Raw genomic sequence first — 72,089 nt, 5'->3', positions numbered from 1 at the left:
CGGTTGCCCGGGCGCCGGCACATGCCGACGGCTCCCCCCATGTGCCTGTGCTAAAATGTTGGCGTGGGTTACATCGTGTGTTTACCCTCGCTATATATGAGAGGCTTAGAATATAAGTGTTCTATTAGGACACAACTTCTACTGTATCTACATACAGTCCAAAACCAAGTCCAACTGTAACCTACCTTGTACAATAATATTCGACACAACTCTAACAAACTCCACCTTGGCGAATATTCTCCACCACCTTGGATTCATCCATGCGTCGAACCTCCATGTACATTGGACTTGAGATACGCCATTAGCACTGCTGCTACTATCAGACTCCACATGACTCCACCTGCAACTGTAGTCCCTTCTTGTCTTCTTCACAGTCAACACTCGAGCAAAATTAAGTTCCTTATTACTATACTTTGTGCTCCCAACTTTCGAAGAATCCGTTCAACACCATCACACACCGACCACTGTCTGCGTGAAAATGAACACCTCACATATTGGACGCCACAGATAAGAGTTACCTGAACTCAATGTTACCGCTCTTTCTTGACTGCTTGTCTGAAACTTGAAGGAATTTCACCGTCGCCCTGTGTCACCCTGAGTCAAATTCGCAATTGTCTCACCCTTCATCTGGATAGTCTCTGGCATGTCCCACAGCTATAGCACTCTGCCTCCTTCTGTATTTGTCATCCGCATTTTGCCATGTGCACTGAACACCACAGAATATACGGCCATGTACTCTCTCAGCTTTGGACAATTTCAGACTTTCCACCACTTTCTCAGATTCTCCATGGTCAACTCATGTCCATCAACCGGCACCGATAGACCTAGTCACCAACTTGAATCTAGTACTCGTCAACACCACTTTAGCACCCCCTGCATAATTTGCCTGACCACATGTCTGACCACCAGTGCCTTGGCCTGTCGCCGTGTCCCGTGCTTACCGCGCGCCTCACATCTATCACCGCATCGAGCCTCTGCTGTCCCGGTCGAGTCTCCAGGATTGCGAACCCACACCACTCATACCCCTACCGCAAAGAACCACCGATCATCACTGACTGATGCCGAGTATCACATCTCCATCAGACCACTGGCCCCAGTCCGATCCACATGTCTATCACTATCTCGCTGAAATAGGCTTCCACTCTGAATTCTTACGGCGTAGCCCCTCCATCAGCACAGAGTGAAGTCTTCCGCTAGACTCCAACTCCACCTACAACATGACTCCATGTAGTTGCGCCTTGCTACCCCACGCCCGGTCGACTTCCAGCTCTCATGTGTACACTGCCTTGAAGCAACCCTGCGCCATAGTCTTGTCAAAGCCGCACAAGCACTACTAAGGAAAAGTCTAGCAGTAGCACTCCCCCAGCACTACTGCTAAGGCGCTATAGCTAACGTATAGCATTAGCTTTTGTGTTCCAGCGCTACTGCTATACCTACTTAGTAGTAGCGCTGTCTCAAGAACGCGCTACTGGTAGTTACTAGCAGCGCCTCTCTGAGCCGCGCTACCACTATTATACAATATTCTATTTCTTTTTTATTTTATGTTGTATTCATACACTGTTATACAAGTTTTCATATAGTAGAAATTTAGAGATTTTGTTATTACATCATTGAGTCAAAGGACCGCGGATGCTAATCCAACTTGGTCACTTTGGATCCATCCACTTGAATCTAATTCGCGCGGGTTTTTCACCCAATGATATAATAACTCATCATCATCATAATATCACTAATAACTTATCATCATAATACATCATTGTCATGTAACAACTCCTCATCATCATCATTTTCATCCATGAGACATTATATAACAACTTGGTCACTAGATATAATAACAAATCGTCCTCATCATCATTATAGTACTCATAATCACTACTCCTCCTTCTCATCATCATCATCAGCTCTAACATATTGTAGCACATAATAACAACTTCTCATCATCGTCATAGTCATATATAATCAACACTAACTAATTGTTCTTAATACCTAGGACCTACTTCTCTCTCCTAGGTAAAATACCATAAAACAGATAAATCGGTCCATCTCCGTAATGGAGAATGGAGATAAACCTATCTCTAATCCTGGGACTCTAATGGGAAGACAAACTGCTGCATGCAGGGGCGGAGCCAGGATTTAGGCATGGGGGGGCGAGACAACAATGAAGGCGAAAAATATTTTGTCTCACAAACTACATAAGAGTTTTAATCCCGATATTACTTGCTGTCGGTGCAGGTCTAGCTATAGCTTATAGTATTGAACAACTCCATGTGCACGCCATGTAGATGAAGTTGGTAATCATATTATTCTGAAATACAGCATAAAGTACGTTGGTACGGAACATTATCATCATATGTATGTTTACAAACATGACCGATCATTGTCTAACTAAATAGCAGGATTTAGCTTGCATTCATATAGTCTTGCATGGAAAATCAATCGACAACGGACATACTTAAGCATCTAGAACCAATATGCGTTGTATTTGAAAAAAAGGTGACCAGGTTGCAAGAATGCATACCTAGCTAGAGTATGGAATTAAGGCCCAGCTCGTCCCATCTGCTTGTCATAATGGATGATCGTTGTTTCCGTAGACCACAGGCATGTGGTAACCATCGATGGTCAACGTTGCTCGACGAAGCATGGAAGGATTCACGCTTCCGAAAGATAGTGTGCGCCTATTCCCTAGCATGGCGATGATGGCCGACGTCAACGCTTGATTAAGCCCTAGCCTGTCGTGGGCGGCGGCGGCGGCGACAAGAGATCAGTTGGAGCGTGGTTAGGTCAAACGACACAGAATGGAAACGAACGGCTGTACGTGTAGATGCCTGTATTACATATGGTCTTCGATCGATCGCTTGAATCACGTGATTGGATTGATGCGTCTAATTCACTCACGGGAACCATTTGTTTTGGGCTTGGGCCAGCCAACAATGTTGGGACGCACAGAAAAAAGGCCTATACTTTGTTAATGGGTGAGGTACTAAGCAACAATTATACAGAAAATTAGTATTAGCCCCCGCTAAAAATTCATGGGGGTGGCCGATCCATAGGGGGGGTCTGGCCCCCGCTCGCCCCCCTACTGGCTCCGCCCCTGGCTGCATGGCACAGGCGCAACACGAAGGGGGGGGGGGGGGGGGGGCAACTCGATGAGCAATCCACGAAATCTGACGTGACAAAAGGGCAGCTAACACCAGGGATAGTTGGCCGGAGGCAGAACAAAACATACCAGTTGATCTTGACGTCATTGGTAGGCATCTGGCCGGAGCAGCACAACCGCCGCCGTTCGCTGAAGTGATGGAGATTGGGATGGAGGAGACGAACCGCTGTGTGGCTTTGTTTTATTCCACGTAGCCCCATCGTGCCATGTTGGGGGGGTGGGGTGGACAAGATTCTATTGGGCCGGCCCGTTTTCTTCTTTTTCTTTCTGTTAAAAAACTGCAGCAAGAACCTTATTTCGAATGTGAGGGCTTGAACTCGTGATCTCTCCGTTGAAACAGCAGCGCACTAACCAACAGACCACCTTACCGATTGTATCCTTTTACTTATTTTCGTTATTTTAGTTACGTAGGCCGTGAGAGCCCACCAAACCAGCTTTCACTGCTCGCTGATTTCTGGGCGTTTTTTAATTTTTTTTATGGTTCGTTTTTTCTTTTTCTTTTCTCATTTTTCTTTTTTTATTTCTTTTTCAAATTAGTGAAATTTTTAAAATTGAATGAACTTTTTTTAAAATTCGATGAAAAATTTAAAATTCCATGAACTTTTTAAGACGTGAACAATTATTGAGAACATGAACACAAATTTATATACGACTAGAGATTTTCAAATATACACTGAACATTTTTTTGGTGTACGATGAACAATTTTCAACTACACAGGGAACATTTTTGTGATATACATTGAAATAATTTAAAACATTTTATTCATTTTTTTGATATAATATGAACAAATTTTATACATCGAACATTTTTGTAATATAATCTGAACAATTTTTAACTACACATTGAACAATTTTGTGATATGCGCTGAAAAACCATTTAAATACCCATTGAACATTTTTTTATGTACACTGAACAATTTAAAATTGTGAACAAAATTTGAAAACTATGAACACGTTTTGTAATCATGAACAAAAAACGAAAAATACATTAAAAAAATTTAATAATTCGCAAATCTAATAAATAGCGCTGATGCATTGGTCTTAAATAGTTCGCGTTCCTTGTAGTCGCTGGTGCCCACAGGTTGTAGTGGTTAGCAAAACGGTTCTCGTGTTGTAGCCGTAAGGCGTGAGTTCGAGTGGCTGTTAGATTTGCCTTAAGCGCCGGTTAGGAGCTCCCCTGAATTCTGTCCTGGAAAGTGTGACGTGGGGCACAGACGATGTCAACGGGCCGCACAGAATACGTCTAGCCATCGCGGGATGTATTATCAAGCACTGGCCTGCCACCCGTTGTCGGGACGCACATCCCAAGGCCCAAACCGACGCCCAGGATACCGGCCTGTCTGTGGATTAGCCTCTATGAATCCGCACTCAGAGGTGGATTATAGGGTAGTGCTCTTCTTACAGGACTCACTTTCTTTTCCAAATTTTGGTCAAGAAAAAAATAGATATACACATGCATGGTGTGATTGTAAAAGAGAGAAATAAATGGATTGGATCAGAAAATAAAGCAATCAGTTAAATGTTGAAATATTTTGATTTTTTTTGGAAAGAAGGATGACCCCTGGCCTCTCCATCTGGGAGATGCATGTAGCCACTTTAATAATTATTCACAAAGACCTTACAAAATAATACATTAATATGTCTGAAGTCGTCATCTTGGCAGCATCTGTCGCTACTCCTATCCATTGATAAAGGATTGCAGAAACTGTGAGCCGAATACCAGACCTCTCACCTAAGCTTAGCATATAAAGTTGGAGGCCCCAACCAAGCCACATACCATATCTGGGGCACAAAACCGGTCCAACACATGGTCATCGTTCATTGCTGCCATCTTCCATCGATCCATCTTTAGAGCGGATTTGCCAGGCCTGACGCATCCACCTTGCCAGGCCTGCTATCAAAGCCACCTTGCCAGGCCTGCTATCGAAGCCACCACGGCGCCAGACAACACCTCCTCCCTACGCGCGTCCATCATCAGACATCCGTCGCCGAGGCCCTGCCACGTCGCACTGCCGAGACTCCACGTTGTCGATGCGTCACATGGAACGTCGCTCCACCATAGATGTCGTCCACTAGTCCCTCGAGCCTATCCATACCTCCAAGAATGAAGCATGCAAGAGGGATACGACACAAGAGCGTCGTCGTCTTCCGGTCAACCGACCTAGGGTTTCCCCCGAAGGTGGCGAATAGAGACCGTCGTTTATTCTGGTGACGAGTCATCAACCGGAGAAACCGAATCTCTGTATCAACTGCAAGATGGCCGGATTGGGGGCTGTTGCGATGGCGACAGTATTCCGGACCCCTCTGATCTGCCCAACCGGATTGGAATATTCATGGCTGGTACACAAGAAGCGCTTCATTCTTCGACCGCTGCGGCAATAATCCCCTGTGCGCCCGCCGGCTCAGGTTTTATCAGATCTGTTTGATGCGCTGGCTGCGCTCATGGTAGAAGCTAACACGGCGGACCAGGATGCTCACAATGCGGAGATTGCAATAGTGAGGGAACAGATCACCCAGGCCAAAGCAGACCTAGCAGCTGAAAATACCAGGATGGCTGTAGAGCGGGCCGCTTTGGATGCGCAAGCTTATAGGCTCATGTTGGATCAGAACGCGTCGCATGAAGTCATGAAGAGGAAATACAGATCCTGTTTGCCTTCAGTCTTCGAAGCCAGAGATCTCTTCAATACCCCAGGGGCAGGAACCAGTAATCCGCCAGTGGTAAACCGGGCGGAAGCACCTGGGACGGGCGCGCCGGTTCAGCCCCGTTTGATAGATCTACCTTGCCATAACATTGTTGTACCTCAGGCTGTTTCAACACCCTGGGTCACTACTCCAACCCGATGGACAATCTCGTTGCTGCTGCTGCACGACTGGAGGCCATTCCAATTGAAGGTGATTCGCCGCAGGCGGTAGAGACGCGCCGGGTCAAGGAGCTTCTCAGGACAGCTTTGGGCCAACAGGAAGTATATTCGTACAGCCGCGACCGGATCCACTCAACCCCTCGTCCAAGCCGGAGCTATAGAAGGCATATGGATGAACCGGCCGTGTCAAGCAATGAACGACGTGGAGCACCCCGCGGCAACAACCCGGCGGGTGGTGCTGATAACGCTCAGGAAGTGGTGGACCGGGCCCGAGCACGCAGGGAGGCCGAGTTAGCCGCACAGTATCAGGCTTGGCAGCTTACGCCGGTTCGTCCAACTACCTCGGTCGAGCCTGGAGTTACCTCTAGTTCTTTGGGGGTGCCTTGCCTTGTCCCCTCTTTACGCAATGTGCGCCTGCCAAGGATTTCAAGGGCCCGCGCAAGGTACCAAATTATACGGCGGATCAACCTCCAGAGACATGGGTGGAGAGCTATGAGATGGCCATGGAGATGCTTGACGTGGATGATGCGGCGTGTGCAAAGTATTTTACCATGATGCTTGAAGGAACGGCCCGTACTTGGTTAAAAAGCTTACCGGCCAATTCTATCAGCTCATGGGCCCAGTTACGAGCCCGGTTTATCAGTAATTTTAAAGACATGTGTAAGCAGCCTATGTCGATAGTGGATCTAGCTGCCTGTGTCCAGGAGGAAGGAGAATCAACGACTCATTGGGTGCGCCGGGTCTCGCAAGTTCTGCATTCATCAGACCGCATCAATGCTGACACCACGGTTATAACCCTGGAAGGCAATTGCCGGTTTGGGCCCCTAAAGCTAAAGTTAGGGCGGATGAAGCGCCACTGCACTGACATGGGGACTCTCATGGCCGCTTTGGTAAAGTATGCCGATTCTGATAGTACCAAGGATCCCGAGTCTGATGATGACAAGACAGGGAAGGAAAAGAAGAACGGCAACTCCAAAGGTCAGCAACATCACTCAACAGGTAATGGTGGCGGAGACAAGCGTAAAGCGGATGGCAACATGGACTTCGTGGCTAATACCAACGTGCAGGACAAGGGCCAGCGACGCAAGGGTAAACCGCCGAATCGCAGTGGAGCACCTAACCCTAACCCGGACCGCCTAAATTATTTATTGAACCAGCCCTGTCCGAAGCATGGGACGAAGGAGGTGCCAGCAAACCACCTTTGGAAGGATTGCTACATTATGCAGGAGTTCAAGAATTCTAATGCTTTTCGGTATGATCATGGCTCCGGCGGTGGCGCGGGATCCGGGCCGGGTTACGGTGGAGGAAATTCCGGCTCAGGATTTAATGGTAATCCGGGCGGACATAACAATCAAAATAATCAGAATAACCAGGGTGGTTACAACCAGCAACAGCAGCAGTCAGGTTACCAGAGCAACCCAAAGCAGTTAAATAGTGGGCAGTATCATGTATTCACCACTAGCTTGGACAAGCGAGACCGGAAGGTTCAGAAGTGGGCAGTCAACTCTGTTGAACCGGCCGTGCCCCGTTATCTGCGCTGGTCTGAACAGCCAATCATATGGAGCAGAGAGGATCATCCTCCCCGGGTTGACAATCCGAGTCAGTTGGCTCTGGTGGTGGCACCTCAGGTGGGAGGTTACAAGTTCACCAAGGTGCTCATGGATGGAGGGAGTAGCATTAATATCTTGTATTATGAAACCTTCCGTCGTATGGGGTTAACAGATAAAAATCTCAAACCGTCCAATACGGTGTTCCATGGTGTGGTGCCTGGCAAGTCAGCATATCTTGTTGGTAAGATAGCTCTGGAAGTGGCCTTTGGGGATGATTATGATTCCAGGTCAGAGACATTGACATTTGAGGTGGTAAAAATCCAAAGTCCATACCACGCCCTGTTTGGGCGACCGGCCTACGCCAAGTTCATGGCACGACCCTGTTATGTGTATTTGCAGCTCAAGATGCCGGGTCACAAGGGCACAATAACGGTTCACGGAAGCCGTAAAGTCGCCTTGGAGTGCGAAGAAGGAGATGCGGCCTACGCAGAGTCGGTTTGTGCCACCGCGGAGCTGAAATTTTATAAGGACAATGTTGATCCGGCAGATATGACTCCGTTGAAGAAGCCAACTACGGAGCATGATCCGGCCCTGAAATTCAAATCGGCAGCTGAGACTAAGCTTGTTGACTTCGTGCCTGGCGATTCGTCCAAGCAGTTCAGCGTCAGTGCCAACTTGGATCCGAAATAGGAAAGCGCGCTCATCGAGTTCATCCGTGAGAATCGGGACATTTTTGCATGGAAGCCTTCTGACATGCCAGGTGTACCGAGGCAACTCGCTAAGCACACTCTTAATGTGGATCCTAAGTACAAACTGGTGAAACAGTTCCTCCGCCGGTTTAACGAAGAAAGACGCAAGGCTATTGGAGAAGAGGTGGCCAGGCTCTTAGCAGCTGGCTTTATCATTGAAGTTTTCCACCCTGAGTGGCTTGCTAATCCGGTGCTAGTGCTTAAGAAAAATGGCACTTGGCATATGTGTGTGGATTACACTGACCTTAATAAAGCTTGTCCAGCGGATCCTTTTGCCCTCCCCCGTATTGATCAAATCATTGATGCTACAGCGGGTTGTGAGCGTTTGAGCTTTTTGGATGCATATTCTGGTTATCATCAGATCAAAATGGCGGTTAAGGACCAGGAGAAGACGGCGTTCATCACTCCCTTTGGAGCCTTCTGCTATGTGTCTATGCCTTTTGGGCTCAAGAGTGCCCAGGCAACCTATCAACGATGCGTACAAAATTGCCGTCACAAGCAGATTGGCCGTAATGTACATGCTTACGTGGATGATATTGTGGTTAAGTCAAGGAAGAAGGAGACTCTGGTTGACGATTTGAAGGAAACCTTTGATAACCTGAGGACGTACAAGATGATGCTCAATCCGGCCAAGTGTGTTTTTGGTGTACCGGCAGGTAAATTATTGGGCTTTGTGGTGTCCAACAGGGGAATTGAGGCTAATCCGGAGAAGATCACAGCCATCACCTCCCTGGCTAAACCGAAGTGTATCAATGACGTTCAGCGTTTGGCTGGCCGGATTGCCGCGTTGAGCCGGTTTATCAGCCGCCTTGGTGAGAAGGCGATTCCTTTGTATCAGATGTTGAAGAAGACGGATCAGTTCGTTTGGAGTTCCGCTGCTGATAAGGCATTTGAGGATTTAAAGCGGCAATTGGCCAATCCGCCTGTGCTTGCCGCTCCCATTGACAAGGAGCCGCTACTGCTATATGTTGCTGCTGACGCTCATGCAGTCAGTGTGGCTATTGTGGTGGAGCGGAAGGAGGCAGGCAAGGAGCATCCGGTTCAGCGTCCAGTTTACTATATCAGCGAGGTACTTATTGAATCCAAGCAAAGGTATCCACATTGGCAGAAGCTGGTATATGGAGTTTTCATGGCAAGCCGGAAGCTGAAGCAATATTTCCAAGGGCACCCCATCACAGTGGTCAGTTCTGCCCCCTTGGGTGATATCATCCAGAACCGGGAAGCGACTGGCCGGATTGCCAAGTGGGCTATAGAGCTTGGGCTGCACGGGTTGAAGTATGTGCCTCGGACGGCGGTGAAGTCTCAAGCACTTGTTGATTTCATCAATGATTGGACGGAGCTACAAGCACCTGAAGAGAAGCCAGATCACACATATTGGACTATCCATTTTGATGGATCCAGGCAATTGGAGGGCTCGGGGGCTGGAGTCATATTAACTTCCCCACGAGGTGACAAGTTCTGTTATGTTCTCCGCTTAATGTTCCCTTGTACTAACAATGCAGCTGAGTATGAAGCTTTGCTCCATGGTCTCCGGATGGCTAAAGAGATGAATCTAAGCCGGGTTAAGTGCTTCGGTGACTCGGACCTAGTGGCTCAACAGGTGTCTGGCACCTGGGATTCTAAGGACCCGCTCATGGCCGCATATCGCCGTGAGGTGGATATTGTTGCAGGTCACTTCAAAGGCTATCAGGTGGACCACGTGGACCGTTGGAAGAATGAAGCGGCGGGCGCTTTAAGCCGGTTGGGCTCTCAACGTAAACCGGTTCAGCCTAATGTTTTTCTTGATGTGCTGCACAACCCGTCGGTCAAGCTCCCTGGTGAAGCATATTTGGCTATTCCTGATCCGGAGGCTCAATTGGTGGCAGCTCTTCACGTCATTCCGGATTGGATGCTTCCTTATCTTGCGTACATGAACTGGGGCGAGCTACCAGAAGATGAAACCTTGGCCCGGTAGATAATCCGGCGATCCAAGTCTATGACTATTGTTAATGGTGAATTGCATCATTGCAGTGTGTCAGGGGCGTTTCAACACTGTGTATCTCCTGAGGAAGGCTGTGAAATTTTGCGTGAGATCCACAAAGGAGATTGTGGTCATCACGCCGGTTCAAAATCTTTGGTGGCTAAAGCGTTCCGCCATGGTTTTTATTGGTTAACTGCTCATGCTGATGCGGAGGATCTGGTCAGACGATGTGACGGTTGCCAAAAGTTTTCAAGACGCGCTCATGTGCCGGCTCAAGAATTGAGGATGATCCCAATCACTTGGCCGTTTGCAACTTGGGGGCTGGATATGGTTGGGCCTTTCAAAAGGTCCAAGGATAAGAAGACCCACCTCCTGGTGGCGGTTGACAAGTTCACGAAGTGGGTGGAGGCAAAACCTGTTAGCAAGTGTGATGCGGCCACGGCGGTTCAGTTCACCAAAAAGGTGATTTTCCAGTTTGGTTTTCCACACAGTATCATCACAGATAATGGTACCAATTTGTCCAAAGGTGCCATGAAGGAGTTCTGCGAACGTGAGCACATCCGGCTTGACGCTTCATCAGTAGCCCACCCACCATCCAATGGTCAAGCAGAACGGGCTAACCAAGAGATCTTGAGAGGCATGAAACCCCGGCTTATGGTTCCTTTGCAGCGAACACCGGGTTGTTGGGTAGAAGAGTTACCATCTGTGTTATGGAGCATCAATACTACACCAAACAGATCAACAGGATACACACCGTTCTTCATGGTCTACGGAGCGGAGGCGGTTCTCCCCAGTGATATCCGTCACGACTCACCTCGTGTGGCGGCTTATGTTGAAGCGGACAATGAGACGGCACGACAAGATGCTTTGGACCTGTTGGATGAGGAGCGTGACATAGCAGCTGCCCGCTCGGCGATTTACCAAGAGGATCTTCATCGTTATCACAGTCGCCGAGTCAGAACCAGAACCTTTCAAAAAGGAGATTTGGTGCTTCGGCTCATCCAAGATCAGACTGATATGCATAAGTTATCCCCACCTTGGGAGGGACCTTTCGTGGTCAGCAAGAATCTGCACAACGGGTCATACTATCTGATCGATATTCGAGAGCATAAAGACTCACGTACATCAGAGGAGGAGACCAACAGGCCGTGGAACATAGCTCATCTTCGGCCTTACTATACCAGAGCCATCGGCTCTACTTATGTACATATTATGACAGTGTATATATTATGATTAATATAATAAACCGGAGCCTCAGCTAAAGCGGGGTATCTGTTCTTTTACATCATGCGTGGTTACATGGAGTTGTTCTGTCTTAAAGCGGCCTCCGGTTTACCCCTTGAAAGTTTTATAAACATCACTTGGGGGCTTGGTCATGTCCGAACCAATGCAACACCTTTTGATAGGCGAAAGACACCAGATCACTTGGGGACATGGTCAAGTCTGAACCAGTCATGCCTCTTGATCGGCCTAAGGCCATAGAATCACTTGGGGGCTTGGTCGAACCCGAACCATTGCCACACCTCTTGATCGGCATAATGCCACGGTTTCATTTGGGGACCTGGCTGACTTGAACCATAGCTACACCTATCGGGAGCTTGGTCGTGTCCGACCATGGTAACACCATCTGATCGGCTCAGTAAAGCCTCTTTTTGCAAACAGTTTTATCATTGCCTTTGTTTCTATATTTTTCCTAATAACTGTTGCTTTATTTTTGTTGCGTTTTTTAAACCGACAACGTTTTAAACCGGTTCAAACTGTCAATTGACAGAACACGGTCCATTTTTAATCCGGAGATTATTTGCTCGGTTTGGCTTTTTCTGTTAACATCCCATTATGGAGTAACACGGTGTTTATCATAACCCAGCACGGTTTACATGGTAAACCGGCATTGTATACACAGGAGCTGTTTTCTCCTTTGACGGTATAGGTTTATAAACCTTCGCTTCAAGATTGGCTAAGCCAACCTCATGCCCAGCGATGGTAGGTATTTTGTATCACAAAATTTGATCATATACCTCAATTTCATTGCATATATATATAAAGGTCATAAACCGGCTGGCGGTACAGCCGCCACGGGAGTTTAAGATTTTGTGATTGGAGGAAATATAGATTGAAAGTTTCGATCATTCAAACAAAAGTATTAGCACCGATGCACGAAGGCATCTCAGAAGCAAGAGTATTGGCTACCCTATTACAAGGCAACATGGTGCCCAAATAAGATCAATGTTTTCAGCGGAATATAAAAGACCCGCCATTTAAACCGGCCTCCGGTTCAAGCTTGGTCGCCAGCTCGGTCTGATGGTTGCGGGTCATCCTGCGCCGCTTCAGCTTCTGCTTCTCTACCCAGTGGCTGGAAATCAACAGTTGTCCAGTCGATTCCCATTAAGGCTTGAAAGACAGCTTCCTCATGGATCAGCAATGACGGTTCAATATCAGGAGCGTAAGTATGCTTACGGATTGGAGGAGTCAGATTCTCCGCTTCAGGAATTGGCGCAGCCGTTTGTTCTGATTGTCATATTGGGCTTGGTAATGAGACAAGTATGCTTCTTCCACCAATTGACAAGCTAGAGGGTGCACCTCCCGGTTTATCACCCTCAAGTCCTCCTCATTGAATTCTGAACCATCTTCCTTTAAGTGAGGATAGCCTTGCGCCGCTTCAATAGGGTCAAAATCCGGCACCCACGCTTTTGCCCGGATTAAGGCATTGATAGCACCGGTTCGAGCAGCGGATTTCTTCAGCTCTTCAACCCGGGCAGGGAGCATCGACAATCTCTTCAGGGTGTCTTGGATCAAGGTGGGCGTCGGGTTGTTGTGGGATGCAGTTGATATGATACGATGCGCACCAGTATACAATTGTTCTATCAGTGTATAGGCAGCCTTCAACTTCTTCCGCACATCTGACCCCAAGTGACCAATGCGTGTACCTGAAACATTACAAAAAGTTCACAAACTGGACCTGTCATAGGAAGGCCAAATAATTACAGAAGTCAAAGGAAGCTTAACAAAGATGGCAGCAGTCATGGCATGCACTTGCCTCTTTACGCTGGTCAGCTCATCTACCACCGGTTTAAGGGCGGCTTCAGCAGTTTCAATTTTCTTCGTCAAAGCGGCCTTCTCATTGGCCCAATCTGCCCGCTCTTTCTTGAAGCCCTCCTTAAGCTGTTCCATGACGCTTAAAGCGCTTGTCAACTCCTCTTTCACCTTTGAGGTTTCAGCCTGTTGGGATTTCAAATTTTCTTGCAGATCGGCGAGTTGGCTTTCTTTGGTCTTCAGCTCAGCCTGCATACAGACAGTCATATGATTTAACAAACGGTACAAGAATTGAAGTACCAACCACATAACAAGTTATGCACTTGGCACTTGGGGGCTAATGCATATTTGATCTTCATCTGTTAATTGATTGCAAAGTCCCAAGCTCAATACAAGTATTCAACTTGGCACTTGGGGGCTAATGGCTATTTGCTCAAATAAGTTCTGATGCTGCCATGTTAAATTACTTAAGTCCCGGTTTCACTACATTAAGTTGAACCGGCCCTTGGAGGCTACATCAGTGAATTTCGAAGCATTCAGATTTATATTAGTAAGTCCCGGTTTGAAAGAAGATTGCAAAACCGGCCCTTGGGGGCTAGGAGAGTTAACAAAATTGAAGTATCCAAGCAGGAAGAAGCACATGGAAGTTACCTCAAAATTTTCCTTCATCATATTCACCAGGCCAGCTTCATAGTCACGGCTGGTATACAGCCGGTTCAAGTAGCCGGAATGAAGATCTTGGGCATTCAGAGCAGCATTTGTCGCCAGATCAACATTCCACTTGCTTTTGCCAATGGCAGCAAATTCTTCTTTGGCAGTATGCTTGTATAGGGCGACCAGATTACTTGGTTCGGTACGGCCAATGCCAGTAATCACAACATCATCATCCTTGGCATCACCGGTTTGACCAAGGGTAGTTGGTTTGTCAGCAGGCCGGGTTGGACTGGTGGATTTCTCAATCCGGATGGGGCTTCCAGGCTGGTCAGTAGGGCCTGAGGGATCAACAGGCCTTTCTTCGGCAATAACGTCATCGTCTTGCAGTGGGGGGTCGTTGGGTATATCTTCGCGAAAGGCCGCTTCAAGATCTGGTGTTTTATCCGGTTCAGGAATGGCATCCTCCTCGGCTGATTTATCCAGGCGGGCCTTCTTGCTTGGCCTAGGCTTGGCCCTAAAAGGAGTAATCAAAATCAAATACAGCATATATTCCAACGTGATGTATCAGAAATATTATGATAAGTATAACTTACGCAAGCACCGTTTTGAGCGGTGGCAGCTGAGTAGCCGATGACTCGCTAGAGGATGAGTGGGAAGTAACCTGATAATCGAAGTCAAATGGATTAAGAGGTTGACGAAAACAGCCCGCTTTAGGACAAGCACTGACAAGCAAATTAGAGACCTTTGAACGGCGTTTCCGAACCAGACTATTCGGTAAACCGGCGGAGGTAACTACCCGGCCGCTGTGCTGAGTTGTGCGGCGAGCTTCGTGCTGTTGGGTCTTCATAAGAAATTTGGGATCCAAGTAAGCAAGAGGATGAGAAAATTTAACTTTCCGGTTTGCCTGACGGACTTTTAGTGAAGGCAAAGGGTTTGAATCAGAAGAGAGAGTAATTACCTCTGCAGCATCAGCATGACTAGCTTCGGCATCATCCTGACAAATATTATCATCAATAAGGCGTGTGAAAAGTAAGCCAAGTGAATCAAGTTCTACCTCAAGGTCCGGATTACCCACATCGTCATCAGCGGGCGGATCAGAAGATGCAGTGATTTTCCTCTTATGAGCAGGCCTCTTAACGACTTTAGTCTTCGGCCGGATTGGTCTTTCCGGTTTGTCTGGCTTTTCTGGCTTCTCCTGAGGAAGCTTCTTGCTCCAAAACGGATCATCGCCCTGTTTAAGCAGCAGTTGATATTAAAGAATATACAGAAATAGCAATGACATGTTCAGTAAAAAAGTACAGTCAAAATCTTACAGCTGGCGGTTTGTTGGTAGCACAGAATGGAAGCAGGCCGGTTCGAGCGCAGAGGTGTTCCGGTTCGTTCAACATTTTCTTCACAGCTTCTGTGACCTCGTCATCTGTGAGCTGGATGTTAACATGTTGGAGTGGGTCATCGACATTACCAGTATACTCGCACATCAAACCAGAGCGCTGGCTGAGGGGCAGTATGCTCCATGATATCCAACAGCGTGCGAGATCAATTCCTGTTAAACCGTTGGCCAAGAAGGCTCTGAGCTTCGATAGTTGAGGAGCGTATTTACTCCTCTCCTTGGCAGTCAACCTTTGTGGAAAGGGGTGTGTATTACTAAGCCGCTCCGGACGAAAGCCAGGCAAAGGATTTTCATTAGCAGGGGAGGTGTCTTTGCAATAGAACCATGATTGATTCCACTCCTTGGGGTGGCTGTGCAATTTGGCATGAGGGTAAGTGACCTCCTTTCTTTTTTGAATCGCCACACCACCCAATTCCGTGTTGGAACCATCAGTGAATTCCGTGCGTCGGTTTAGATGGAAGCAGTCTCTAAACAACTCAACTGTGGGTTCCTCTTGAAAGAACACCTCACGGAGCACTTGGAAGTGACAGATGTTGGTAACAGAGTTGGGGCCAGTGTCTTGCGGGCGGAGTTGAAAATTGGCTAAGACGTCCCGATAGAATTTTGAACCGGGCGGATTAAAACCCCGGGCTAAGTGATCTGCAAAAATGACAACCTCTCCCTCTTGAGGTGTGGGCGGACATTCTTTACCAGGGACCCTCCAATGGATTGTATCTTTGCTGCTTAAAGCGCCGGTCAAAACTAAGTTGTTCAGTTGAGTTTCTGTGACACGAGAAGGAACCCAATTGCACTCATATACTTGTTTGGCCATGGTGAAGTCTACAAAATAAGTGATTCCGGTTCAAGAATGTGCTGGGTAAAGGTATACACTGGTATGAACAATATTAAGCCGGAGGCAATTATATCTAAACCGGAGTTTTATGAAGCGACGTCATATGGCTAAAGAATTTGGCGGTTCAACAAGGGGACTAATGGTATATACCGGTTTATTAACTTTTTCTATATTAAGTTAAACCGCCTGATCTAAACATTCAAAGCAATTGAGGTTGCGGATGGCTAAGTATGCAGAAACAGGTTTCACAAGGTCTTATTACAGCCATGGATCTGAAGCAAGTTCAGAAAAAAAACAGGAAAATATTCAAAAGCTCAAAGCAGCGCGGAAGTGAATCAATGGGCAGATATATAGATGAGATCTATGGACATGAGCATGAAACTACAGGCGGATGCTAAAAGCTACTGCTAATCAGAGCAGGGTTTCACAGATCTATCCAGGAGTCTGGGTACGAGCATGAACAAGTGAAGAACACGGCAAGAACACGAAACCCTAATAACAGATCTATGTTAAGAAGAACAGAAGGCTTACTAGAATCGAGGAAGATGTGGAAAGCTAACGCAGTGCTCTGGTACGTTCAAGTTGATGCAGCAGGCCCAAGACGGTGCAGAGGTTAACGGCGGCGTGGAGCTCCGAGGCTGGCGACGCAAGGAAGATGAAGAGAAAGGGGACGAAGGGGAGAAAAGAAATGACCTTTCGGTCCTATTTATAAGGCAAGAGACATGTGTCAGGCGCGTGAATCAAGGAACCACAAATCTCGGAAGCGGAGCTGTCGCCTCGGTTATTGCGGATCTATTAAACAAAGAAGATATCATGAATGTTGTCTTTATGATGACGTCATGCCGGTTTACAGCAACCAGAGAAGGTGACATCACGGCGGTTCAACAAATACAAGAAGATGTTGAAGACGAAGATTTCTGCTAAGGATTGACATGAACTCGTTCAAAACAATCTGGGGCCTAATGTTGGGGATATTACTACTGGGCGTAAACCGGCCTACTTGGGCTGGGTTAACTTCATCAACAATCCAAGAGTGCTAAAGCCCAAGAAGATAGATGAGGGCCCAAGGCCCGTAGTCGGTTTAAGATCTGTAGTCGTAAACCGGCGTTTGTATGAACTTGTACTGTAAGTTAGGAATAAGGAGAGACCAACCCGGATACGAATATGAACCGGTGTTGGGGCTCTGTGGACCGATGGGCGTCACCCGTGTATATAAGGGAACGACCCGGTGACGGTTCAGGGACAGACAACAACAACTCGACACTTAGGCGAAGCTTGTTTGCTCCCTAGTCACCAAAACCACATCAATTCCATCACAACTAGACGTAGGCTTTTACCTTCACCGAAGGGGCCGAACTAGTATAAAACTCTCTGCGTCCCTGTGTCCGCTTTAACCCCTCTAAGCTAACTCGTTGCGATGGCTCCACGACTAAGTCCTTTCATGAGGACATTTGCCGTGAAAAAACCACGACAGATCCTGTGCCATAGGGATGTCCGACATGTCCGGTAGCGTTGTGGCGGTCTTGCCATGGCTTGGCGCCGGCACGACTGGCGGTGTGGCGCCGGCACGACTGGCGGTGTTGTCTTTGGGGTGGTGTCCCCCGCCCCCAAACGAATCTGGCTCTTCGGCCAAAGCAGGGGCCAGCTTAGGCATGCGCTGAGGGTCATCAGATCATCTTCGTCGGCCCCGGCGGGTCGAATCGGAGGTAACAACTCGTCGCAGCCTGGCAGCACCCGAACCAGTTGAACCCTATACACGGTGGGTGGCATCGGATTACCGTGGAACACGGGGTTGCCCGGTTGAACGATTTTGCCCTTGTCGACATCGACCAACTCGTCATTCACGAAGTGCAGGAGAGTGCACGGAACGTCGGCGGCGCCCTGCGAAAACATGTAGGGCGTCAGGGATGCCCAGTCAAAGGCAAGAAGATGAAGTCCTCGATCGAGATGCTTAATTAGTTACCGTGATGATGGCGTCGAGCTCGGCTAATGTCGAGGCACCGCCAACGGCGGGCGTGCAACTGACAGAGGGGCCGCTTGCTGCCGAGGTGCCGGCCGGCGTACACCCGGGTGCATTAAGCTCCAATGCCCGTGCCGGTGTCGGAGACACCAATACCGCCTCCGCCGGAGACACCAATGGCGCCGCCTGCGCGTTGTGCGAGTTGCTGGCCGTGAAGCTGGGAATCGGGGTCGGCCCCTGTTGGCTGTCCGCAATCCACGTCGTTAGCCCATGAATCAAGGTAGGCATAATTCCGGTGAGCGTCGATCCCAGTTGTTGTTGCACTTGCTCTTGAACAATCTACGGAATCCGCGCCACTTGTGCCTTGAGTTCTTGAACCTCCCGCAACTGGCTTTCTGAGCTAGTCTTTCTCTCCTTTCGCCCACCAGAGTTATAGTATGACGACCATTTTGTGGACAAGACTTTGCCAGCCACACGACCAGCTGACGACGGCTTACTGAGCTTATTCTTGTTTTTCATTACGTTCAATGCCTTATTTAGAGTGCTGTCCCAAGGGGTGCTCTGAGACGACCCCGCGCTACTGCTTTCAGTCTCCTTCGCCAGAACAAGCTCAAGCGCCCTAGTCTTCAGATCTGTGGTAAGCTCCTTTGTTACCGGGTCCTCCTTGTACCGGGCCCTGACATAGTTCCTGGTCTGCTTGTCACTGTATTTCTCGAAGCGGGGCGGTAGGCCTTGCTCGGCACGCTCCGCGTCCTCCTTGTCCCATATAGGCTCCGCCACTCTGTAACCGACAGGACCGAGTTTGTGTTCCCTAAGTTCAACTCCCGCATTTCTTCCCCCCACTGACTTGATTCAGAGGTTGCGCTGCTCTCGCACTTGATCTTGAACTCCTTGTAGTCATCTTCGCTGATCGATGGATTTTTCACCTTGATCTTCTCATAACTATCACCTTTCTCAATCATTCTCTTCACCGCGCATCTCCAAGTAGACAGGGCCGTGCTCATCCTCATGAGGGCGGCACTGTTCACTTTATTCCCTGAGAGGCGTGTGTTTTCAAGTTCAGTAGGGAACTTGTATCATTCGTGCAGCTTCGTGAAGAGGAGGTTGCGCAAATTCCCTCGGTCCTTATGCCTTAGGTTCTCGGTGTTGATCGAGGCGGTGCTCCGGAGAATGCACCCGAGCTGAACCGAGTACCCCTTGACTTTTTGCTTGGGCTCCATTGGATGCCCGTCGGAGTCCACTTGAGTAAATTCCTCCTTGACAGTGTGGAGCGCGTTCGGGCACCGGTCCTTCCGTTGCCTCTTTGGTTGGCTGCCATTTGTGCGTGCGCTGCCATCATCAGTGGTGGCATCCTTGGCGGCACCATCAGTGGTGTCATCCCCGACGCCACTAGGGGTTGTGTAGTCAGGAGCGGTGTCTTCCGCGGCGTCCTCATAGCGGTGAGGTTGTTCCTCCATCTCCTGGGACAGCTCCCAGAATTGCTTGCCACCCGAACCGCCGGCCTCATCGTTGTGGGCCATGTTTTGCTCTAAATAGGAAATAAGTTTGGTCAAAAAGTTGGTTATTGTCAAGGAACAAGATCATGGTCTCATCATTTAGGGTTTGTCGACACCGAGGCATCCTAAAAGCTAAGCTTTTATCATTTAGGGTTTGTCGACGCCAAGGCACCCTAAAAGCCTAAGCTTTCATCATTTAGGTTCTTATTGACACCGAGGCACCCTAAAAGCCAAGGTTTTATCATTTAGAGTTTGTCGACGTCGAGGCCCATGCATAACACAAGAGGTAGTTGATCCTACTTAATTAAGTACTAATACCCCAGCCCATGCATTAGTAGCAAGTACCCCCTTTGCTAAAAATTGGACATATGGAGTACCCGAATTTGCCGGAATGAAAGTTAATCGACATTCCGGCAAACTCAAGGGCCTCTCGGGGTACCTGCAAAATCATCACGACACGATGGTCGGAGACAAAACCCAGCAAACTAGCACCACAATGTGCCTCTACTTTCATATGGATGAAAAGGCCACAGACCATATGGTCCTCTGCTTTCATATGGACAAAAATCAGCTCAACTTATGTGAGCTTCCATTCCACATCTTGTCTCTCTGTTTATTAAAGTTGTTGTTTATGTGTCAAGTTTGACATCAACTTGACTAAATATCAACTTGATAGATCAAAAGCTGATAGATTGTGGCCAGGGCCATACTAGTCTGATTTTACACGAGAACAAGCTCACTACACTACACTGCACTACAATACATTACACTACACATGCTTAAACTCTGAACATAAACAAACACCAGCAACGCAATATGTAAACTACCTCTGTTTCTAGGAAACAAGAGTTATCATCAATGCTTTTGAGTTTATTAAGTACCTTCAGTTCTGAGCTTTAAATGTCAAAAGAGCTTCACAGAATCTTGAATCCTCCAAATCACTCTTAACAGTTCTGCATTGCACAAAGGCAGCAATGAGCCAATGATATCAGTAGCAATAATAGGTGCTTACATTGTCAAAGTGAACCTACAGAGTTCTAGTACAGTGAGTAACTCCCAATTCTTTTAATAGAAGCACAATTAATATCAGAACAAAAATAACGAAATAATAGATGTGATTTTAATACAAATAACTATTGGTGATATTGCCAGTCACTTAATTAGTTGGGTAACAACTTCAAAAAAAACTAGTTATTATTATTTTTCTTGCCAAGTTTAAAATATAATAAAGGGTTGTAGTGAATATCTAGCAGAAAATGTCTCACATGGTCACATATGCACATAATTTCAGTCAAGTATTTGTAATATACTACTCCAAAATAAAGTACAACCACATGCTTCATTTTCAGAAAAATAGGCGGCGATGTAAAACAAATAGCGGCTTTCATGTTTCAGAGCTAATTAGATGTTCAGAACATTCTGAAGCACTTGTCTCATAACCTAAAAAGCCACAACTAGAAGAAACTCTGACATATTAAGATGCGAACACCGAACGACCTGTTTTTTTTAATATTCTTTTCTCAGCAGAAAGGATGCTAAACAAGTATCTAAAAAATGAATAATTAAGACTCTATCTGTTAAAAGTTTCATTCTTGAGAACAAAAACTAAATTAGCTTCAGAAAAGGAATGATTGAGACTCAATCTGTCTAGTATTAAAGATCAGAAAATATTGGGATCAACTTTGTTAATTATTGAGACTCAATCTGATTGCTAACGATGCTGCTGCCAAGGTACATAATAATACAGAAATGAATCACTAGATTCACTTCAAGCCTTCACAAAATTGGTAGCTTTGTTTTCACTAATTACCTGGTATAGCGTAATGAAAATTACCTAGTGTAGTATAAATATAAAGAAAAAAACTCAGGTGTCTCAGTAGCTACAATTATCAATCTTTTTGTGTGCCATCACAAATTGTTGGTTGCATCTGGCATGTTCCTTGCCTCTATAAAACATGGGCGCAATGCTTCTAACTTATCTCTTCTTTTTTGCAGAAACCATCTAATTTCTCTGAAAAAAATGCAGAAAGCATCTACTTTCTCTGAATCTAACATATTCCAATTTTTCAGACATCCTCTTGATGGATGACAAGTCCAATGAGAAAAAAGGAATGACCCGTCAAAAATTAACAAAGTTGACCAACTTCAGATTTACTTAAGTGGCAGCAACCGTAGAGGTTGAAAATGTCAGTATGGGGGGAAAATGATAAACCTGACAACACCTAAACAGCTGCAAAATCACGAACTAACTGACTACAGTACCAGATTCAGGCTGCACAAAAACGAGAATTCGCAAGACGTGCAGAACAAACTTCCAAATGAAACTGAATAATACACGCACGGGTTGAACAATAATCTGTCTAGTATTGAGACTCAATCTGATTGCTAACGAAGCTGCTGCCGAGGATGGGAGGGGTGCTCGCCCATGGGCAGGGAATGGGGAGGAAGGGTGGAGAGGGAGGAAGGAGGAAGGAGGAGAGGTACCTGGGCAGGCGCGGCCGGTCGGCGGAGGGGTCGGGGTTGGGGTTGGGGTCGGGGTCGGCGGCGGCGGCGGCGTCGAAGGGATGCCTCGGTTGGTCGTGGGGAGGCCGGCCGCCGCGGTCGTCGTCCTGCACCCCGTGCCTGGACTGAGGTAGAGGCGGCGCAGGGCAGGGGCCGACGCGGGGAGGCTGTCGGCGACGGCGAGGTCGCGGAGGCGTCGACGATGGCGGAGCTGCAGTGGTGGGGGGCACGGGGGCGCGGGGGCGGCGGCGCACGTAGGGGCGGCGGCATCGTGGGTCGGGGCAGCGCGCGGGGGGATCGGAAGTGGATCTGGCGAGAGGGAGGGACGAAGGGGTCGGGCGAGTTAGAGCTAGGGGGAAGATTACTAATGGCGCACCCCCGAGCGGTGCGCCATTAGAATGTTTTTTAGATAGCAATGGCGCACTACAAGAGCGGTGCGCCATTAGACTGTTTTTTAGATAGCAATGGAGCACTACCGGAGTGGTGCGCCATTAGAATGTTTATTATTATTATTATTATTATTATTATTTGTTGCTATTTTTTAATATTTTTTTTATAAAAACAGTAATAATTTTTTTATGAATATGAAAAAATATCATCAAATTTGTTATTTGAAAATATCATCAAATGGGGGTGCTCGGCGGCGGTGGGTCGTCAGCGGCGGTGGAGCGGGGGAGGGTGCAGGGGGTGCTCGGCGGCGGTGGAGCGGGCCGGGGAGGGTGCGGTGGGTCGTCGGCGGCGGTGGAGCTAGCGGGGGAGGGTGCGGGGGGGGGGGGGATCGAGATCTAGATGGAGGGGGATATCGATCGAGATGGAGGGGGATAGAGATCAAATTTGAAAAAATATTCATGAATTCAAAAAGTGCCCATGAAATTTAAAAATATTCATGAGTTCAAAAAGTGCCCATGTAATACAATCGAGAAATGAAGACTACGATTTAAATACAATCGATCTTAGCTAGCTATCTATTCACAATCTTCTTGCCCTTCTTTTTTGCAAACGGAGTTCTTCTGTGGAACGGACGTCCTTTAGGTAGGGTGGTCCTGCTTCTTCTTGTGGTGTATGCTGCTACTTCATCGTCGTCGTCATGTTCCATCTTCGGGTCGCCGTACTTGTCGAAGTCTTGCTCATTGGCGACTCCATCCATTCCGATGTTCTTCCTTTTGCCTCTTCTCACGACAACACGACTGGGCTTTGACGGTTCGGTAATGAAGAAGCATTGGTCCACTTGGGAAGCCAGTACCCATGGCTCATTTTTCGTGGTGACGTTTGCGCCCGCGGTCTTGGATTTGGCTTCGGGTATAACCATGGTGGTGAAATACCGATCTTCTTTTAGGACGCTTGAGGGAGTCCTGGATTAGGGGGTGTTCGGGTAGCCGGACTATACCTTCAGCCGGACTCCAGGACTATGAAGATACAAGATTGAAGACTTCGTCCCGTGTCCGGATGGGACTTTCCTTGCCGTGGAAGGCAAGCTTGGCGATGCGGATATTCAAGATCTCCTACCGTTGTAACCGTCTCTATGTAACCCTAACCCTATCCGGTGTCTATATAAACCGGAGGGTTTTAGTCCGTAGGACAACTTCATCATACAACAATCATACCATAGGCTAGCTTCTAGGGTTTAGCCTCCTTGATCTCGTGGTAGATATACTCTTGTACTACCCATATCATCAATATTAATCAAGCAGGAGTAGGGTTTTACCTCCATCGAGAGGGCCCGAACCTGGGTAAAAACATCGCGTCCCTTGTCTCCTGTTACCATCCGGCCTAGACGCACAGTTCGGGACCCCCTACCCGAGATCCGCCGGTTTTGACACCGACATTGGTGCTTTCATTGAGAGTTCCTCTGTGTCGTCACTTTTGGGCTCGATGGCTCCTTCGATCATCTATAACGATGAAGTCCAGGGCAGGACTTTTCGCCCCGGACAGATCTTCGTCTTCGGCGGCTTCGCACTGCGGGCCAATTCGCTTGGCCACCTGGAGCAGATCGAAAGCTACGCCCCTGGCCATCAGGTCAGGTTTGGAAGCTTAAACTACACGGCCGACATCCGCGGGGATTTGATCTTCGAAGGATTCGGGCCACAGCCGAGCGCGCCGCACTGTTTCGAGAGGCATGATCTAGCTCTGCCGCCGAACAGTGCCCTGGAGGCCACGCACGCACCGGTTCCTACCCTTAATTCGGAGCCTACTGCGCCAATCGAGAATGAGCGGTTGGACGTCACCTCGGGGGCTGCGATCTCAAAGGCGATCAAGCCGAACGTCAGCCCCGCGTTCCGCACGGCCCGTGACTCCAAGGAGCCGGATTCCTCTCCGAGCTCCAAATCCCTCGCACCCCTGCCGATCGAATTCGATTGGGCGCCGATAATGGAGTTCACCGCCGCGGACATCTTTCAGCACTCGCCCTTCGCCGACATCCTGAATTCTCTAAAGTCTCTCTCTTTATCAGGAGAGCCCTGGCCGGACTGCGGTCAGGAAGGATGGGATACGGACGATGAAGAAATTCAAAGCCCACCCACCACCCACTTGGTAGCCATTGTCGACAATCTAAACGACGTGCTCAACTTCGACTCCACAGACATCGACAGCATGGACGACGATGCAGGAGATATAGATGAACCAACGCCCATAGGGCATTGGACAGCCACCTCATCTCACGATGTGTACATGGTGGATACCCCTAAAGGAAGCGACAACGAGTAAAAAGGGGATGGAAAGGGGGGTCGACACCCTGAAAAACAATCAAAGCATCGGCGTAAACACCGACCCAAGCCCCGCCTCGATAAAGACCCAGCCATAGAGCAGGATGAGCTGGTAGACGACGAGCAGGCCTTAGAGCAACCGTCCAAACAGGGCAACACGGATAGAGAAACCGAACATCCCTCCCCCGGCGAAAATGGCACTCCGGACGACCTTACGCCAGACAAACCCAGGAAACAAAAGAACTTCCCACAAGAAGTAAAAACAGTAAACTTACTTCATATAACAAAACATGCGGCGCCCATAAAGGTACGCACCACACGACTTATCCCAAAGGGGTCCCGCCACTGGCTGTCAAAATCAATCATCTTCGATCAGCTGGATTATTCTAGAAGTATCAGGAACGCAGGCTGGACTGCCTTGGTACTTGATCCAATAATTGGCGGACTCCAGCTTTCAAATGTCCTTATGGACGGCGGCAGTGGACTAAACCTGATCTATCAGGACACAATCCGTCACATGGGGATAGACCCAGCAAGAATCCGCCGCACCAAAACCTCCTTTCAAGGGGTAACGCCTGGTCCGGACACCCATTGCATGGGTTTTCTACGGCTCAAAGTTATATTCGGCTCTACCGATAACTTCCGCCGCGAAAAGCTGACTTTCCACATCGTCCCATTCTCAAGTCGCTATCAAGCCCTGCTGGGACGCGAAGCTTTCGCCCACTTTAACACAATACTGCATTATGCATCTCTCACGCTTAAGATGCCCGGTCCACGAGGCATCATCTCTTTGAAGGGGAAGCATTGAAGTGCGCCTCCCCCAAGCGGAGGATTGTGCGGCCGCTTTGACAGCCCCACAGTACAATGGCTTCACCAGCCAAAAAACTTCCGAATAGGTCATTAAAGACCACGAATGCGGATAGACGAGTTTGGTATAAAATTATCATTGATGCAGGCTTAGTGGCCATATACCCCCGCACTAGGGGCTCCATGCATATACAATAAGAGACAATAAAGCTCAATTTTATATATTTTACTTTATACTTTGTTTATTTTTAACTTTTGTTCGGCACGACCCATTTTCAACTCAGTTCCTCTCTTTTACAGATGAACGTCGTGCGGCGCCCATCCAGGATACGGCACAACGGAGACATAGGCGCAGACGTGCAGTAGGGACCCGTCCTAAGGATTCTTTTTAGATTAAGACCCTGCGTAAACCTTTTTTACTGTCTCTTGTTGCTACATATCCCCTGGTTTTCTCTGATATAACCAAGGAGGAGGCTGGCGTCTTCGCATGTGGCCACGTCATAATTTTTGCGCGTACCTGGACACTAGGGGCTTTTTAATAAAGAGTGTTGTTTCGCCCGCACTCATAAAGACCGAACACCTTAGGGAGTGTTCGGCGTCGCGAGTTTTGGCATTATATGCATCAACTCCGAATCATGTCTTTGGTCAAATGTTGGGTTGCCCGGCTCCTGAGTTCGGCTACCTTACGTTCCGCTCTATCGGCTAAGGTAGCACCAGGAGAACTACTGCGATTGTGCCCCGGTTCGGCCGGGCGAGCACCTCAGTAGAGAAAGCCAAAAAGTGACTGTCATGATGTAGCGTGAGACTGGTCAGCCAATCGATGACCTATCGGAATCTATAGGATTCCTCCGCTTTAATGAAGGGCCGTTTCCTGGCCAGGCACATACGCGCCCCGAACCCGGGCAAGCGCAGTCGCCACCAAGGGGCTACCTAAATAGTCTCACTGTCAAGCTCCTATGGCTAAGTGAAAGTGTTAAAGCATTATAGTCCGGTTTCCTAGCCCGCTGTGCTATCACCTCCTTTGTAGGACCAAGACGTTGGATTAAGTGTGAAAATGCGTCTTCTGCGAGCACCCCCGCACTATGTGCGTGGGGGCTGAAGCCAACGACTGCCATCTTTCAGATTTTGTATATATATATATATATATATATATATATATATATATATATATATCTTAAAACGGCCGCACAGGAGGTGTTCTCAATACTTGAAGGCACAAGTATAAAAGGCCACTACAATTTATCAAAATATTGCTTTATAATTACATATGCTATCATAAAATAGCATCCTTCGAGCATTGCGTCTCTATTACACGAGCGCCTTCAAGGACTTCCTGAAAATATTGCTCGGAGGGTACTCGGCTTTCGCCCGAATCTCGGGACGCAACAACGGTGGTCTCCATCTCTGCCCAGTATGTCTTGACACGGGCAAGAGCCATCCGTGCGCCCTCTATGCATGCTGACCTCTTCATCGCATTGATACGCGGCACCGCATCAAGGAATTGCTGCACCAAGCTGAAATAACTCTTCGGCTCCGATCTCCCCGGCCACAGATGACCCATGACGTACTTCATGCCGAGTCCGGACAACCTATTCAGTTCGGCCCATTGAGCCAAACGATCGTCCACTGCCAGTGGACGCTCTGGATTGTGGAACTGCGACCAGAAAAGCTTTTCCACTTCGCGATCTTTTTGATCTCGAAAGTGTTCGGTCGCATCAGCAGCACTTGCTGCCAAATCCAGATAGGTGTCCTCCACACTCCACATCCGGTCCAACGGAGCAAACTTCGGATCACAAAACTTCCTCTGCAGCATAAAGGGTTTTCCAGCCGCAATCTGTTCGGCCTGACGTAGCTCCTCCTTCGCAGCTCTCATCGCAGAGCGAGCGTCCTTGGCATCGGCAACGGTGCTCTCTAAGTCCATCTGTCTTGCCCGGTCTTCTTTCTCAAAAAGTTTGCAACGGTCTGCAGCGCTCTTTAACTTCACGGCCATCTCGGCCATCTCCTCCTTGCTTCGGCAATGAGCAACCTGTTCGGCTCTCAGCTCTTCAAGGGCTTTCTCGGCAGCCGCATCGCTTTTTCTGGCTTGTTCCTTAGCTCGGGTAAGTTCTGTCCTAAGACTCTCCACGGCGGCCGCACCATCTGCGTCAAGCACACACACTGTAAGACACTGGCATGAAGCTCCTCTTACCTGATGCCCCCCGCGGAATTACATACCTTGAGCCTCATCAAGCCGCTTGTTGACAAGCGCGATGTCGGCATCTGCCACGTCCAGTTGCCGCTTTAGTTCGGCAAAATCATCAGTTCGGCTCGATTCCGGACACCTCGCCACCTACATTCAAAGGCGACACCTTAGACCTGGGATTATGATCCTCTGCATGCCGTCATTTCTTGACAACGCGCAGAGTCTCAGGGGCTACCATCCACACAGGGCGCATCTTACTTATGCGCAACTGACAAAAGTGTACATTATCTAATGTACCTCAAAACCCGTCAGTAAACTTTGGACGGCCTCATGCAATCCGCTTTCTGCGGATGAAATCCTTTCAATCACCGTGCCCATCAATGCACGGTGCTCCTCTGAGATAAAAGCTCGCCCCAGCAGAATATTTAGCTCCTCCGGCCGAGCACCAGACGGTGCCGGACTTGTCCTATGGCGTCTTTCGAAGGCCGGACGCGGAGAACCTTGGGGGGCCACACAGCTATCTTCCGCCCCTGCCGGATTCGGAGAAACCCTTCGCGACGACACCTCAGGGTCGCCCACCTCGCTAGGCGGTACGGCAGGGGGAGGCGTCCCGCTCTCCATCATCTCCGAAAGAAGATCCCCCGAAGACGAGCTCTGCTGAGAAGGGCTGAGGTCCGAGCTGCAAGGTAATATTTCGGTTAATCTTCTCAGATATCAATCAAGGATTTCTTTCATCCCTCAAAAGGAAAATCTTTCTCTACTTACGGCTCGCTGGAGGGCTGATCCCTTTGAGGGCGTGGCTCGGCCGAGGAACTCCCCGGCGTCGGACCCTCTGACGAGGATTTTTCCCCCCGCTTCGAGGCCATGGTCTCCGGGTCGTCAGAGGCGGCCCTCTTCTTCCCCTTGGGAGAGGAATTGTCGGTTCCTCCCTTCGGAGCAGCCTCCTTCGAGGGGGCCATAGTTTCCTTGTCCTCCCCCTTACTTCCCTCCAAAGGCATTATCTTCAACATCCTAACAAGCATGGGATCCGACCTGGTTTCGGGAAAGGGAGCCGGACACCTGATCAGCTTTGCCTTCGCTATCCACTCCTGTTTAAAAGGACAGCTCTTTTAGGGGCAAGTTTATGACAATTATACGGATAGCAGGTCCGGGCACAAGGTTACTTACTTGAGTATCCGGGCGATTGCAGCTTAGGCCTGCGTCCTCGGTCAAACCCGGACACATTGCTGGTGATCCGAAGAACAGTTTATACATCTCCACGGGCGTTGCGCCCATGAAATGTTGGAGAGCTCGCGGTCCCTCTGGATTAAACTCCCACAGGCGAAGGGAGCGATGTTTGCCGGGCAATATTCGGCGAATCAGCATGACCTGCGTCACCTTGACCAGGCTGAGGTCTCCTTCTAAGAGATCCCTAATGCGGCCCTGCAGCCAGGGCACGTCTTTGGGTAACCCCCAATCTAACCCTTTGTTGACCCATGACGCTAGCCGTGGTGGGGGACCCGAGCGAAAGGCAGGAGGCGCCACCCACTTGGTGCCCCTGGGAGCGGTGATATAGAACCACTCCCGTTGCCACAAGCCAAGCTCCTCTTGAAAAGAGCCCTCGGGCCATGGAGCATTAGCATTCTTGCTTATAATAGCGCCTCCGCACTCTGCGTGCCATCCCTCGATCATCTTCGGCTCCACTTTAAAGGTCTTGAGCCATAATCCGAAGTGAGGGGTAACACGGAGGAACGCTTCGCACACGACAATGAATGAGGAGATATGGAGAATGGACTCCGGAGCTAAGTCGTGGAATTCCAGCCCGTAATAAAATAGCAGCCCCCTCACAAAGGGATCCATTGGGAAGCCTAACCCTCGAAGGAAGTGAGACATGAACACCACGCTCTCACCGGGCTGGGGACTGGGAATGGCCTGCCCTTGACCAGGCAACCTATGCGAAATTTCGCCGGTCAAGAACTTAGCCTCTCTCAGCTTTAGCACGTCCTCCTCCGTGACGGAGGAGGGCGTCCATCATCCTTGAAGGTCAGAACCGGACATTGTCGAAGGTCCGAAGCGCCTGGAATCTAGAGCCTAGGGTGTTGGAACTCGAGGCGACGGGCGAACTCGTTTGAGATTGGAAAAAGGAGTAAGGCCTTGGTCTCTTTATAAGAGGTTGAATACCAAGAGCCCTCCCCGTAACTGTTTGGGACTCGCCTTTAATCGAGGAAACGTGCTAACGGGCACGATTGGGTTACCCACGTCCTTATTGATGAGAATCCCGTAAAAGGGGGGACACGATCTCTGCTTTGACAAGACGTGCCACGGAAACCGCCTCGCAAAGCGTGCTGAGGTGGAAAAGTAAAAACGATTCGAGTAAAAGACTTGGCCGTAGTGTAATGACACACTGCGAAGTACGTCAGCAGATTTGATTTGTGTTAATATTATTCTCTCTATGGCAATATGTGGAAACTTATTTTGCAGAGCCGGACACTATCCTTGGTGTTTAAAATCTTCTTGAAGAACTTGGAGGAGGAACCCGCCTTGCAATGCCGAAGACAATCTGTGCGCCGGACTCGTCGTCATTGAAGCCTGGTTCAGGGGCTACTGAGGGAGTCCTGGATTAGGGGGTGTTCGGGTAGCCGGACTATACCTTCAGCTGGACTCCAGGACTATGAAGATACAAGATTGAAGACTTCGTCCCGTGTCCGGATGGGACTTTCCTTGGCGTGGAAGGAAAGCTTGGCGATGCGGATATTCAAGATCTCCTACCGTTGTAACTGTCTCTGTGTAACCCTAACCCTATCCGGTGTCTATATAAACCGGAGGGTTTTAGTCCGTAGGACAACTTCATCATACAACAATCATACCATAGGCTAGCTTCTAGGGTTTAGCCTCCTTGATCTCGTGGTAGATCTACTCTTGTACTACCCATATCATCAATATTAATCAAGCAGGAGTAGGGTTTTACCTCCATCGAGAGGGCCCGAACCTGGGTAAAAACATCGTGTCCCTTGTCTCCTGTTACCATCCGGCCTAGACGCACAGTTCGGGACCACCTACCCGAGATCCGCCAGTTTTGACACCGACAATGCTCTTGGCCCATCTGACACGGAACATCGGGACCTTCTCTCTAGTGTAGCTCAGCTCCCAGATCTCCTCGATCCTTCCGTAGTATCTGTCCTTGTCGTTACCGGTGTAGGATTCCATCGTTACCCCGGAGTTTTGATAACCATCGCTCTTCATGTCCTTGTCCTCGGTGTAGAATGTGTAGCCATTGATATCGTACGCCTCATAGGTCATCAGGTTGTGCTCGGCGCCCTGTGACAAGGCGAATATGAGTTGTTCTTCCACGGAAGAATCCTCATGTAAAGGGTATGACAGAAGCTTCTGCATGAACCAACGCGTGAAACATGAGTTGTGCTCTTTTATTATATCTCCGTTCGTCCTCTGTTGGCCTTGGTCATTGTACGTCTTCTCAATAAAGGTCTTGTGCTCTACCACCCAAGGATCGACCACATCTATGTGTTGTAGCATGACTAGGTTTGCTCTTTCAAAGTCGGCGAGTCGAGTCGACATGCATTTCCCGACGACCCTCACGGTGACCCCATCCAGCGAGCCTGCCGAGGTGCCTGTTGACGGGCAGACCAACGGGGTTCTCGATGCCTAGATAATTCATTCAGTAGGAGATGCACTCTTCGGTCAAAAAGCCCCTGGCTATGCTTCCATCTGGACGTGACATGTTGCGAACGTATCCTTTGATGACACCATTCATCCTTTCGAACGGCATCATGCTGTGCAGGAACGTCGGCCCGAGTTGGATGATATCCTCCACGATATGGACCAGCAGATGCACCATAACGTCGAAGAATTCGGGCGGGAAGTACATCTCAAGCTCGCATAGTATCACCACGATCTCTTCTTGTAGCCTTTTGAGTTGCCTCACGCCAACCGACTTCCGAGAGATGACGTCGAAAAAGTTGCATAAGCCAAATAGCGTTTCACGGACGTGCGCGTCCATGATCCCACGGATTGCAACCGGAAGTATCTGCGTCATCAGCACGTGACAGTCGTGAGACTTCATCCCGCTGAACTTCTGCTTCGCTGGGTCTAGGTATCTGCTTATCTTCCCCGCGTAACCGTAAGGAAGTTTTACTCCTACGAGGCAGGTGAAAAACTGCTCGATCTCCTCCTGACTTAGAGTGAAGCACGCGGGAGGGTAGTCATTTCCGGTCTTCTTGGCCTTTTTGCCTTTGCGATGACTTTCTGTGTCCTGCTTCGCCTCATCATCATCATTAGCGTGAAGCTCCTCCCTGATGCCCATTGATTTCAAGTCTGCCCTTGCTTTCGGCCATCTTTGGTCCTCTCTGGCATGTTGAGCAGGGTACCAAGGAGACTCTCACACACGTTCTTCGTGATATGCATGACATCAAGGCTGTGAGGCACACGGTGGATCTTCCAGTACGGCAAGTCCCAGAAAACAGACCTCGTTTTCCATACCTTCAATAGTGGCTCTGGCGCCTTTCGCTTCTTTCCCGGCTCTGGCGCCTTTTGCTTCTTTCCTGGCAGTGGGCAATCTTTCCAATTTTTCAACAGCTCGTCTATTTCCTCGCCGCTCCTCGTACGCGGGCGTCTTCGGGGTTCGGTTTCACCATCGAACAGATCCTCGCGTTTTCTCCACGGGTCATCGTCGCGAAGCCACCTTCGATGTCCCATGAACACGGTTTTTGAAGACCCGGGATCTCTATCTAGCTGGCAATACGGTGTGTCATCCATGCACCTGACGCATCCAGAAAATCCGTGCACCACCTGCCCCGCGAGATATCCGTAACCGAGATAGTCGTGCACCGTCGTGAGCAGTGCGACTCTCATAGGGAAATATTCTTTCTCTGCGGCGTCCCACGTATTGGCTGGCGTTTTCCACAGCGTGTCTAGCTCCTCTTTCAGCAGCCCCAGATACAGATTGATGTCGTTCCCTGGTTGTTTCGGCCCTTCAATTAGCATACTCATGTGAATGTACTTCCTCTTCATGCACAACCAGTGGGGAAGGTTGTACATCCACACAAATACAGGCCAGGTGCTATGTGTGCTTCTCTGGCTGCTAAACGGATTGACTCCATCGGTGCTCGCGCCCAGCATGATGTTCCTTGGATCGTTCCCAAATTCTGGGTCTTCGAAGCTCAACGCTTGCCACTGGATCGCATCCTTAGGGTGACTCAGCATCTTATCTTTTTTATTTATCTCTGGATCATTTCCGTCATCTTCCCACTTCTTCTCCTCCCTATCCGCGTGCCAACGCAGGAACTTTGCTATCTTACGGTCCGCGAAATACCACTGCAGACGAGGAATGATCGGAAAGTACCACACCTCTTTTCGAGGAGCTTTCTTCCTCTTCTTGTATCGAGTGACGCCGCACACTGGACATATGGTAGACTCCGCATGCTCGTCCCAATAAATGATGCAATTGTTCGTGCACACATGGTATTTCACATGCAGTAAATCCAGAGGACAAACGATTTTCTTCGCCTCCTCGAAACTGGTCGGGCACTTGTTCCCCTTGGGAAGACGTTCGTGCTAGAATGACATGTTCTCGTCGAAGCATGCGTCGGTCATTTTGTGTTTTACCTTCATCTCCAGAGCCATGAGCGTTACTTTCAGGCGGGTATCCTCGGGCCCGCATCCTTCATACAATGGAGTAACCGCGTCTATCTCTAGTTGATCCAGCTTGGCTTTCTCTCACTACAGGAATCAGCTAATTTGCCATCTATGGCTGTCTTTGCTGTCAGTTTTTGGTTGGGCCTGACGGCAAAGACAAATTTTGCCGTCAACTGCAGACGGCAAAGAAATGCAGACGGCAAACAGCTCACTTTGCCGTCTGCTAAAAATTTACTGACGGCAAAACAGACTTTGCCATCTACAAAAAAAATACAGATGGCAAAGAGCATGTTTTGCCGTCTACGAAAGAAATACAGACGGCAAAGAGCATATTTTGCCGTCTGTAAAAAAACTGATGACGGCAAAGACATAGTTTGCCGTCTGTAAAAAGAACTGATGACAGCAAAGATATTTTGCCGTTTGTAAAAAAACAGATGACGGAAAAACAAGAAACACATCTCGCGGATCAATCTCTCGGATTGATGAGGTGGCAGGATCTTAGACGCACATCTCACCCACCCCCACCCCACCGGCCGTTCGGTCGATCCCCACCTCACCCCCACGTCCTACCCCACTCCTCGACCGATCTTTTCCCCACCCCACCACGCCCACTTTCTCTGCCTCCCGCTCCCTCCGCCTCCACCGAATCAGCCAGGCTGCCGCCGGCCTCGGCCTCCCGCCGCACCTCTCCGCCGGCCTCGGCCTCCCACCGCACCTCTCCGTCAGGCCGGCTGGCCGTCCGTGCCCACCGCCCGCCGGCCCCGCCCTCCCGCCCGTGCTCCACCGAATCAGCCAGGCCGCTGCCGGCCTTGGCCTCCCGCTGCACCTCTCCGCCGGCCTCGGCCTCCCGCCGCACCTCTCCGTCAGGCCGGCTGGCTGTCCGTGCCCACCGCCCGCAGGACCCGCCCTCCCGCCCGTGCTCCTCGATCTGGAGAGGAGCTCCAGATCCAGAGCACATCGTCGCCTGAGCCACCACCTCGCCGGCCACCACCTAGCGCGCGTCCCTGCCCCTCTCTTCTACCTTCCCGTTCTTCTGTTCTTCCTCCTGCGCCTCACCTCGATCTCCCACTGTCTCTCTGTTCTTTGCATAGGTTGCTGCCGGTCAACTCCAATGATGGATGCCGGATCCATCCGCTGCTGCAAGCCCCGTGCGAACCCCGTCGAGGAGCCACGTGCTCGCCGCCAGCGGCCGCCGCCACTGCTCGCCCCACCGGCTCTCGCAGGGAGCAAGGCTGATTCAAGGGCATTTCTTCTAGACTCTATGTAATTCTTGGCGTTAGTCTTCCTCCTTTGATCTCATCTTCTCGGAAGATCTCTGACACCAATCTTGGTAGTTCAAACAGTGTGAATAGGTAGTACCAACTTTGTACGATGTTCTTGAGAAAGCAAGCAAGTGTAAATCTGTATGTATGATTGAACAAACTAGGATTTTGTGATATTCAAGGGTGGATCTGTATGTATGATTTGTTGTGCAAATCTATCTATAAAGAATGTTATGGAAAATGTTTTGATGTTGACATGTCCTACGATTTTTTTTTAAAATTATAAAAAAAATTGGCGTCTGTAAATTTGGTCGGATGACGGCAAATATTGTGTATTGACTTACGGCAAACCTGCTTCTTTGCCATCTGTTAGAGATTGGTGACGGCAAAGACTTTGCCATCTGCCTGATAAAAAGCTGACGGCAAAGTACTCTTTGCCGACTTTGCCTTTGCCGTAACACTTTGCCGTCAGCCAGGTGACGGCAAAGTCTTTGCCGTCTGTATTTCAGCCTTTGCCGTCTGTACTTGCCTGACGGCAAACTGTCTGATTCCTGTAGTGTCTCGGGCGGCAGCTCTTGCGTTATCCGTCTACTTGAGAAGCAGCTCTTGAATATGAGTGTCCTGCACCCAGCCTCCATCGTCGTCTGCTCCGGCATCTTCATCTTCATGATCATGCCCTTCGTCTTGATCTTCCTCATCATCATGTCCGACATCTTCTACATGATGACTGTGTACAGCATCACCGTCGTGATCATGTCCTGGAGATTCTTTGACTGCTCGCCCGCCCTCGCCGCGGTGGTTGTCTTGCTGCCCTTCCTCATTTCTTGCCTGGCCCCCATGGACGACTTCATAGTCATCTTCATCACCTTGCCACCGATAGCCATCCATGAAACCACGCAAGAGCAAGTGGTCCCGCACCTGCCCGGAATCCGGGTCCGCAATAAGGCTCTTCAACTTGCATCTTCGACACGGACATCTTATCTCCGTCTCGTTCTTTTAAAGCATCTCGGCCTTCGCGGAGCTCAAAAACCTATTCACGATGCCTTCGGTCATCGTGCCGACCATGGTCTCCTGCGGGGTAGAGCAAAATGATATTTTAGAACCAAGAAAATTTTTGGCATGACTTTCCCTAATAATAGGACCAAAAATAATGCATAGTGCCAAAATTCTCGCCGAAACGGAAATGAATCAACATTCCGGCAAAATATTGGCAACTATCGCATTTCAAATACCGGTACCTGCAAACACAAACATATATGCAACACCACAAACATATGCAACACCACAGACATACATAGATTTAGTAAGGCCATAAAAAGTGCATGTGCACGTTGTTGGAGCGAGCTAGGGAGAAAAAAAGTAGATCTACAACATAAATATAGCTTTCCCCTTACTTACCTATCAAAAAAAGGCAATTTAACCACTTAATTTTGATGAATCTATGGTGCAAATGAGGTGAGGAGGAGGAGGCAGCCGACACAAGCTTGGAGGAGGTGGAGAGAATGAAGTGGGGAAAGTGAGTGTGTAGGTGTGGCTGTCCAAAATATCTAGCTGGTCCCAGATTACTAATGGCGCACCACAGACAAATGCGCCATTAGTAGTTTTGCAAAAAAAAAGTGGCGCACTGTGTTGGAGGTGCGCCATTACTAGTTAAACTAGTAATGGCGCACTCTTCCCTGGTGCGCCATTAGAATTTTTGGAAAAACAAATTGTTACTAATGGCGCACCGTGTGTCCGGTGCGCTATTAGTGTCTACCACACTAATGGCGCACCGACTCATGGTGCGCCATTAGTATATAGTAGTGGCGCACCACATGTCTGGTGCGCCATTAGTGGCCATATCATCTATAGCCCTTTTCCTAGTAGTGCACCATGGTGAGCCTCTTGTTCTTATCTTCTTTCTGAAAGAAAAAATTCTTACTTGTATGATTAGGTAGATACTTGTCTAACTTTTCTTACTTTTATTATTGCTTGTTATTATATAGTGCGATGGTTTTGGTATTCGCCCCCCGTGGGCCCTCGTCCTGTCTATGATTCGGAGGTGGTATATATTATCTTTTATAACTATTTGGTTCATTTATTGTTTATGACAATTATGCCGACCAACATGACATAGATTTTATTTATCTAGGAGGTATCTGAACTGGAAATTCCAACCGACCCTATTGTCGAGAGGTTAAATTTAGTTGAAGAAGAAAACAATTACTTGAAGGAAAAATAAAAAAAATTGAGGAGGAGAAGATGATATTGGAGTTGCATGTTGCAGATGTCGTCGATGATCACAAGATCAAGATGGACGCAATGTGTTTGAACATTAGAAAGATTAGAAAATGTGCCACTCATACCGAGGCTTGGTATCATTATGCCGTTGGATCAATTATTACCTTGGTTGCGATTATAATCGCATTTGTTGTTGCATTGAAATGTTTTACATAGTTTCAATGTATGGTTTAATTAGATGCTCTAGAGAGCTATATGTTGTTCAATGAGAACTATGTATGTACTTTGGGTTTAATGTGATGATGAACTTCTATTAATTTGGTCACTTATCTATTCATGATGTTCTGTAATAGTTTTTGACACACTTAATTCTATATAATGCACGCAGATAAACCGGCAATGGATGTACGGTGACAGACATACCTCCGAGTACATTAAGGGCGTGCATAATTTCCTCAAAGTGGCTGAGGCAAACAAGCAGAATGGTTTTATGTGCTGTCCATGCCCTAGCTGTGGGAATACGAAGTCTTACTCTGACTCAAAAACCCTTCACACCCACCTGCTTTATAAGGGTTTCATGCCACACTATAATGTTTGGACCAAGCACGGAGAGATAGGGGTTATGATGGAAGACAGCGAAGAAGAAGAGGATGATGGCAACTATGTGCCCCCTGAATACGGTGATGCTGCAACGGGGGAAGCTGAAGATCAAAAGGAACCAGACGATGTGCCCGATGATGATCTCCGCCGGGTCATTGTTGATGCAAGGAGATAGTGCAAAAGTGAAAAGGAGAAGCTGAAGTTCGATCGCATGTTAGAGGATCATAAAAAAGGGTTGTACCCCTGCGAAGATGGAAACACAAAGCTCGGTACCGTACTGGAATTGCTGCAGTGGAAGGCAGTGAATGTTGTTCCTGACAAAGGATTTTAGAAGCTACTGAAAATATTGAAGAAGAAGCTTCCAAAGGATAACGAATTTCCCGACAGTACGTACGCAAAAAAGAAGGTCGTATGCCCTCTAGGATTGGAGGTGCAGAAGATACATGCATGCCCTAATGACTGCATCCTCTACCGCGGTGCGTACGAGGATTTGAACGCATGCCCGGTATGCGGTGCATTGCGGTATAAGATCAGACGAGATGGCCCTGGTGATGTTGACGGCGAGCCCCCCAGGAAGAGGGTTCCTGCGAAGGTGATGTGGTATGCTCCTATAATACCACGGTTGAAACGATGTTCAGAAACAAAGAGCAGGCCAAGTTGATGCGAACATGTTCGCCGCCCAATTCCACTCCCGCGCCAACAATTGCCGCATCGCCCTGTCAAACGCCCAAAAAGGCTCACAGAGTACAACTACTTAATTCGGTCAGATCCGAGCCCTCTTTGATGACCTCGCTGCAGCTGGCAAACCCATCAAGGACAAGGAGCCTCTCTCCTTCATCATCGGGGGGCTTGATATGGATTATTAGCCCCTCATCTCAGCGTTGGATGTCTACTTGGATCCTCTGACCGTGGATGATCTCTTCGGCATGGTCTTGAATTTTGACCAACGAGTCGAGATGTTCCAAGGAATGGGGGCAGGTGCCTTCAAACCCTCTGCCAATCTCGCTGCCAGAGGTCGTGGTGGGTCTCCAAGGGCTGGCGCAAGGGTTGTGGTCACGGCGGCGCCTATGGTGGTAACAACAGCGGCGACAACTACAACACTGGAGGCAACAACAATTACAACACCGGTGGCAGCGGGCGGTGGTGCTGGCGGTGGTGGCCACAACCACAACAACAACTACTACTACTACTCCGGCAATAACCAGCGCCCTTCCTACAACAACAATAGGGGTCGTCCATTTCAAGGTTATGATGAGTATGAAAATAAATGTCAAATTTGCAAAAAAAAACCACATTGCAATGGATTGTGATTGATGCTGTGCCGAGAACAATTCCTAACGCAAGAAAGTTGCAGCAGCTGCAAATACATCTTATGGAGTTGATACCAGTTGGTACGTTGACTCTGGAGCCACAAATCACATCATCAATGAGATTAAAAAGGTGACCCTGCACGAGAAGTGCCGTAGCCATGATCAAGTCCACAACGTAAACGGTGAAGGTATGAAGATAGATCATGTTGGTCATGCAATTGTCAAAACCTCTCATCGGAATATTCATCTTAGAGATATCTTACATGTCCCACAAACCGAGAAAAAACTTCTTTCTGTTCATCAAATTGCCATAGATAAAAAAGTTTTTCTCGAGTTCCCCCCCCCCCTACTTCTTTTTGATTTGTGATCAGGCCGCGGGGAAAATTCACTACCGCGGTAGATGTGTGCATGGGCTCTACCCGTTGATTCCTCAGTTTAGAAGCTTCAACAAACAAGTGTGTGGTGTCATTAAAATTTCATCGGAACAGTGGCATGCGCAATTAGGACATCCTTCTTCTGTTATTTTTCAACAAGTGCTTAGAAATAATCAAATCCCATGTGTTGGTGAGCATAGTCTTGAAATTGTTTCTTATTCTTGTGCGAAAATGAAAGCTTATCAATTACCATATCCTGTTTCCACTAGTATTTCTACCAAGCCATTACAACTTGTTTTTTCTGACGTATATGGTCTAGCTCCTTTCGCTGGTAGACATACTTACTACGTTAGTTTTATAGATGACTACAGTAAATTCACATGGATCAACCTTCTTAAAAAAATGTTCTGACATTTTTCAAGTTTATCATAATTTTCAAGCACTTGTTGAACGCCAATTTGGCACTAAAATCCTTGTCGTCCAATCTAATTGGGGTGGTGAATACGAGAAGTTAAACTCGTTTATTCAAAAATTGGGTGTTTTGCATCATGTTTCATGCCCTCATGCCCACCAACAAAACGGATATGTCAAGCGCAATCATAGGCATATAGTTGAGGTAGGACTTGCCCTCCTAGCAGTTGCCTCCATGCCTCCCAAATTTTGTAATGAGGCATTTCTTACTGCAGTTCGGCTCATCAATATGTTACCCAGTAGTGTCATCAACAATGAAACACCCATGCAACGACCCCATACTCGACCAAACTATAACTCTCTTCATGTCTTTGGATGTGCTTGTTGGCTTAATCTTCGTCCCTATAATACTCGCAAACTCATGTTTCACATTCAAACAATGTGTTTTCTTGGGTTATAGTGCACAACACAAAGATGTCAAGTGCCTTGATGTTCCTAAAGGCCGAGTATATATTTCTCATGATGTGGTCTTCGATGAAACTATCTTCCCTTTTGCTCATGTACATCCTAACACCAGTGCCCTACTTCGCCAAGAAATACTTCTACTACCACCTCATCTGTCCGGTTATCATCAAGGGAATGACAATTGTACTAACCACTTGACTAACTTTTCAAACCGTGCAAATGAGATTTGTGATGACGCAGACTCAAGTAGTGAAGCAACATAAAACAATTCGACGTCAAATGGTGAAGAAAATAGCCAAAAGGGCCCATATTTCATGTGTCCCCCGCTATGTGACAGGGTTGCTCCCGAATCTACCTCGGGATCGGCGATGTCAGCGCAGGCGCAATCCGCTCCTGGATCGAAGTGCCACAACACCGAATACATGCCAAAAGCAACTGATCGCCAACCCCCGCCTGCCATGTCCTCGCCTGGGGTACCGTCATCCACGCACGTCTCGCCATCAGGGGACCAGCCGACCATGCGGTTTTGCCCGGACCCACAGGTCTATGTCAAGCGGACGGTGCACCAGCCCCTGTAGGCGTGGGATCACAGCCTGATCCAGCTGGCCTGCCTGGATTTTCTGCGCCATATACGTAGGCTTCGCCCACATATATGGCCACAGAAGATCCAGCTGGTGCAGTTGTCACAACAACAACCTTGGGATTGCCTGGATCCTCTGTCCAGGAGCAGTCTATAGGATTTTCTGCGCCTGCACCTGGATCATTTACCATAGTCCAACAACATACTTCACCGCCATATACAAGACTTCGAACATGGGTAATTCAACCTGTAAAATATAAAGTTAAATTTGGCTTGGTGTGTTCAACAGGAGAACCTAGTACTTTTCAAGAAGCATTTGTGGATCCCAAGTGGACAAAAGCTATGGAGGAAGAGTTCCAAGCACTTCAGAAAGCAAGACATGGCACCTAGTTCCTTCACATCAGGTATTGATTGCAAATGGGTCGTCGGTATCAAAACCGACAGTTCTCGGGTGGATGGCCCGAGCTGTTACATCTGATTGATGGGTAACAAGAGAGAATACACACAACATTTACCCAGGTTCGGTCCCTCTTTATGGAGGTAAAACCCTAAGTCCTGCTCTTGCTTATATTATGGAAGTATCTAGGTACATAGTTGATCAACCTCAAGATCGTAAGTTGTGGTCTAAACCCTAGGGGTATGATGAATGTAGGAATGCGTGTATGGATGTCCTCTACGGACTAAACCCTCTGGTTTATTTAGGCACCAGGGGTATCTAGGGTTACATATGGTTGGTTGCCATCTAGGATTTAAATGCCGAATATAGCCAAGTATGCTTGAAGTGCACGCAAAGTCTTCGGTCGCCATGCGTTGAAGGCCTCCGGAGTCCCTTTCCTTGATGGGATGGTGGGCCGACCCATACATTAGTCCGGCTGGGCTAGGACCGCCTAGTCAAGGACACCGTCATGGGTGTTCAAGATAAAGAGAAAGTCAGATGGTACAATAGATCGTTACAAGGCTAGACTTGTTGCTAAAGGATTCAAACAGAGGTATGGCATATATTATGAGTATACATTCAGTCCTAGTGTTAAAGTTGTCAGTATTCGTCTTGTTTCGTCTATTGTCCTATCCAGAGGCTGGAGTCTCAGACAGCTAGATGTGCAGAATGCGTTTCTTCATGGTGTTCTGGAAGAGGAAATGTACATGAAACAACGTCATGGTTTTGAAGATAAGAATAAACCTTTTCATGTGGGTGGGCTTCATAAATATCTTTATGGGTTGAAGCAAGCCCCTAGAGCATGGTACTCACGTCTGAGTTCAAAGTTGCAAACACTTGGTTTTGTTCCTTCTAAATCGAACACAACACTATTTATTTACAACAAGTTCAAAACATCCATATTTGTGCTTATATATGTTGATGATATCATTGTCACAAGCTCATTAAATGAGGCAGTAACTGCATTGTTAAAGGATTTGAATTCAAAATTTGCTGCCACCTCCGCCATCCGCTGGCAGTACCGCAAGCGGGTGAAATGGTTGTCGCGGGAGGAGCGGTAGGACTCGAGCGGCGCTTCCTGCTCCGCCAGGTCCACGTCCGATGGGACCACCTTACCGACGACGAGCTGCTCCTCTGCCTTCAGGTGGAGTCAGCATGCGCCTCTCGGAACTAGTCCTCCCGCTCCTGCCACATCATGTCCATGTAATGGGCATGGGCCTCACCGATGGTCATGGTGCGATGCACCGACAATAGTGGCGCGGCACTGGTTTTGTCGGCAGCTTCCTCCATTAGGTCATCGTCGTCCTTCGGCTCCCTGCCGACTAGCTAGCCGGCAGCAAATGTGGCCATCTCCTTCTTTTGGTCTGACGTCAACTAGTCCCAGAGAGCTTTGGTAGGGGAGGAATTCATGGTGGGAGTGGTGCGGAGAGGGATCGGAAGCGGATGACTGTGGTTATGACCGGGGCAACGGTTTATATAGCTATGGTGGGCCGTAGAGGGACAGGCGGGTAGCACAGGAGGAGACGCCTCGGCGACCACATGCCATCAATGTGGGCGGCAGACGGACGGACGGGTGGCGGTCGTGCCGTTTGAACGCGTAACAGTCGCCAGCACCAGGAAGTGGCACGGGCGGTGCTCTGTTGGCCGGCGTGTGTGAGCAGTCGCGTCCGCTCTGGCCGGGCATGAATGCTCGCGCTGACGCTCTGGAGCGGCGTTGACTAGAAGCGCGTGGGATGGAGAAGGGGTTTGGGTCGGCCGGGCGGTCAGAAGTGGGCATGCGAGTAGTCTGGACTTCTACAAAGCCACCCATGATTGTCTCCGTTTTGCGAAAGAAAGTACATGCTCATTACAATAGTCCGGGTAGTACGTGCCGCGGAATGATATATGACCGCATTGGATGGCGACTGCGTTAGAGATGCCCTTGCTGCAAAACACTATGATGTTTTACAGTCGAATTCTATAATTTGACAGCCGGACAACATGTGGCTGGTCACAAGATAGAGACAACCGGACATACCAACATATGCATGCATCTCTGTCACCATAACTGCACGTATATCGCTGGTCTTGATATTTATGACAAGGCATCAATGGGAGCAGGAAAATGAATGCCTGATCCAGATCGCATCTTGGGTGTGTACGCCTGTGACCGACTGCTACTTCAGTCGACGGGCCATGTAGTACTGTGTGTGACCAGCAGCCCATCATTCAAGTCACCTACTTCGCTACCAATAATGCACATCAACGGCAGCACTTGACCGACAGTCTTATTTGTGTTATTTTATTTAAAAGTAGTCATCTACTGATTCTTCGCAATGGGTTTATTGTAAGAGTAAAAAAATATAAATAAAAATAACCGAAAACGACCATATATCATTTTTTAGTTATTTAAATATAATATATATATTAATTTTTATTTTAAAATTATTTATTTTGAATTTACTGTTCATCTCCAAGGAAATGCCCCCCGGAGGCTAAACGCGGTGCCCACATTTTTTTTTTTTGAGACAAGAAAACGCGGTGCCCACATGCATATATTGGATTCGGGTCGGCGGGTTGTTGCTCGGTCGATTTCATCGAGATAAGGATACCTTGTGTACAGGACTAGTCCAATTAGATACCTTGTGTCCTTGTCAATAACAAGCAAGAAAAAACTTCAAAAAAAATAACAAGCAAGAAAAAAAAGAGTTTGTATTCCAACTGACTGACAATTGAATTTCTTAATTTCAGGGGACAGGAGCACGATGGTTCACTGTTGAGATGATTTTTAGGGGACATTTTTTAGATGATTTTTTTTGGTCCCGATAACTGCCACACGTATGGTGTATCGGGTAGTTGTGCCACACGCCTCGTGTGGCATGGACAGCAACCAGCCCACACACCTACGTGTGGGCAAAACAACTAATGCCCACACATATCTTTTTTTCCCTCCTCAACCCTCTCACACGCGTGCGTGTGGGCGAAGTTGATAACGCCCACACGCCCGTATGTCTGACCTCGTACCCTTCTGGTCCCGCACGCGAAGCGTGACGCCCAACGCGCGCCCGCAATTGCCATGGTCCAGACCCTCGTCCATGTTCGTTTATCTGCAGTTGCCATGTCGCTGAACTACGGTTGTCATGTCGGACAACTGCAGTTGCCATGGTTGCTCAACTGCAGTTGCTATGTATGGTCTGATCTAATGTAGTTGCCATGATTTCATAACTTTAGGAGTTGTCACATACTAACACTAGGCAGTTGAGAGAGTTGCCATGTGCTCACAAGTATGCTAGGGCAGTTGCCATGTAAAAAGGAAGAGTTGCCATCTGCTTACGTGCACGTTAGGGCAGTTGCCATGTACGTGCATGTTGGGGCAGTTGACATGTACCATGCAAAAACACATGGCAACTCGGTAAAAAGACAGTTGCCATCTGCTTACGTGCACACTAGGCAGTTGCCGTGTACCCTGCAAAAACACATGGCAACTCGGGTAAAAAAAGAGAGTTGTCACCTGTTTATAAAGCACACTAGAGGCAGTTGCCATGTGCGCTGCAAAAACACATGGCAACTAGCAGCTTACGTGTGGGAGAGGAGACGGGTGTGTGGGCGAGATGGCAAATGCCCACACACCAGCCCTTGTGCGTGACTGAAAACTGGTGTGTGGGTGAACTGCTAAACGCGAACACACCGGCCCCTCCGTGTGGTAAAACGGATGTGTGGTCGAACTATGTCACACACCACACACGCCTTGTCCTACGTGGCATAGAAAATCAGCCAGATTGTGTCAAGATTCGTGCATATAGTACTGGACGGTGGTGTGTGCGTGTGGTCGAGATGATCAACGCCTATATGTATGGGTGTTAATATTTCCTTTATTTAGGGGACAGGAGCAGGATATTCGCTGTTGGTACGGCGGTCCTAGGCCCAAGAGTAGAATAAAAAGGCCCATCATACATCCATCTTCTCCGCACCTCTCTTTCCCCTCCCCAGAATCGCTCGCCACGCCACCGCAGCCGCCACCTTGCCTCCCCTGCTTCCACACCTCTCTCCCCTTGCCTCTTCTCACCACAACGCAGCAACAGAGTCAGCAGGTCCGAGACCCGGAGGGCGCGCGATGGGGTCGTCACCGGAGCGGGAGCGCAGGGGGGATGGATGATCTTGATTTGCTTGCCGCAGCAGCCGTATCTCGCTCACCGGCCCGGCGACCACCTCCGACCCGGGCAGGCAGGAGCACAGTCCTCTTCCTCCCCCAGGTCTGGCAGCAGGCAACAACTAATAGAGGTAAATCTGATTTCTTTCACTGTGACTAGTATACTATTTACTTTATTGGTTATATATGGATTGTCCTCGGCGGCTGTTTTTCTCCTCGCCTAGTTTGGAGATATAGTTCTTGAAGGATTTCAGTTTTACTTGAGTCCATTTACAAATCCAAACTATTTTCTTTACTGGCATGGCATGCAATTGCTGGCCCCACCTGCATTTACAGAGGAACTCCTTTTCATTCCCTCCATGCTAAGTTTGGATTCCTACAAGTGGATTCAAACTCCACTTTGATTCATGGATGCAGGTGCAGCAAGGGACTCGACTAAGTGAGAGGTCTTTATTGCCCGCCAACAGAGGATGTACACTCTTGTCAGCGCGGCGCTATGGGTGGTGGGCAAGGCGCTGGCCCCCGTTGCCGATGGCCTGCTGGAGGCTTGGGGTGCCACCAAGAACTTGGGTCTCAACATTGAGGCCCTCAGGATGGAGCTGCTGCTGGTGAAGGCCACGCTCGAACTTGCAGCCAGCAAGCAGATCTGCGGCCAGGCCATGGAGGAACTGCTGGGGAAGCTGCGGGACTCGGCGCAAAGTGCCGAGGACTTGTTGGACGAGCTGGACTACTTCCGCATCCACGACGAGCTCCATGGCACGTGTGACGCCGCTGACCACCATGCCAAGGGTGGCGTCCACGACTTTGCCTTCAATGCTCGTCACACCGCCGAAGCTGTTGGTAAAAAGGTAAGCTGTTGCGCTTGGCCAAGGGCCAGGCAGAGGTCAAATGTCAATTCCTCGTTAGACCCAAAAGCCAATCAGGAGAGTGGGTCACATGTCAGTTCCTCCTCAGAACCAAAAGCCAATCAGGAGGTCAGCGGATGCATTCCCAAGCTCGGTAAAATCCTCCCTTGCTCATCTTCGCCAAATGTTCGTGATGAACATTCTGGTCAACCAACTCTAACTCTTTGTGGTGCGCCCCAACGAGAAACACCAATGCTGGGATTTAATAGGGTTGATGTCTCTGAAAAAATGAAGCTAATTGTAGAGCAACTGCAGCCTGTGCGTAAAGAAGTTACCAAGATTCTGCAGTGTTGTGACCATATGGCTGTCTTAGATATAACCCGTAATCGTCCCATCACATCTGGTCAAAGCATAGAACCAAAATTGTATGGGAGGGACCATATCATGGATACCATCATACATGATATGATCAAGGGTAAATACCATAGCAAGGATCTAACAGTGCTTCCGGTTGTCGGTCCAGGGGGATTAGGGAAGACAACTCTGATACAACACATATATAAAAACCAAGAAGTTCAAAATCATTTTCAAGTTGTTATTTGGGTATGTGTGTCGCTCAATTTCAGTTTGAATAAGCTGCTAGAAGAGATTAAGGCATGTATCCCTAGAGTTGAAGGGGAAATAGATGGTAGGCCTGAAGAGCTGATTGAACAAAGATTAAAATCTAAGAGATTTTTGCTTGTACTGGATGATATGTGGGAGATTAGTAATGAGGATGACTGGAAACGGTTATTGTTACCGCTCAAAGCATCACAACAAAAAGGTAGCATAATTCTACTCACGACTCGTTTTCCAGCAATAGCAAAGATGGTTGAAACACAAAGTCATATTGAATTGAAAGGATTGGAATCCAAAGAATTTAGAAAACTGTTCCTTGCATTTGTTTTTGGCGATGAGCCCATTATAAATGATCACAGCTTTTTGCTCGAGACCGGAAATAAGATAATGGAAAAACTAAAGGGCTCCCCTCTTGCTGCAAAAACTGTTGGTAAATTACTGAGAAAGGGTCTTAATTTGAGTCATTGGATAAAAGTCTTAGAAAGTAAAGAATGGGATAAACAGACTAGTGTCAATGACATTATGCCTGCGTTGAAGCTTAGTTATGACTATCTTCCTTACCAGCAGCAACAATGTTTCTCTTCTGCCGCATTGTTTCCTGAAGATCACAAGTACAGAACCATTGAGCTAATCAACTTGTGGATAGGACTAGATATTTTACAGCCTGTTGGTCAGAACCAAACATTAGAAGATATAGGTTTGAGCAATTTAAGCGATCTAGTCGCACATGGATTTTTCAAGAAAGAGGAAACTTATGGTCATTACATAATGCATGACCTGCTACATGATTTAGCGTTGAAGGTTGCATCTCATGAATGTCTTATTGTGCATCATTCCAATGTGGGTTCAATAGAAATTTATCCAAGCATCTACCACTTGGTTATAATCGTAAATGTTGATGATACAATGTCTCGTGAAATCTTTAAGAGTCAACTGAGAAAACTGAAGACAAGATTGAAAGTTAAACGGTTGCATACTTTGATGTTATTTGGAGAAATGGATGAAAGCTTCGCCAACATTTTGGGTGATTTCTTTAAGGAAGCAAACGCTCTCCGCGTTCTCCATTTGGATAACATGCCATATTCTGGGGAGACCATGTTACATGATTTGCCAACACTTGTCCACCTACGATACGTATGTCTAGGGACAAAGTATGGGAGGGAGATGCATTTACCACTTCCCATTTCTAGATTTTATCATTTAAAGATTCTGGATCTAGGATCATGGTACCACATTCTTGACTTGCCCAAAGACTTGAATAATCTTGCAGCATTGCGTCATTTTTATACCCGAAGTGATAACCTTCATTCTCATATTCACAATGTGGGTAAACTCAAACTATTACAAGAGTTAAAGGTGTTTAGAGTCAACAAAGAAAGTGAAGGATTTGAACCCAGTCAACTAGAGCATTTGACTGAACTGAGGGAGCTTGGCATCTATAACCTTGAGAATATACGCACAAAAGAAGAAGCAGCAAGAGCAAAACTAATAGAGAAAAACTACTTGGAGAGTTTAACATTATGTTGGGATGGTAAGGGGTCTAATACCGAGCCTCGTGTAGAAGCAGCCATCCTTGAGAGCCTTCAACCACATAGATATCTTCAAAAGTTGTGCATTAAAGGGCACAAATGCCCTTCTTGTCCAACATGGCTGGGTACTGAGCTTGTTGTTGAAGTTCTACAATCTCTTCATCTCTCTGGTGTTTCTTGGGAATATCTCCCTCCTTTAGGAAAGATGTGGGATCTTCGTAAACTAGTATTGGAGAATATTGCCGCATTGAAGGATTTTGTCATAGAGCAATGCTTTTGGAGGCTAATAAAGCTTGAACTTGTTGACATGGGAAGTTTTGAAAAATGGGTACCATCACAGGACACTCATCATATGTTTCCTCTTTTGCAAACACTGCATATTAGGAACTGCCCTAAACTCTTGGAGTTGCCATTTTCAAACCATACTGTTTGCCCATCAGGTCAAGACTGGAGCACTGATTGGTTTCCCAAATTGCAAGAGCTTGTGATAATCAGGTGCCCAGAGTTATTGTTAGTGGCTCGCATTCCCTGGACTAAAACACTACGGTATGCCAATATAAGGGATGTAAAGCTACTAGGGGTGCTTGAGTACAACTCTCAATCATGCCATCTTGTCAATGTTACTGGGAAGGATGAAATGCACAACTTAGATCAGGTTTTGGCATTCAATAAACTGGCAGGGCTCGAGTCGATGGTACTCAAAAGGTGTCCACCTTTGGAGTGGAAGCAGCTTGTGATGCTAACCTCATTAAAGAAATTGGTTTTTGATAGTGCAGATGCCCTGGTTGGGCCATTAGGAGTTGAGTGTGATGTGGAATGGCAACACCCTGTTGAGCGTCTTGATGTCCAGGAATCTTGTGGTGCTAGTGGGAAGGAATTGACCAAGCTTCTAACCCACCTCCCAAGGCTTTCCATGCTATGTATCATAAATTGTGAAAACATAACACAGCTGGCAGTGGGGGTGGATCTGGAAAGAACAACATCAGCAGCATCGGAGGTGGAGCAGCATAAAGATGAAGATGGGTTGCTACTCTTCCTGGCCAATCTCTCTGACTCACTCCGGGAGCTGCGCATTAGAAATTGCCCAGAGGTGGCCCTGTTGGACCCCCCCTTCAATTTTTTTCCTGCCCTGCAATCCCTCGAGAGGTTACAAATTTTTGGCAGCCCCAAGATATTACCTGCTGGCTCTCCTTCATGCTGCTGTTTCCCATCCTCTCTGCAAGAGCTTGACCTTTGGGATGTGCAAGGCATGGGGACGCTGGAGCCCCTTTCAAACCTCACCTCTCTCACCAAATTAAGACTGGGGAATTGTCGAAAGGATCTAAGGTGCAAGGGCCTGGGGCCTCTCCTTACCGCCAGGGGAAAGCTCAGAGATTTAATAGTCATTGGCAGCCCTAGATTCTTTGCTGGATGGGATCCCAATCCCAGGCGGGTGCAGCTGCAGGATGAATTAGGACAAGGGCAGAAGCTGCAGCAGCTTGGTTCATTCAAGCTCTCGACGGATGACCACATGGGACTACTTGCTGCACCCATCTGCAGCTTCTTGTCTTATTCCCTCACCCACCTAAGGCTTTCTGATAACGATAAGATTGAACGCTTCACCATGGAGCAAGAGGACGCCCTTCACCTCCTCACATCCCTCCAGCGACTTGACTTTGGGTCTTTCAGCAAGCTTCAGAGCCTCCCAGCAGGGCTGCACAAGTTTACCAACCTCAAGAAATTAGGGGTCATGTCATGCCCGGGTGTTAGGTCGCTGCCCAAGGACGGCCTCCCCAAATCACTGCAAGAATTAGATGTTTCGAGGTGCGACAATGCAGAGTTAATACAACAGTGCAGGGGGTTAGTGGGAACTATCCCAAAAATCAAACTCCAACCTCGAGACTGACCCAAGGTAACGACAACCTAGAGACTGACCCTTGCTCTTTTTTTCTGTATAATAATCTGACCACTGCTTGTTTCCATCTCTACTATGTAGGCCTCTGCCTTGGAGTTCCTTTTGTACATTCTTCTAGCCTTGTAATTCCCTTTGCATACATGTACACTTGCCACATGCATGACATGGGGGTCTTGCGTTCAAGTCCTTCCTTCCTATTCTTATGTCTGGTAAGTACATCCACTTATGCTCCTTACTAAATTGGATAACTACATCCACTTATGCTCCTGCTATATCAGAATACAATTTTAACCTTTGGGAAAATAGTACTACTAGAACATTACTTATGATTTGTTTCTCCATGCCCCTCTGCGATTATCATTCGATGCCTTTTGGAAGTTTAGTTAAAAAAATGCCTTTTTTTAGTTCCTTATTTTTCATTCTAGAAAAAAATCCTAGAAATTGTTAAATCTTAGTTCTCTTCTCTCTGCAGGTATTCTTATCTTTGTTTTCATACGATTATACATACTACGTACTTAATTCCGGTGTACGTCACTCATCAAGACTTGGTGGTTTATATGACTAATTCGAGTGTCAAGATAAAAATAACACCATGGCATGATTGTGGAATAAATCAGATTTTGTTGTTCTACAAATATTAAGGTTTGCGATTTTCTCACCTACTGCTACATTTGCTATCATACCAGGTTCTTATTTTTTCTTGGCTTGTTGTGCAGGTATTCTTAGGTTCGTTCTTATATGCTTTTACATATTTTGTATTCAAATTTCGGTCTTCATCACTCATCAAAAATCAGTGGGTGTACATGGCTATTTTCGGTGAGGACCAAAATAACACCACAGAATAATTGCGGAATAAACGAGACTTCGGTGATTCACTGACGATATTAAGGTTTACAATTTTCTCACCTACTGCTACATTTGCTATCATACCAGGTTCTTATTTTCTTGGCCTGTTGTGCAGGTGTTCTTATGTTCGTTCTCTTAGGCTTTTACATACTTTGTATTCAAATTTCGGTCTGCATCACTCATCAAAAATCAGTGGGTGAACATGGCTATTTTCGGTGTGAGGAGCAAAATATCACAACAGAATAATTGTGGAATATATGAGACTTTGGTGCTTCACTGATGATATTAAGGTTTGCCGTTTTCTCACCTACTGCTACATTTGCTATCATACCTGGTGTGCTTATTTTGTTGGCTTGTTGTGCAGGTGTTCTTATGTTCGTTCTCGTAGACTTTTACATACTTTGTATTCAAATTTCGATCTGCATCACTCATCAAAAATCAGTTGGTGTACATGGCTACTTTCATTGTAAGGAGCAAAATATCACAACAGAATAATTGGGGAATAAACGAGACATCGGTACTTCACTGATGATATTAAGGTTTGCCATTTTCTCACCCACTGCTACATTGCTATGATACCAGGTGTTCTTGCGTTAACCAGTTCTCAGGTAGGGTTCTAGATCATTCATCTTTACATTTGATTGGCACTCACAAAGAAATGGTGGTGTACTTGGAAAGTTGAGGTTTGAGGATGAAAAGATCATCATTGCTAATTATGGCAAAAAAATGACTTTTCAGTGTTTTGCTACTTGGAGGTATGCAGTTTGTCAAATTATCTGCTGAATTGCTACCGATACGTAATTACCTCTTGCCCTTCAATTTTGCATTGTCAGCGCTATCCATCAAGAGGCTTCTGAGCTGTGAGTGTTCTTCCACTGGAAAATTATGTGATGTGGCAAGTGACCTGCTATTTAGTCATGTTGCTAGAGCATGTTCACTATTAAACCTTGAATGCCTTCTGTTTCAATTACTTCACCCCAACATGTTCTTTGCGACGCTGGTCAGAAATCATGAAAGTCTTGTATGAATCACATATTCTAATATGTTTTGTATTCACTAGTTCATCTTTGAAAAACATGAGGTGGTTTGTTACAATTCAGTGATTATTATTTACAGTCGTGTATGTTCTTATTCTCTCTCAAAAATAATCATGGAATATTCTTATGAGAACCCCAATCACGTACTGCAGGTTTTCATGTTAGTTGTACTCCAAATTGAGCAAGTTGTCACCAAAAATACTCACAAAGCTGCACAGTAAGTTGATGAATTGACCTGGATTTTCAACAGTTACATTATACGATTTTTTAATTTTCACATATAATTAGTAATTAGTCATTTTATGATTTGCAGATCTTGTGAGTCTGTTACCATGGAAAAAGTTGCCATGCATTCTTGGGCATGATTTGCATTCAAGTGATTTGGAAGTTATTGTGCCATTACATACTAAGGTACTGAACTGACCAGAGATTCAGAATAGTCTACTCTACATACTACCTGTTTTTACAGTTCACTATTTCTAATCGTTTCTATTTTGAATAGACATATACTGTTGGAAGCTCATGTCAGTTAAGATCATATTTTCAACCACATGAGAATTGTACTGCCCAGTGGATGCAACTTCATCTCTCTTCAGATCTCAGGCTATCACTGAAAGGTATGTTCTCCCTTTGCATCTGTACGGAAGGTGACTGCATAAGGAATATGTATTGACGCATGGTTCCAAAGTTTCAGACTAACAATCTTCGAACTACACAGCACAATAGCAGCAGGTCTGAAGGTATACAGCTCCTGTTTGCGCTGAAGTAGAGAATTGTTGAAATTATAGTGGAGGTGATAGGATGTGTGCAACTGTCAGAATCTATTAATAACCAAAACTAGCATATTATGTTGACCACTGCATCTTGATAAAACATTACACAGAAATTACCTTTGTTAAATTGGTCATTGTTCTTTCTCCAGTCCCATAAACACTGTTGGGAACTTTTTTTTTTGTTCCTCAATACAGGGCACTATCTCTTTAGACTTGGGATATCTTCATATTCTGAGAACTCTCTCTTTATATTCTGACAACTAGGTGTCACTTGTGCCAAGAATTTTCTTGCCGCTCTGTTGCTTCTTGCCTCAATTAGTGACTGATCTGTGAGTACCTCATGCTTATTGACATTTTCCCACTTCAGTTCGATACATACCGCCAGTAGAGCTAATTATGGTGTTAATTCAGTTTTGTTGATCAATCTCGTTGGAAGCAACAGATCGAATTGGCCAAAAGATGTGGATGATTCAGGCAGTCTTCCGCCTCTGCAACTGCCACCCGAAAAAATGGTATCAAAGTTATACTGTACCGATGACAGAAGTAGTTGAACTGCATGTTTCACATTCGTGAGTATCACTATCATTTGATGGTGATGTTTCCATGAAGTCCATCGCCATGTGATATCCTTACTGACTTATTTCTCATCATATATTTTTCCTTGGTTGTAGAGAAGCAAATGCATCTTCATTCTTCAGCCCACACTGGTGACTCCTTGATCCAAAGCGGCTGCGAAGAGAAAACTCCAACACGGCCAATCCCTTCTACCTTCATATATATGGTGCGTGCTATGCTATGAATATGATATACAGCGTTTTGTTCATTTTGTGTCATCAGATGGCCCCTTCCCTTTGCCAGCAGATGTAAGATGGAAAGGCAGTGGAATATTCAGTGTTTGCTTCACGGCAATAGAATGTTGCTCGTGCGGCTTGCTTGAAGTCTTGCCGCTTCCTGTTGGAGATGGGCACTGTTGAAACAAGGTGGATGGAGGGGTATGGAAGATGGAGAAGAGATGGACGAGTCTCGCCAAATCCTGAGTGCAGAGGGAGGTGGAAGAGGAGTGCGCTGCAGGTGCAGGTGGAGAATTATTGTCTACCATATCATCAACGGATCGAATTTCTCTCTATTAATCGTCTGTTTCTTTCAAAACAGAAACACAGGAAGAAAAATAAACAGAGGAAGATGAAACGGGTCTTATCCCACACTAGATGAAGACATGACCTAGTCATGCACCTAACTGAGAAAACAGAGCACTTTTCCTGTCAGCAACGGTGGGATCAGAAATAAACAAGAATTAATTAGTCATACTAGCAGTAGTTGACTAGTTTAGTTGCTGCATGTGGAAAGAGAGGGATCCCTAAATTGGTGAACAATTTTTGCTGTCAGAGAGTGATCCCTACCTCTGAATAAATAATCATCAATTCCCTACAATGTCTGGCAGATACTGTTTTCTCAGTTAGGTGCATGACTAGGTCATGTCTTCATCCAGATTGAGAATTTTCTATTAGTCCTTCATTGCACACATACAGTTGTATTAGTCATTCTGGTTGAATAGGTCATCTCAATGGAGTTATTTCACCAAGGGGTAAACAAACAAACGAAAAAAAGAGTTTGTATTTGTCTCTGTTATTCCTCTGTTTCTTGCAGAGCAGAGGAAGGAACACTCTGGACTGCTCTTCCCTTCAGCTTTTGTATACAACAGTAGTTTGCCAGCGATGTGAAACATATAGCAGACTAGCTTGCAACCATAGAGGGATTCCTTCCTTGGCAAACAGTTAATGTCGCCGAAATTGCTCCTGGCATAAGTATGAACATGGATGCAGGCGCATTGAGTTGTTTGGACTACAAAATATATATAATGTGCAATTCATTCTCCTCACTGTATTCTATGGCCATATCGTTCATATCCACTTATAATCAAAGCTGCACGCTGTTTAAACTCTCTTTTGGATGGCAAGGCAGCAGTCGCCTGGTCCAGATACATTGCTCATGCTGCATAAATTCAGAAAGAGTGGACAAAGTTGCTGTCAGCCACCTCTGAATTAAACCATGTGATGGCGAACCCTCCACAACTAGGTTGCCAGCCAGCCAAACTTTAATGCTCTTTAGGTTCTCCGGACGCTATGAAATAAAATTTCGTCTGAACAAGCAGAGTGAAACTTTGTCTTGCGTCTTCAGCTTTCCGTCTCAACTGAACCTGAAGAAGGCCATAACGAGCCAGCGATCTACATGAATAATGCCTGAATGATTTACCAGCTTAGATTGGCTCGCACTGCGCTTGCTTGTGTCCATCCATCTTGGCTTGTTCAACAAACTATCTTGGCTTGTAAGGCAGCGACAGGAAATATATACCTCGTATTATGCTACGTACTACGAGATTTGACCGATGCATATGAGGTAGCTAGGCTCAAACAAACTATAGCTACACTTGTGTATGCGACTCATGTCTTTGAGTACCTACTACTACATATTCAGCAGTTTTGCATGCTCCCAGGCTCTCAAGGATCAATGGACGTCATCCTCGAGACAATGACCAAGGTCACACCAAGGTGATGATTAACCGACCACATGCTGTCTGAATTCATAAAGACACATTGAGAATAATTAATTACCTCAGTAATAACAGCAACACACATAAGTAGTATTCCTTAATCAGGACAACAAGATTGTTGGTACAGTAACATAAGTATTATCAGCCATTCCTTGAGGGTTTAGCATTGTTCTTTTCCTCAAAATACTATTCCGGCTAAAGCAACTACAATGACGGGTCAGAGACAACAAACTAGCTTACCCGAGATAACAAGCAACTGAACAATCGACTGGTGGCAATAAATATAGCTTAAACAACCTATACATTCAACACCGACACCTTTCCACGACTGTCATGTTCTCCACATGCTTGCTTACATGCAATCTTCAGAGATTCCACTGCTAGAAGTAATCCACGCTTTATTACACACCAAAATGCCTTACACGTAGAAACAAAACATACTCCCTCCGTCCGCAAATAAGTGTACTTCTACGTTTTGGTCTAAGTCAAAGTTTTAAAATTTTGACCAACTTTATAGAGAAAGAGTAATAACATATATGACATCAAATTGGTATATTATTAAACTATATTTCAAAATGAATCTAGTGATACTAATTTAGTGCCATAAATGCTGGTACTTTTTTCTATAAAATTGGTCAAAGTTTTAAAACTTTGACTTAAGACAAATGCTAGATGTACACTTATTCGCGGACGGAGGTAGTAGCAACTAAAGTGGCTCAAGTATCCATGCTTGGCACCATGTATCGCTCCCGGCTCAGGACATGAAAACAGACCGAAGTAACAGCAAACAAAACAAGGAATACATAACCTGAAGACTGGGTATGGCGAAAGTCTGGCTTCCAGACAATCATGAGAACCAAATTCATAATAAAGAAGGCTCACCCTTGAACAATTGAAAAGCGCCACCTATCGTCAGTCAATCCAAATTTGGACTTCGGCTGATGAAACGCACCATTCATTATTCGTTCAGATTGCAGTGATTCCGTTTCCAAGGTTGAATATTACTTACAACCATTGAACTTTGTTCTCCTGGAGCCCTTGAGATGATGCTGGCGTTCTGCAAGTGGAACAGCTCCAGCTCTTGACAATCACAAGGCCTGCCAATGGAGTTAGGAAGTACTCGCTCCGTCCCAAAATAAGTGACTCAACTTTGTACTAATTTTTGTACAAAGTTAGTACAAAGTTGAGTCACTTATTTTGGAATGGAGGGAGTAAAAAATAAGCAAGATATTGCTATGTGAACGATTCTTTTTTTTTCGACAAAGGCTATGTGAGCGTTTCTAGGTGAACAAATACAGTTTCTTGAGATATGAAGGGTGAACAAATATATCAACAATGTAAACGGAAATGAATATAATCCATCACTTAGAGCCTATTTACTTCTAAACAATAGCCAACCCTTACCTATAGCTATAGCTAGGGCAGTAACTAATCATCCAGTCACTAAATCCTTTTCCGTAAGCCTTTCTTTATTGGTACAGCAGTAACCCTTTTGATGTGACTTATCATTGTAAGATAACTAGAGCATTCCTTTGGTTCTCTCTTTTGATGAAATTTCTCTATGAGCTCTTCTGATGTGTCACTCAGATGTAATTCTTCAAGGGTTGTGAGATGCTCAACACCATGAGGAAGAAACTTCAGTTCAGGGCAGTTTTCCAAGAAGGATTCAGTAAGGCTTGCCATTGCACCCTCTTCTATTTCTGGTTGAGCTGCGGTGCATCCCATATCAATAGAAGCCGAAGTTTTGGAAAAGACCCTGCAGTGAAGTGCAACTTCTTCACTTCAAAAGCCTTGACAAGCGCAAGGTAACATAAACCATGTAGCGTCAACAAACTGGAAAACGATTCCTCGTCAATTTTGGAGAATGCCGGCCGCAGATAAGTAATTCTAATAAGGCATGACCAAGATGACATAAACTGAGGTATTGATGTCTTCTTGTGCTGCCCTTCTAAAACAACTTTGTACATCATTACGGGTAAACAAAGTCCCTCTAGCTGCAGCACCTCCTTCTCGCTTGTAGCTGTGATTACTAGATGCAGAAGATGCCTTGTTTCTTTGATAGCATTTGTCAAGTCCGCAGAGTGTTTAGTTTCCATGTCGCAGACGCCAAATGTCTCGTTTAAAGCTGCTACACCCTGCAGAATTTCTGAGCTTGCTTCCACGCATTACAGAGCATGCAGTAAAAGGCTTAAGCTCTCCTGGTTGGCCAACATTACATGCAAACAGGTATCTCAACCTCTGAAGTTTTACAATGTTGTCTGGTAAATACGGCAGTGCACCATTGAAAGCATCCAATCCTACCAAGTTTTGCAACAATCCTATTTCTTCAGGCAGACTTTCAATATCAGTACCTCTAAGGCCCAAATACCACTGACTGAACAAGTTGAATATATCGGTAGGCAGCATCTTGACACGTGTACCTTCTGTCAAACATGAGATATTGCGTGTACGTCAAGGAGGTGCGCCGGTACAAGATCATCCCGTGGAGTAGTTAGTTAGCTAGAATACTATGTAATCTTTATCTTTCTTATCTCTAGTATTCTTTCTCTCCAAGAGATGTATCCCAACAACCTGTACGCGTATCCGGGCTCGCAACCCAGCTATTTAACACGCAACACGTCTGACCAGGAAAGCCAAGACGTTTACCGCATCGCACATGGTATACAGAGCCTTCTTCTTCCACCAGAAACTCTAGCTTATCCATCTCCATCAAGTGCGCGCAGCCATGTCTTCCTCCTCCGCCTCCTTCCAGTCGGCCCTCAGCGGTGGAGCCCCGGAGAAGCTAACTCGCGGCAACTATGTTCTGTGGCGGACTTAGATCACGCCATAGCTACGGGGTGCTGGCCTCTTCCACTACATCGATGGCACGACGACTGAGCCGGCCGAAGTCCTCACCACCAAGGACGCTGCCGGCAAGGAAACCACTGGGCCGAATCCCCTTCATCCGCTCTAGGTGAGGGAGGATCAGCAGGTCCTCGGCTATCTCCTCCAACACCTCTCCAAGGAAGTGCTCATCACGGTGACCACGATCACCACGGCGCGCGCTCTTTGGGTGGCACTGGCGAACATGTTTTCGTCACAGTCACTCAGCCGCATCAACAACATCCGGACAGCGCTGATCAATGCGCAGAAGGGCAATCAACCGGTGGCCACCTTCTTCGCCGCCATGAGGGGTCTCGCCGATGAACTCGCCGCGGCGGGAAAACCCATCCAGGACGACGAGTTGATCTCCTACATCATCCACGGGCTGGACCAAGACTATCAGCCCCTCGTCACCGCACTAGATGCCCGTGTCACTCCGGTAACTCTCGATGAACTTTTTGCCATGCTCAGTAACTTTGATCAACGCATGGCACATTATCATTGTCCCGGTGGTGGCTTCAAATCGTCGGCCAACTCTGCATCCAAAGGCCGTGGTGGTGGCTCTCGCTCGCGTTCATCTTCCCGTGGCAAGGGGAGGTTCGGCTCCGGCGGAAGTGGCTACTCCAACAACTACTCCAACAATTCACGCGGCGGCGAGCGCTCCGGTAACTCCAAAGGGCGCCGTGGTGGTGGCAGTGGTGGTTCCAAACGGTCCCGTCCAGACTTGCCTCGCTGCCAAATTTGCGGCAAGCCTGGCCATACGGCAAAGGACTGCTGGTACCGCTACGAAGAAGATGACGGCGACTCCTCACAAGATGAAGAGAAAGTTGCTGCGGCGGCCGATGGCTCCTATGGAATTGACACAAACAGGTATGTTGACAGTGGTGCCACCAACCACATCACCAATGAAATCGAGAAAGTCACCATGAAGGAGAAATATCGTGGCAAAGATCAAATTCATACGGCCAGTGGTGAAGGTATGGGTATAAGTCACATTGGCCACTCAATTTTTAATACCCCTAGTCGTAAAATTCATCTCAAAAGAATCTTGCATGTTTCTAGTGCTCATAAGAATCTTCTCTCCGTTCATAGAATTGCTATTGATAATCATGTTTTTCTTGAATTTCATCCTTTCTTCTTTTTGATCAAGGATCAGGCCACGAGGAAAGTTCTCTATCAAGGTAGATGTGTTCGAGGGCTCTACCCGTTGATTCCGGACTTTAGAAGATTCAATAAACAAGCTTGTGGTGCTATCAAGCTTTCGTCCACACGATGGCATGATCGTTTAGGACATGCCTCGTTTTCTTTGGTTGAAAAATACTTAGGAAAAATAAGCTCCCGTTTGTTGGTGAGCGCAATGTTGAAACTATTTGTGATTCATGTCAGTGTGCTAAAAGTCATCAATTACCATATCCCATATCTACTAGTGTCTCCACTAAACCTTTGCAATTGATCTTTTCTGATGTGTGGGGACCGGCCGCCTCCTCTGTTGGTAGACACACGTACTATGTTAGTTTTATCGATGACTATAGCAAATTCTCATGGATCTATCTTCTCAAAAAAAAAAGATCTGATGTGTTTCAAGTTTTTCACAACTTTCAAGCACTCGTTGAAAGAAAGTTTGACAGTAAGATCAATGTTGTCCAATCTGATTGGGGAGGGGAATACGAGAAACTCAATTCCTTCTTCCAAAATATAGGAATATCACACCAAGTATCATGCCCACACGCTCACCAACAAAACGGGTCAGCCCAACGCAAGCATAGGCACATTGTCGAGGTTGGCTTGGCCCTCCTCGCAGGAGCCTCCATGCCTCTCAAGTTTTGGGATGAGGCCTTTCTAACAGCCGTTCACATCATCAATATGCTTCCTAGCCGTGTCATAAATAATGAAACACCTATGGAACGTCTCCTCCACACGAAACCTGATTACACCTCTCTTCGTGTCTTTGGGTGTGCGTGTTGGCCAAATCTTCGGCCTTACAATCAACGCAAGCTCATGTTTCGCTCAAAACGGTGTGCTTTTCTTGGCTATAGCGCACAACACAGAGGTGTCAAGTGTCTTGACATCTCCACTGGTAGGGTATATATCTCACGTGTTGTTGTTTTTGATGAGACAAAATTTCCCTTTGCGGATCTTCATCCCAATGTCGGTGCCCTACTCCGCAAGGAAATCTTGCTTTTACCCTCTCATCTCTCCGGCTATGATCAAGGGGGTATTACAAATTGTGATGATCATATGTTGACTAACCCTACTAATGGTCTCCATGAGCTTTGTGATGATGCAGAAGAAAACAGTGCAAAAATCACAGAAAATAATGAAGAAAATGGTGCCGCGGACCCTTATTTCACGTGTCCTGGCTCGAGGGACACATCCACCTCGGGATCAGCGTAGGTGCTGCAACCAGGCAGCAGATCATCCTCGGGTCCCGCGCCTGGCAGTGATTCTATCGCGCCAGCCGAAACAGGAGCAGGCGGGCGCGCCGCCGAATCTGCACCAGCCACGCGGCAGAACCTGGTGGGCGGCAGCGCTCCCCCTCGTGTGCGCGACTCCGCGCCTGACAAGCGGTGGGCCGGTACTGGCTCGGGCCGCGTTCAGAGCCAGGCCCAACTGCGTGTGTACACATGTCATGCCGCCACTCGTCAGGCGGACGCGGGGGCAGGTTTGCTCAGCCCGGGGCCCAGGCAATCATTGGGCCATGATGACGCCTCCAGGCCCGGATCTTCTGTGGTGATATCGGCTTCCACACCACGACCCACGACCACAGAAGATCCCGCTCCGACATCGCCTGGTGACGCTGCTGTTTCTGGAGGCCCGCGCGGATCCTCCTCGTGATCGGGTGAGGATCAGTTCGATCCAGACCCGGGATCCTCTGCGCCGGATCTCTCTACAGAAGCGCCTGCTCCTACTCCTCCATGTCGAACGCGACTACAACAAGGGGTAATTAAACCTGTTGATTATAAACACGCTACAAAATATGGGCTGGTATGCTGTACAAGTGAACCAGGAGAACCCAATACACTCGAGGAAGCTTTGGGTGATGCAAATTGGTGAAAAGCAATGCATGATGAAATCATAGCACTTAAGAAAAATAGAACATGGCACTTTGTTCCTTCACAACGAGGTAAAAATCTTATTGACTACAAGTGGGTTTTTAGGATTAAAAGGAAAGCTGATGGAACCATTGACCGTTACAAAGCTAGACTCATTGCAAAGGGTTTTAAACAACGGTATGGTATTGACTATGAGGACACGTTTAGTCCAGTTGTAAAGGCTGCTACTATCCGTCTTGTTTTGTCCATTGCTGTGTCCAGGGAATGGAGTCTACGTCAGCTAGATGTTCAGAACGCGTTCCTCCATGGTGTTCTGGAAGAAGAGGTTTACATGAAACAACCACCTGGATTTGTAAACACACATGCACCACTTCATGTGTGCAAACTTGACAAGGCATTGTATGGACTAAAGCAGGCACCAAGAGCATGGTATTCTCGTCTCAGTAAGAAGATGCAAGCACTTGGTTTTGTTCCCTCAAAGTCTGACACGTCATTGTTCATTTATAACAAATCAAGTATATCCATATTTGTTCTCATATATGTTGATGATATAATTGTGACAAGCTCATCTGATGAAGCTATAACTGCACTGTTGAAAGATTTGAGTACAGAATTTTCCCTCAAGGATCTAGGAGATCTGCATTATTTTCTTGGTATTGAGGTAAAGCAACACAAGGATGGTCTTCACCTCTCTCAAGAAAAATATGCAACAGACTTGGTAAAAAAGTCTGGTTTACAAAGTTGTAAGCCTGCGCCCACTCCTTTATCCAGCACAGAAAAATTATCTCTTGTTGAAGGAGAGCCCTTGAGTTCAGAAAATGGTACAAAGTACAGAAGTTTGGTAGGTGCACTTCAATACCTAACACTGACTAGACCAGACATTTCCTTTGCTGTTAACAAAGTGTGTCAGTTTCTTCATGCACCTACTACTGTTCATATGACTGCTGCAAAGCGTATAGTAAGATATGTGAAAAATACGCTGAATGTTGGCCTAAATTTCAGCAAGTCATCTTCTACACTTATCAGTGCCTTCTCTGACTCTGATTGGGCTGGTTGTCTAGTTGACAGACGTTCAACTGGTGGCTTTGCAGTTTTCTTTGGACCAAATTTGATATCTTGGAGTGCCAGGAAGCAAGCCATAGTTTCAAGATCTAGTACAGAGGCAGAATACAAAGCATTGGCAAATGCAACATCAGAGATCATATGGGTGCAGTCAATTTTAAAGGAACTAGGTATGAAAAGCACTAGAGCTCCTTGTTTGTGGTGTGATAATTTAGGTGCTACCTATTTATCAGCGAATCCAGTCTTTCATGCCAGAACTAAACACATTGAGATAGATTTTCACTTTGTTCGAGAAAGAGTTGCAAATAAACTTTTGGATATTCGGTTTATTCACTCTCAAGACCAAGTTGCGGATGGTTTCACCAAAGCTCTACCCACAAGAAGCTTTGAAGACTTCAAGCATAATCTCAACTTGATGAAGTTGTGATTAAGGGAGGGTGTCAAACATGAGATATTGCGTGTACGTCAAGGAGGTGCGCCGGTACGAGATCATCCCGTGGAGTAGTTAGTTAGCTAAAATACTATATAATCTTTATCTTTCTTATCTCTAGTATTCTTTCTCTACAAGAGATGTATCCCAACAACCTGTACGCGTATCCGGGCTTGCAACCCAGCTATTTAACACGCAACACGTCTGGACAGGAAAGCCAAGACGTTTACCGCATCACACACCTTCCAGATCCAAAGTCGACAGCAGGTTTGAAGATTCTAGGGTAGGCCTCAGCAAATCAATATTGATATACCTGTTAAAAATATGGATTGTACGGACATGTGTAGCATCAGGTTCACCCAGTCGTTGAAGATTTTCACTCTGGATTGATATGTGACGTGTGTGCCCTATTGAGAATTCTCTAGAGGCATCATACACTTTACCAAGCATTCTTCACCAGCTTTATTGAGGGCAACAAGGCATATGACATCATGCATCTGGCAACATTTCAACCGCCCGGTATAATTCCTCTCGACCACCTATAGTATGCTTCGGTTCACAAGTTCAGTCAAGTATCTCTCTGCCACTTCCTCCATAGTATTGTTCTCCTTTTCCTTGATGAACCCGGCGGTAATCCAACGCGTCATTACTGTCATTGGACGTTTTATTAACTGCATACCACTGTTTGTATTGGTTGGAAAGACATGTGGGACCACATGTTAACTCAAAGAAGAATAGTTAATTGGGATGCCACGTTGGAGAAAAACCACTTTCTAACGGAGAAAGGCGCAAGACATAAGAGTGTGATAAATTAGAGGTTATACGGTAATTGTTTTCTGGGTTCGATGTTGAATTTTAAACCAACTGGTCCGTTGAGGGTTGATAAGTGGACTTCTCTCTTGTCTTTGGCGAGATAAATGGCAAAAAAGAAGTGGAGGGAGGGAAAGGGCGGAAAAGAAATGACGGAACTAGAGGGAAGAAAAGAGCTATAGTTTGAAGGCAATGAAAATTAATGTGCATGGGTGTAAAAAAATTACCACCTCCTCATCCTCATCCTCATCCACATTTGCTAGGACCTCCTCGTCCTCCGCCTCCAGCTAATCCATGTCATCTTCATGGAGAACTATTACCCTTGAAATTTGACATAACATGGTATGTTTAGCGAAGCTCATGAAGTCACGAGGGACATCATGGTCGGATAGGATGGTACCATGGAAACTCATTCCGGTGGTGTCATTCCGTTCTTGTATGGAGAAGCTGACACACAGAGCGAATCCTCATGCTACCATCATATCTATTTATATTAAAAAGTAATTGATGAGTTTCCCAGAAAAAAGAGAAATAAGCTAAAAAATCCCAGAAAAATTAGAAACATCTGATCGTTAATTTATTTTTATAATTACTAACAAATAACCTCAACCGTCAGATCTCATTAATGTAATCCCACCTATCCCCACCCCGCAATGCAATCGTGAGGGGAAAATCCATCTATCCCCAGGTCCTGTACATGGCAATTGAACTTGAGGAGAAAATCCAAAAAAAAAAAAATCCAATCTATCCCCACGTCCTGTACATGGCAATGGAACGTGAGGAGAAAATCCAAAAAAAAAAATCCAATCTATCCCCACGCCCCATGCATGGCAATGGAAAAAACTAATCCCACCAATCCCCACGCCCCATACATGTCAATGGAAACGTGATGGGAAAATCAGAAGAAAAAAAAACTATCTGCCTCGCAGGTCAAAGGCTCCAAGCGCCGCCACAAACGCTCGACCTGGGTGCCTCCTCCCGAGCTCTCCATTGGTGTTCATCTGCTGCACCCTCATGAGATCCATCAAAAACACTTCGATCTGACCACCCAAAGCATCCTTCATGAGCTCCTCCTCTAATTTAGCCGTACATATATCTCACAAGCCGCCGATCTGGTCGCCGCCTCTAGCCTACTCTTTGCAACCCTCTTTACCCTAGCCATCTTCTCGATCTAAGGTACAGCCGTTCGTCCTGCTCGATTACATGGATGTTTCGAGATTCCCACTTGCTTTACTTATTCGCAACCAAGATTAGGTATTACCAATCAGTATGCTTTTTTAGAATTTACAATTTTCTATCTATGCTTCGATGCATAAGTGAAATTCCCTTAGATGGTGATGATGCAAATTTCTTTTAAGACATCTTAAATTTTCTATCTATCCTTCGATGCATAACTGAATTTCCCTTCGATGGTGATGATGCAAATTTCTTTTAAGACATGTCAAAGTGTTTGCATGTCGTCAAGAGGCCTAACACTGATAAATTAGGTATGCACATATTGCCAGCCCGTGGAACGACGTCATGAGCAGGGCATCTTGGTTCTGCGTACAAGAAAATAGCAGAGGATCCAGCTCGCCATAAGGTAAATAATTCATGCACGAAAACATCCACGCATGCATCAGTCAATATCAGGAAATCAGCAGATTGTGTGCGTTGATAGGTCCTAAGCATCCCATGCGTCATCCAAGTAGGATTGTCAGTAGGGCTTCCCGTAAGAAGACATTTGCTGTATGCTCACCGTCAAGAGATGGTATGTACTGAACATCTAATACATGTTTTTTATTTACTACAGCATCTATTTCTTTATATAGTACGAAGCAATGCAGTTGTTTCTTTCTTTTTACCATACAATACGAATTGAGTGGTGCTGTGTTCATGCATAATAAATTAAATCAAAGTTTAAATTTATTTTGTACTGTATATCTTCCACTCTTTCTAATTACTTTGATGTGATATGTACATACCACGTTTTAATATAGTACGATCAATGTTGTTGTTTCTACAAATTAAAATATTGAATGGCGGCTACGCTGCCGCATAATAATTTAATGGAAGTTCAGTTTAATTATGTATCATGGATTCCTGTATTATGTTGTGGTATGTGTAAATCACGGCGATTTTTTATTCCCTTCCGAGACGAGTCGTGAATTTGATGCCAAGTACTGTATGATGCATGCATAAATATTTTAGATTCAGTTTTCTTTTACATCTTATATCATTTCTATTTTGTTGTGGTCTGTTAAAAACGCATGATTTAATCAGTATGCATCACGTCCCCCTATGGGTATATTTTATCTCAGATTCTTTCAGTCTATAAGCTATCCAAAGAAGCATATTTGATCTCGATAATTTTGCAGTTTCATGATTTCTTAGTCGAGTACCATGATTCCATTGCATTGGAGGGTTGCATATTCTAATATGAATGTGCCAAGTCCATCCATTTTTAATGGAAATTAAGTGATGGAATGGTGCACAAATTTGCAACCAGTGTAAATTTTTATTTTTATTTTCATCCTTTTAGTAGTAAATCTTCACGCTCTGACGAAAGTAACTAATCATTTCATAACATTTGCTTTAGACATTATATCAAACACATGGTGAACATGTCAAAAAGGATTGTTGCACCACAATTGAGCAAATTAATATCCCTGGAACCGGATGGGAAGTAGTGATATGTGCGCCACTGAGGGAATGACCCGTGATGACAGCGACCTAATTTTTCTTGGTCCAAACAGGGTGCATGTCCTATGAAGCATCCAGCCATCCCAGGCAATATAGGAATATATACATGCAGTACCAAATTCGTTGCGTCGGATAGGTTCCCAGAATGCATGGTATCTATTACTTTTGGTTATTTCCTTTTGCTTCGATCCGTGAATTTGATGCTAGCTAATGTACAATACATAACTACAAATCTTTTATTCAGTTTTGGTTTGTACAAAAAGACATTATTTAATATGTATGGATCATGTTTCCCTGTATGCAAACTTTATCTCAGGTTCCTTCAATCGATAGGTCATATGCAAAGGAGCATGATTAGTTCTCCAGAAGTTTGCAATTTCATGGTTTCTTAGTGTGTATACTACGGTTCGATTGTCTTGAATGATTGCATATTCTATTCTAAGTGTGCTAACTCCATCCTATTTTTACAGGGAATGAAGTGATGGAATGGTGACAAAATGTGGAATCAGCATCAATTTTTATTTTAGCATCATGTTCCCGTTTTAGTACTAAATCTTTATAGTCTAATCGAATAAACTAACAATGTCATAATATTTCTTTAGAAATTTTGTCAAATACATGGTGGACAAGCCGAAGAAGGATTGTTGTTGTACAACTAAGCGAATTAATACCCCTGGTATCGGTTCGGAAGTGTTGAGATGTGCGCTACGAGGAAATGGCATAGGATGACATCCGTCCTCCATACTTGACCTTGGTTCTTATCTGGCACTTTATGTGACTTTTGGCTCAACAGAATATTATGATTCCTCTTAAGATTGGTAGAGAGATTTTTTTTACAAGTGTTATATTTGTCAATATAATAGATGATTTTTTTCTTATTGAATTATTATTTGATGAATCTTTCTGCCATATAGATGTTGGATGTATTTTGTTATGTACGAGGACCAAAACACATCTTTGTAGTTTCTTATACCATGAAAAATATGCCTTCTAATTCTCTCTGAACAACCAAAAACTGTAAGTTGAGTTTGTTACATAGTATAAGATTGAATTATGTATGGTTTGCAGAAAATACTTTTTATTATATTATAGAAATCTTGCAAGCTTTTCATTACTTCTGTTTCAGGGGTTGAAAGAATGTCTTCTAAGATATTTTATTTTTTGTCATCGTGTAACTTACTTTGAAACAAATGTGGACTATATGGTTGACCTTGGATTGTTTGTGGTCTCCTTCTAATTTACTCTTGAACAGTAAAAATTGAAAATAGAGTTGTTAAATACTATAAGAATGAATTATGTATGGTTTGTAAACAATACATTATATTGCATTGTACAAATCTGGGTTAGGTGGCAACAGATGGAAATAATAATACATTAACCTTTTCTATATAATCAGAAGAAGTGTCAATCACTTCCTAAGACTATTTGGGTATATGGATACTATAACTTTGGCCATTGAAAAAGTTAAATTATTGTTTAATACATACAATAAGTTCCAAGTCACTTGCTTGAATTTAATGCGGGCTTGAATGACTTTGTGTGATATATATGTATAGGAAATAATACACAACATTTATTTATCCTTCCTAATGTATTTAGACAAATCAAACAATATGATCTTATTAGTTAAACATATAACATTCTAGCCCACGCATCGGGCCACTCTGCTAGTTTGACAAACAGAACAATTACCTAATCCAATGGTTATATTCACCAGAGGCTCATGAAAGCCATGGAGGACATCGTACTAAAAACGGAAAGGTCACTGAAAACACTGATGCAACACAACACCCGGAAGAGAGGTTATATAGTGTTACATGGCAGAATAAAAAGGACGAGAATGGAGTAGCAGGAAAAGAATGAGCAGGAAAAAATGTGAGAAAAAGGGAAGGAAAGAGATAGGGAGATAAAGGATGGGAAAAGGAGAGTGTGTAGGGAACGCGACACAAAACAAAAAATTTCCGACCTACGCACCAGCCCAGGACCACTATGGAGACTGCATACATGGCTTGATCTTTTTCGTTACCGACTCGTAGCGCAGCGGGAAGTAGAGTCGATGACGATCGGCGGTGCAGATCCCCGCAGCTAGGATTTACAACCTCCCAACCGCGAGGATGTATACCCTCATCTGCTCCTCAGACAGCCCTCCGGGAGGCGGTCGAACAGCCCCCCGGACGGTGTCGCGGACAGTCCTTCGGGAGGACCTTCGAAACTCGAACGGTCACTCGGACAGCCCTTCGGGAGGACCTTCGAAACTCGAACGGTCACTCGGACAGCCCTTCGGGAGGACCTTCGAAACTCGGACGGTCACACGGACAGCCCTTCGGGAGGCACTCACGAACTAAGACCAAAACTACGATCTCTCTACAGAGTTGCACACATACGGTGTCATCTATCCGGCAGGGCTTCGCCGTCCAGAACTAGTTCCCACCGGAACCCAGACAGCCTTTCGGCTTTACGAAACTATTTCGCGGGGAGGGAGAGAGAAGCCAGATCATTGCAATGGCACTTGTATGTGAGAAAGAGTGAGTGTGGAGAGTGCCTCTCCACCTCTATTTATAGGAAAACCCAAGGGGTAGGGGACACATGAAAAACGCAAAATGTCCACACTTTATGTCACACATAAAAGGGCATAAAGGGATGACAAGTGGAGCCCCATGGACGAGCTGCACCCTCCAACGTCCCACCCTCATGGGGGCCCCCCCAAGGGGGTTCCTTGATCCCCAAGTCCTTCTAGAAGCCTTTGGGAAAAGCCCCAAAAGGTGGCTTTCCATAAATATCCCAAAAAGCACTTTCACTATTCATGACGACATTTTTCAGCGTCCGTTCAAATTGAAATATTTATGTGAGATTAGAACATTTCCAGTACCCACCATAATGATTTTCAACGCATTCTGGAACAATTCCAGTTTAGTGATTTTCATCTGCGAAAAGCATCTGAACCGGTTCCAGCAGCTCCGAAACATTTCCGGTTTTTATTTCAGAAAATTCCAAAAAGTTTCCAGAATGATTCTGGCACCCTCCAAGAATTATCAGGCATGTGCCAAAACCATTTTGACTTAATGGCATACCCCGAAACAACTATTTCGGTTTCACCGAAACTCATCCGGTGACCTTGCTCTGCGGAACTTTTCCACTGTCCGAAACTTTTCGGTGTCCGAAACTTTTTCGATGATTTTCTCTCAGACTCCCTGTCTAGTATTCAGCAGATAGATGACCCTTAAGCATGTGACCCTATAGGTTCGGTGAAGTATAGACATGACCCGGAACCCCTTCCGATCAATGATCAACATCGGAGCCGTGGACACCCATATTGACCCCTATACCCACATGAATAAATATTTGAGTGAACCTCCAGTTGCAGTGAGCTATTCTTGTTGCTTCGCGATATGTCACAAACACCCGAGGTGAGATTTGTTGCATCCCCGTGGACGAACCATTTGTCCACCATGCAAGTTACCTCGTTACCGGTTTTGTTCTCTTTTCTCGTTTCCGTGTTCCGGCATCCCAATGATCGAATCACACTGTGTCTGGCCAGACGATGATGGATACCGTAATACCGAGAGGGCCCGAGAATATCTCTCCATCGTCGGAGGAGCAAATCCCAATCTTGAGCTATCAAGTTACTTGACACACTTTTCCATGAACCCGTAAGCCACCGTAATAGCCACCCATTTACGGATGACGTTTAACAAACCCCAAAGTTCATGATGCAAGCATGAAGAAACTCGATACTCTCATGGTCTAAGGAATTATGCAAACGTTAACCATCTCTGTGTTATGCACCATTAACTTGTGACGAATGAATCTCATAGCATAACATCAATCCGGGTCGATTCAACACAAATATTCTCTTAACATTGTGCCCTCAAAGTTGCTGGCATTGACATGCCCATGATCAGGAAAACAGAACCATCATGCAACACTTGAGCTAGTCTTAGAGGCCAGACTAAGAATACTTCTTACCGTTTATTATTCCACACGTGCATATGAGTCTTCCTCCGAGCCTCGTGGATATTGCAGACTCGAGAATCATTGCAGTTATAGCATGGAACATAAACATAATTATGAACTCAGAGATAAATAATATCATTTATTATTGCCTCTAGGGCATATCTCCTATAGACTCCCACTTGCACTAGAGTCAATAATCTAGTTAATGCTAATGCACTTTACACCTATGGCATACTGGTGTAAAAAATGCTTTGCATGTGGTATAGCCTGATGTCCATCAGATCTGACAATTTCAGCTCCGTGTGTATCTCTGCATATCCTCGCATTTTCATGCTTTCACAAAATTCATATTTTGTGTGGACTTGGCGTTGTATGTATGTGAATCATAGGTCAAACCTGGATTCCTCAGACTGAGTTATGGAGCAACTACCTGCAGTAGTGTCCCATTGACAAAAGTCATCTTGGAACCATACTAAGTTCATGAATGAACTATATGATTCAACATCTTCTTTTGTCGCTTCTAAAGCGTGAACATACTTAGTCATTTGTTATAGAATTCGCCACCGTATCCTGTTGGGAACAATTTCCAACTACTGTGCCACCATATTGTGTATTACACAAAACCCTAAACTTAAATCGAAAGTCGCATGGAGAAAAGATGAAGACTGTATCGATGTAACATTTTACAACGAACTCTTCATGATCTCCGCTTGCGAGAAAACATATCATCAGTACTTACTCTAGTACTCAATGACATCTTTCACTGTTGTCCCACGATCAGTACTTTGATCACTTTAGTATCCATACTCGCAACACCTTGGGAGTATCGGACATATCTGGTTGTTTTACATACCATGGAATACATGATTAATCCAAACAAAAAAGTGTGTGGAATTTGCATCATGTATTTTGCTCATTAGTGTTTTGGGACACCGAGTCTTGCAAAAAACTCTTCCATGTGACTCCGGCAAGAATCACTCCTTGGCGGTTTTAAATGCTAAAAGGTTTTAGCACCTTGTCAATATGTATTCATTGCTTAACCCTATTAGGTAAATCTATCTCCATAGATCATTATGCCTAATAATGGGGCTATTTAGCCTAAGCACTTCATCAAAAAACTATTTTCAAATGAAGTCCCAATTCGTGTCAAGAAATGTATTTCCAATTAACAATGTGTCAAGCACACAAGGTTTTTAGAAATATTATTACGCTCCCACTTACTTTCTTGAATTACAAGCATATTCGTTACCCATTGATGAAGTCAAACCCCTTTGACCATTTCATCAAAGCATGGAGATTCCAACTCCATTTTGCTCTCTTCTGTCCATCGCTGGAACTTTGAAGTTTGCACCCTTACTAGCATCCTCTGGATAGACAAAATGCCTTGGACTGTAACACATGCAAGTTCTTGGTTTCATTTCCATCAGATGGAAATCCTATTGTCATCCATGTTTCATATCTCATGATTGAAATATGTATTAATTGCTAGTTCAACCCGAACCGAATTTAAGCATCGCTACGATGAAAACAACCTCATCGTAGTCAACTCTTGAACTTGTTATTTTAACAAGTCGAGCTTTATGGATAAAACATTTTTATCCGTATCAGTTTTAAGTTCCATAAATATTCGTTAGACTCTAAGTCTTCCGAAAGGTGTATCAAGGTTTTAATCTTGAATCACTTATATGGAAACTAACTCGGGTTGTATTGGCATTTAGCCAATTCCGGAGTCAGGTCCCATCAACGCTTCCTTGTGTATCGTAGGTATAATGTTGTATTGGCATTTGCGCACCTGAGAGGTTTGCACGAGCCTTGCCTACGTGGTTCAGCTGCAAGTTCGACCGAAGTTCATACATTTTATTGTAGAGACTCCCGTATCAGTCGCAGTAG

The 72,089-nt window shown here is 46.2% G+C and overlaps 1 protein-coding gene and 1 pseudogene across 26 annotated transcripts; one reads left to right on the top strand and one right to left on the bottom strand.

The window, feature by feature from the left end:
- Positions 1-45,035: 45,035 nt before the first annotated feature.
- On the top strand, positions 45,036-54,674 carry LOC125518738 (uncharacterized). Of its 26 annotated transcripts, none has more exons than XM_048683581.1 (16): positions 45,037-45,384; positions 45,671-50,136; positions 50,221-50,348; positions 50,612-50,781; positions 50,856-51,028; positions 51,101-51,275; positions 51,350-51,524; positions 51,724-51,845; positions 52,175-52,239; positions 52,336-52,433; positions 52,525-52,639; positions 52,717-52,762; positions 53,060-53,124; positions 53,207-53,307; positions 53,467-53,576; positions 53,657-54,674. In XM_048683581.1, the coding sequence occupies exon 2, from the start codon at positions 45,724-45,726 to the stop codon at positions 50,128-50,130; it is 4,407 nt and encodes a 1,468-aa protein (XP_048539538.1). In that variant the 5' UTR covers positions 45,037-45,384; positions 45,671-45,723; the 3' UTR covers positions 50,131-50,136; positions 50,221-50,348; positions 50,612-50,781; positions 50,856-51,028; positions 51,101-51,275; positions 51,350-51,524; positions 51,724-51,845; positions 52,175-52,239; positions 52,336-52,433; positions 52,525-52,639; positions 52,717-52,762; positions 53,060-53,124; positions 53,207-53,307; positions 53,467-53,576; positions 53,657-54,674. The 26 variants fall into 26 exon arrangements, with proteins under 26 accessions (XP_048539535.1, XP_048539538.1, XP_048539530.1 ...); XM_048683573.1 differs by having other exon boundaries at positions 51,350-51,593; XM_048683585.1 differs by lacking the exon at positions 51,724-51,845.
- A 1,318-nt stretch (positions 54,675-55,992) lies between these two features.
- Positions 55,993-63,400, bottom strand: LOC147962795 (disease resistance protein RPM1-like; annotated as a pseudogene).
- Between the last annotated feature and the right edge of the window lie 8,689 nt (positions 63,401-72,089).

Source organism: Triticum urartu, chromosome 7A (assembly GCF_056163025.1).
Source record: "Triticum urartu cultivar PI428250 chromosome 7A, HENAU_Tu73, whole genome shotgun sequence".
Taxonomy (NCBI): domain Eukaryota; kingdom Viridiplantae; phylum Streptophyta; class Magnoliopsida; order Poales; family Poaceae; genus Triticum; species Triticum urartu.
The sequence above is the reverse complement of the archived record's forward strand: the minus strand, read 5'-3'. Positions and strand labels throughout refer to the sequence as shown.

Excerpts from the sequence above, each read along its gene's own strand:
- LOC125518738 (XM_048683578.2), top strand. The coding sequence starts at position 45,724 with ATGTACACTCTTGTCAGCGCGGCGCTATGGGTGGTGGGCAAGGCGCTG.